This window comes from Lampetra fluviatilis, chromosome 48 (assembly GCF_964198595.1).
Source record: "Lampetra fluviatilis chromosome 48, kcLamFluv1.1, whole genome shotgun sequence".
Lineage (NCBI taxonomy): Eukaryota > Metazoa > Chordata > Hyperoartia > Petromyzontiformes > Petromyzontidae > Lampetra > Lampetra fluviatilis.
The window spans coordinates 5,946,276-6,018,364 of NC_136322.1; the positions used below are offsets into that span (position 1 = coordinate 5,946,276).

At 44.8% G+C, this 72,089-nt stretch overlaps 2 protein-coding genes across 2 annotated transcripts; both read left to right on the forward strand.

Moving 5' to 3' along the window:
* Positions 1-7,833: 7,833 nt before the first annotated feature.
* LOC144948139 (uncharacterized) lies at positions 7,834-28,044 on the forward strand. Its single transcript, XM_078877568.1, has 6 exons — positions 7,834-7,945; positions 14,900-14,923; positions 17,207-17,473; positions 20,653-20,967; positions 26,767-27,027; positions 28,028-28,044. The coding sequence occupies exons 1-6, from the start codon at positions 7,834-7,836 to the stop codon at positions 28,042-28,044; spliced, it is 996 nt and encodes a 331-aa protein (XP_078733694.1).
* A 3,418-nt stretch (positions 28,045-31,462) lies between these two features.
* On the forward strand, positions 31,463-54,683 carry LOC144948140 (receptor-type tyrosine-protein phosphatase beta-like). Its single transcript, XM_078877569.1, has 10 exons — positions 31,463-31,541; positions 36,791-37,048; positions 38,111-38,452; positions 39,297-39,446; positions 40,155-40,362; positions 40,777-40,898; positions 42,858-42,954; positions 44,180-44,218; positions 53,102-53,230; positions 54,563-54,683. Exons 1-10 carry the CDS (start codon positions 31,463-31,465, stop codon positions 54,681-54,683), a joined length of 1,545 nt encoding a protein of 514 aa, XP_078733695.1.
* Positions 54,684-72,089: the final 17,406 nt, after the last annotated feature.

Below are 72,089 nucleotides of genomic sequence, written 5' to 3' on the forward strand. Positions count from 1 at the left end.
CCGGGTCGGGACAGCCAACATGCTTCCAGACCCACAACTCGAAGAGGGTGAAGATCACAACGACGATGGCACGACTAGTTCCACTCCAGATCACAGCAACCCTGATTGAGTCGGAGCTCGCCTTATAACCTGAACAGTGTGCCCAGGCTCCGCCCTCGGCCCTGCAACCCTCTGGATCCCCAGAGGGCTCCGTGCCTTGCCAACAGGTGCAACTGGTAGAACGGGCTGTTACCCCTAATTCTATTGTCTATCAATCTCCCAGCGGCACACGCTACAGTGACTCATTCCACGTCACTACATCACCCCCTCCGCCCCACGAAAAAACCAGCTGTCCCCGTTGACCTCCAAACGTCCCATAGCAGGACGACGAACACCGCAATATCCACGCAACGTTCGAATTCTCTCCCGTACATAAAAAACGTGGAGAATCCGGTAGAGGCAAGAGGGGACATTCTATAGGCCACAAGAACTCCTGGAACGTGTAGGTCCCAATTGGACTGCCTCGTTGACACAATATGGACGTTCAGTAAGTGTCCTATGTAAACACTCTACCATCCTGTCTATCTGGGATGTTAGGGCGAGGTTCGAATTTTCTTCATACCCAACAAATTACATACCACTTGCAATAATTTTGAAGAAAAATTTCGGCCCTGGTCCATGAGTCGTCGTTCCGGGGCACCCTTATCCAATACATAATCATGCAAGAACGCATCCATAATGGACGCCGCTGAATGATCTGGTAGAGGCCATGCAACCGGCCACCATGACAGATACTCTAAACCGACCAGCAACAATTTATTTCCGCTTGGAGTGATGGGAAATGGCCCGAGGATGTTGAGGCCAACGAGCTCGTTTACATGGGACACCCCAATGGACTGCAGCGGTGGTCGGGTCAGTCTCAGCAGAGGCTTTCGGCAGGCACATTCTACACATAACTTGATCATGTTGTGAATGGCCACTGTTATCCTGGGCCAAAAGAAGTCCCGCTTCAACGTAGACAACGTTTTCTGCACCCCAAGGTGCATCAATCGCACATGGTCAGCTCTCATTACTCTACCCTGCAGAGCAGTTGGCACCACGATACCGTACCTCTGTATCCCAGCGCAATAAGTAGCCCATCTCGAAGAACCATGGGAGACATACCCCCTGGACCCTTCCAATCACTTGGTGCATAAACACGGCACTGTAACTTTAGTAAGAAGGAATCCTCCGCTTGGAAGCACCATTGACCATCGTGTGAAAGGATTCTTTGCTTTGCTACTCTCCCATTGACATATTTCGTTGCTTCCTCTTAGTATCTTTTACACGACGGTCAATGGTACAGTGTATAATAACAAATAGTATAACATTTATATGCTTAATACAATGTACAAAGTAATATATAGTATCGTAATTGTATAGTGAATATATAGCAGTGTGATATACATTAGGGTGGGTAGAATAATACATAGTGTAATATTACAATGTATAAGGTATAGGGTGGTTTTTAGCAATACAGTATATAATTTAATGTTGGGTTTGTCTATGTCAGTATATAGTACGGTGTCGACTCGTGTGATGTAAGAGAATAAAGTTTAGATGTAAGCATATTATATAATTTTACGACGTAGAATTGTAATGTATTACTTACTGTTAGTAACTCAGCTTATTGTAGAGTATAGTTAGTATACTGATGATACTATGTAGTTTATACTTTAGTTGTTGACGTGTTGGTTTTAGTTACTGCAGCTACATACTATTAACACTCCTTCCCTTTATTAATGCTACCCCTCCCTTTGATGCTGCTAATCCTGCATAATGCACGGGCATAATTAGTACTATTCACATTCCTGCATTTCCCATATCCCCTCCCTTTGATGCTGCTAGTCCTGCATAATGCACGGGCATATGTAGTCCTAATCACATTCCTGCATTTACCATAAATATGCTAAATTCCTCTTGATATGCAAATTCCTTTGTGAAGGCGCCACTTCCCCCCCCTTCCAACCCAGCTTATATATATGCTCCAAGCTCGTGTGCTGTTTCATTCAAACGCTGTCGCCTCGACAGACCTGGTTTTCACCTGAGGACGGCTGCTTGCGTTGTGGCCGAAACGTCGTGAGAATTATTTTATTATGTTTTATTTTTATTATTTTATTACTTCCCTTCTACGTGACTTTACCGAAAGAACCAAGAAGATGAATCCCTGCAGTCACGAAAGCTTTAAATCGATATTAAACAGAATCTGGTTCACGAACATGGCAGGAACCAATTGTTTAAGGTTTTCAATTGCAAAAAAAAATCAGCTTCACAGCCAGATGAAAGAGTAATGTGACGTATTGTTGTTTTTTTCGGTAATAAAAATAAAAGAAAAATATTTTAAATATATAAAAACATATTTAAAAAAACACGACGTGTCGATCACTTGTGTTGTGATCGAAACGTCGTGGTTTTAGTTAATTTTTATTTTAGTTTTTATATATTTTTATATTTTATTACCGAAAGAACCAAGAATAAGTCTACATTACAGACTGCCAATACGCTCACTCAGGTTAAGAACCAGGCTCAGTCTAAATTATAGACTGCCAGTACGCTCATTCAGTTTAATAATCATTGCTACAGTCTACATTATAGACTGCCAGTACACTTTACAAACTTAACAACCAGGCTACAGTCTACATTATAGACTGCCAGTACACTCACTCCGATTAAGAACCTGGCTACAGTCTACATTACTGTTTTTTTTATCTACGTAACTTTACCGAATGAACCAAAGAATATGAATTTCTGCAGTCACAAAACAAAAAAATGAACTTAGTGAATGCAATGAGAGAAACACAGACGAACATACGATGGAAATTACTGCCCGAGATCTCAAGATAAGACCGATGTGAAACACAGATGCTATCTCTGCTACATATGTACAATCCGAACCTGAAACTGAAAACAATATTGGGAACATTATTTTGCGTGGTCAGATGATGTTTAAACCTGAGTTTCTGTTAGCGACACAAGGTGGGCTTTAATTGTGTAAACGTCATGATGTTAAAAATTAAGATGTAATAAAACTCTGATTCATGGAAATGGGAGCCTTCATTTTAGCTGCAGTTTAGAAATTAACGTTATTTTTAAGATAACATAGTTTTACTGTAGATTTGAAGTTTAAGTGACTGCAGGGATCCATACTCTTTGGTTCTTCGGTAAAGTCACGTAGGTATAAAATATAGAATAAATGAAATCACGACGTTTCGATTGCAACACAAGCAATCATCATCAGGTGTGAAAACTACAGCAATACATTTTTTAGATGAAATTTTTTAGCTGAAAAATGTATTGCTCTAGTTTTCACACCTGATGATGATTGCTTGTGTTGCAATCAAAACGTCGTGATTTAATTTATTTTATATTTTATACCTACGTTACTTTACCGAAAGAACCAAACAGTATAGTTTTACTTATTAGATTAAAAAGGAACACAACAGATAAGTAGTCACCTGTTTTATTGCCACATATTTCATGTGGAAATAGCTCTTTGGTATTCTTTTCTGCGAGTTGTTCTTTGACACGATGGGTTGAACTGCTCTCTGAAAGCTCTGAATGGATACGGAGACTCGTGAGACGATGCCGGTAACACAATCGGGATTCAATTGCGAAAACTATGAAGTGATAATAATTGTGAATTCAACGAGGTACAATGTTGTTGTGATGTAAGATACATTTCATCGTGTGATTTTTTTTTTCCTAGGTCACAAGAGTTGCAAATGGTTGTTCGATATCAGGTATGCTCTAAATTAGTTGCACTAAAAATCATGATTCAAACGTTTCCTCTGCACTATTTTGGAGGGGGTTGGGTAGGGTACAGGTGTACTATGGCGGGTGAGGTATGGGATACATGGGCAGAGAGGCACACAGCAACAAGAAGAGAAAGGCACATATAGTTATAGACAAACACAAAGAGACATACATATATGTATGTAAAGTAAGGGCTCAAAGTACGTGGTGGGGGTTAGGTTCTGTGTATCCCCACGTAAGCCCGAATTTGCATAAGTTGTGGTACTCCTATACGAGTGTAGATATAAAATGTAAGGTATATACAATTAATATAATGCAAATACATGTGTAGTGGAATAGAGCTAGCTGCTGGAGAAAAATGGGACCTGCGGTGTACAGCAGTACTGACGTCAGCAGGCTACGATAGACATGAGAGGGGGACATCTAGGAAAAAGGTCACAGAGTGGGGCCCATCGGGAAATCCTCGGGAACCCGCTAGTAGATTCCAGAGAGGGGGCGTGGCCAGGGTGGAGCGAGGCCACGCTGAGAGTATAATAGGGGCCCCTGTGAGAGACCTCGGGGCTGTCGTTGGAGTGGAATCCCTGATGTGCTGTTCGAGATCGTCGCCTTTGTCGCTGTAGTTTCGTTGCCATCGTCGCTGTCGCCTTCACTCGATATTGTGCTGCTAGATAGTTGTTGGCTGTCTTGGTTCAGTGCAGTTAGTGTTAGACGGTTAGTGTTTTGTATAGGCTAGCAACCCACGTATCGTTGTGTATAGGTGGGTGACTGTAGAGTGTGAACCCATGTAGGTGTGTATAATCCGAAAGTTCTCGTTAAATAAAAGAGGTGCCTCCAAGTCTCATTGTCTCCGAGTTAGTCACTACATTTGGCGTTAAAAGTGCTAAGAAAAAGAAATTTCGTCATGTCAAAAGTGGGGAAAAGGAAGAACTCACCGGTAGTGTTCTCGGAAGACGAGGACCACGGGGACATCATCCCCTCGACAGCCCCGGGATCTGGGACCCCGGTCATCTGTCCCGAGGCTGCAGCACCTGCAGAGCTGTTGGTGGATGGCTCACCTTCCACCGCCGCACCAGCGCGGGAACTGGCGAGTTTCTCGCCCACGCAAGCGGCCGCCATTTCACCCACCACGGGCGCGGCGCAGCAAGTGGCTGCCATATTGTTGGCATAGCAGGAACTGGTTCCCGCCAAATTCAAGATGCCATCTGCGGCTTCCACGGGAGTGCCTGCCTACCCTCCGTGAGTTGGTGGGGGCAGGAGGCAATGTGATGGTGTTTCAGCGCCACTTCGGGGCGGCCTGTGCATTGATCGGGTGGTCTGATGAGGAGGCTCTGCGACTCTGCCTCAGGCATGCGCTCGGCCGCCATTTTCAATGCCCGCTGACGGTTTGTGCTGCGGAGGTGGGGGGAGGCCGAGACACCTCTTGCCTTCTAAAGCGCGCTGCTGGCCTTGGCGAGGGCGTCTTTTCATCAGAGGCAAGCCAGACTAGGCAAGTCGTCCTTCGAGTGGCCACTGCCATGAGCCAGGCTGTGGCTTTCAGCTGATCTGCGTTTCTTCCAGAAGCTGTGTTTCTGCACGGAGGGGGGGGGGGGTATGATGTAGTGGCATAGTGCTGGCTGCTGGCGAAAAAGGGGAACTACGGTGTACAGCAGTACTGACGTCAGCAGGCTATGATAGACATGAGAGGGGGACATCTAGGGGAAAGGTCATAAAGGGGGGCCCATCGAGAAGCCTCAGGAACCTGCTAGTAGATTCCAGAAAGGGGGCGTGGCCGGGCTGAGCGAGGCCATGCTCGGGGCTGTCGTTGGAGTGGGATCTCTGTCATGTTGTTCAAGATTGTCGCCATCATTGCTGTTGTCTCGTCGCCATCGTCGCTGTCGTCTTCACTCAATATTGCGCTGCTAGATAGTTGTTGGCTGTCTTGGTTCAGCGCCGTCAGTGTTAGACTGTTAGTATTTGTATAGGCTAGCAACCCACGCAGCGTTGTGTATAGGTGAGCGACTATAGAGTGTGTACCCATGTAGGGTCTGTATAATCCGATGGTGCTCATTAAAAAAAGAAGTACCTCCAAGTTAAATCGTCTCCAAGTTAGTCACTCCACATTTTTTTTTATAGAGTACAGAACTGTACAGTAAATGATTCACTAATAATCGGTAGCATCCAGATCAGATAGAACACAATTTTTTTGGACTAATTTTTTGAGCGAGCGATACAGATATATGCCCTCAAATACATGTTCGCGTGATGGCGGGGATGATTTGACTCGCTTCCTGCCCCATGCGTGTCACACTAGTACAAGTCACAAGTGTCAGAATGAATCGGGGTCGGTCACGTATGAGTGGATCTGCGTACTCTTAAGCCTGTGTATTCTGAGACCTGTATGTTGAACTTTATTCGCACCTACGTAGCCAACCATGCTTATCGACGTGCAGGGGAAGGAGAGAGTCGACATAGAGACAGAGACGGATATGATGGGACGGACTGGAGAGACAGACATGCAGGCACAGAGTCAAAGAAACAACCACAGAGAAACAGAGACAAGAAGATATACAGAGACACACGCGAATAGACAAAGCAAAACAAAGCACAGAGAGATACACATAGAGGTCACAAGAAGTGTTGAAGCTTCACTGGCAGGAGGTCGTGGGACAGACCCAGCAACTATGGGAGGTTTGCTTGAGGATGTATGTATGTTGAACTTCTTTGCGGATGCACCACCTGTGACCCCACCCCCCTCCAACTGCGAACTTGCTGTTATTTAGCCATCTGGTCCTTTACTCATTGTGAGTATTACTCCTCTGCCTTGCATTGTTTTTGGAGAGCGACTGTCTACAATTCCGTAGTAGTATTCTTCATGAGTTTCTTCCACAGAAGCCGATTTTGGCAACCCTCCACTCCCTGCACAACTACCCCTTCACTCATGGGGAAAGTTGTGGGGTAGAGTATAGTCTGTTCTTCTGTAACGTGTGCTGTTTTCATAACGCGAATTGGATATATTGCGATTAACGTGTAATGACAGTGCAGAGCGATAGCGGGACAGTGTGGCTCCCCGGGACCATGGGTACTAATGGACGAGCTATTAATGAGATGGGAGCCAATGGCGAGGAAGGACTAGTTAATGAGGATTCATGAGCCGGGATCCAATGGCGGGGAAGTGTGAGAAGGACGTGAGTGGCAGGGCCAGGTGCGGTGAGGAGGATTGAGGTTTAGGGTGTGACCGGAGTGGGCGAGCATAAATAGCAGCATGAGCGAGGCTTGGGGCTGCTTGTTGTGGGGAACTGCCATCGCCATCCCCTTTGATCGGGTCGTCTGCGAGTCTCCTTAACATTGGTAGCTATGTTATCTCAGAAGAAGAGTGTTGTATCAATACCCAAGTGTACATAGTCACTCGCAGTTATGTGTTGAGTTGTTGTTGGACTTTATTCATGATAAATATACATAAAACAAGACAGCGTCTCTCAGAGCTACATTACAGTGATGTCAGAAGTAACTATTTTTAAAATGCCGAAGATGGTAAATAGTAAGAACCCACGTGTAGCATCTTCAGAGAAGGAGAAGTGGGACGGCCATGGAGTTCGCCCAGCAGCCCCGGGAGCCGGGAGCCCGGTGACGAAGCCCGAGGGTGCAGAGGATGCGGCACCTGCGTCGGAGAAGTGCTGAGCCCTGATGGCAGAGGCAGATTTGCTCCGGTTGACTGTAGCTGACATGACGTTGAAGAAGAGAGTGGCGACTTCGGAAGCCGATGCGGCCGGGGACGAGCCGCAAAGTCGGGCATGGATGGTGGAGTGTCCGCCTGCGATCGGGGTTCCCGCAGTCGGGGGCTGCCAATTCGCGGGTGGAGACACAGCCAAAGGCCGCCATTTTGAAGTCTGTGCAGGAGGCAGTGATGACGGTGTCGTCTCAGACAGCGAAGTGAGGAGCCATCGAGCACCACGATGGTTGACATTAATTAAATAATTTACGGCGGCGGGGGAAGACTGGAGTGCCTTTACCCACTGGTTTGGAGCAGTGTACCAGTCTGTCGGCTGGATGGAAGAAGAGGCGCTATCTGCTTTGCCTACAGCTATGGACGATGAGGGCCTCACGGTGTTCTGGGCTATCCGGGAGGAGAGGAGATCCACGCTCCAGGATGCCTACAAGGAAATGTCAGCTGTTTACAATCTGCCGAGGGGTGCTGGTAAGCGGGGGAGGCCCTACAAGGATGGACTTGGGGGCTGCATGGAGCGGATTATCCCGACTCTGGGAAGGAGGGACTGGCCGATCATCCAAGATTGTTGTGGAGCCATTGGAGGAAGAAGAGGAGTCTTCAGGGGGGAATGACGGTGGCAGATTGCGGAGGGGCCGGGCGGCAATGGGGTACGCTGGGATGGCTCCGGAAGTGGCGATCCCGGTCCAATTTGGTGCCTTCGTCGCGGGTGCCCTGGCTCGCCTGCTCCGCTGCAGCCAGATTTGACCCTTTGTGATGGGGATGCCAAGTGTCATGGGGACATCATGGAGCCCCCTGCTTCCACCGCCTTGTCGACAGCTACGGCCCAGCCCAGGCGAGTCGCGATGCACCAGACACCCGACTGCTAAAAATCACCATGCATCAGGGTCATCGGGGATACGTAGAAGCCGAACTCGGTCACGCAGTGGCGACTTGGTGGGCCGAGTAGTGTAGGGTCTGTAGCTGGTTCATTGGGAATTGTATATGTTGTGTATGGGGTGAAATTATTAATTGTGTGTTGTGAGATGAGTGCCTTGAATTGTGGTTTCAGATTAAGGGATTGTGGAGTTTGGTTTTAGATTAAGGGATCGTGGAGTGTTCTGTGGTGATTGTGTGTATGGCTTATGAAGGAATGGGAGCATCGTAGCCTGTATCAGAATAGGGGAAGTGAGAATTGTGGTGCCAGTAATTGGATTTGGGATGCTGGCTGTGGCCTATTTCTGGGGCACAGATCCTGACCAGGATGCCCCTGCAATTGTTGCATGTCCAGGATGTGTTTCGATGCCGGGGGAGTGGGGGCACGAATGTTACGAGGATCCCCCCACCCCCCATAGGCCAGCAGTAGTGAGTTCAGGTAATTGTTGGGGATCAGCCTGACACGAGAGTTATGGTTTGACCTGATGGGCCGGAGGTCGAGACCCTCCGTGGCACATCTAGAGCTGTGGGCTGTGGGCTCACTACTGGGGAGTGATGATCCCATCATGTGGCGACAGATGGCTAAACCTGACGGACCAGAGGTCGAGACCCTCCGTGGTGCGTCTGAAGCAAGATACTTGATCGGGCGGCCCGGAGGTTGAGACCCTCCGGGGCGCGTCAGGAACAGTAGGCCCTATCTGACGGCCCTGAAGTCGAGGCCCTCCGTGGCGCATCTGGAATAGTGGGCCGGAGGATCGCAGAGCTCAGGGATAGTGGTCCCATTACGTTGTAGCAAATGGGGAGACCTGGCTGGCAGGAGATGGGGGGTTCTCCTTGGGCTGTCTGGAAGCGAAAAGAGCCGTGGACTCGTACTGCTCTGGGTGCTAACATTATCGAGTGGATGGGGAAACCATTCCTGCAGATCCTATTTGGGGATACAGACATTGTGGGGGTTCAGACGAAAGGAATATTTCTGAAGGAGGTTAGTGGAATGTGACGGGTTTGGGCCGAGCACTGAGACGGGAGTGAATAAGGATACATGCTGAAAAGCATGGAAGGGTGAGTTGTGGCATTAATCCTAAGTTGTTTGGGGTGCATGCGGTTCCTGTTGAAGGAATGTTGGCCGTGGAAATTCGCCCCTAAGGGGGGGGGGGGGGTGGTGGATGGGATCCGGCCTCGGGAAGAGAAAAACCTTCCTTGTCTGTAAATCGTCAGATACTGTGTGTCGGAGTGTGTAAGTCAGAGGAGGTGTAGTACGGGATAGAGCATGGCTGAGTCGGTTACGAAGTGCCATTGCTTTAGTCCCTGAAATTTGCACCGGCCAGGTAAAGGGCCGGTGGAGGTCGTGAAATTGGACGGCCGCGGTACGGGCAAGGGTGATTGAGATGTTGCTGCTGAGTAGCCATAAGTTGTGCTTGGAGCAGTATGTTGTCTTAGTCTTGCATCATTCATCCCCAGTGTTCTGCAGTCGGGTCTGGTGTGTCGGATAGGCCAGGCCGGTGGGCCGGAGTAATCGGACGCCGAAGGATGTGTGTTGTTCTACCCCCAGTTGTGGATTCCTGGTGTCAGAAGTGCCCGAAGACCTCAAAACCCCCTCCGGGCTTGAGTTTAAAACCTCTTGGCCATTGACGGCCACAAATCTGCCCGTGGAGAAGGACCGATTTCAAGTACTGGACATTTCGCTGACGGTTCACCGTGATGTTGTTGTTTGTTGTGGGCGTCCTAATATTCGAAATGTCCGTGGCTTGACGGGATGATTGCATAGGTTGCGTCCCCGTGTTGTTCAGGTTTTGGCGTTATTGTTGTGTTATGGGGTTGGTTGCGGTTGTCTGCATTGGGGTTCTAGAAATGTAAGTTGTTTTTTCAATTCTCAAACTATTGGTATGTGTTGTGTTAAATGTGTGATTCGACCTAGATAGATATTGTCTAAAATTGTGTTAGCCGAGGACGGCTATTTTTTTTTTAAAGGGGGGGCATGATGTAATGACTGTGCGGAGTGATAGCGGGACAGTGTGGCTCCCTGGGACCATGGTTACTAATGGACGAGCTACCGGGACCATGGTTTCTAATGGATGAGACGGGAGCTAAAGGCAGAGAAGGACGAGTTAATGAGGATTCATGCGCCGGGATCTAATGCGGAGAAGTGTTACTAATGGACAAGTTAATGAGGATTCATGAGACGGGATCCAATGGCGGGGAAGTGTGAGAAGGACGTGAGTGGCAGGGCCAGGTGCGGTGAGATCGATTTAGGCTTAGGGTGTGGCCGGAGCAGGCGAGCATAAATAGCAGCGTGAGTGGAGACTTGGGGCTGCTTGTTGTGGGGAACTGCCATCGCCGTCGCCTTGGATTGGGTCGTTTCCATCATCTGCGAGTCGTCTTGTGATTGGGAGCTATGTTATCTCAGAAGAAGTGTTGTATCAATACCCAAGTGTACATAGTCACTCGCAGTTTTGTGTTCAGTTGTTGAGAGAGCTACTTTACAAATTTATCATGGAAACATTTTTTTATAACGTGGATGTGAGTTGGATAACACGATCAAGTGGATGGAAATACATCGCACGACTGGGAATAAGCGGTTGTACGGTGTAGCATCACACAAGACATTGGGATGCTGCTGGATGCTTCTAGATGTTGGATGCTTCTTTGTGCTGCTTGCATACACATGTCACGTGTTATCGCGGACGGTACTTTGCCCTATGTTATTTTATTATAACGCGATTTTTATTCAATACGTAGTGTTTTTCAGGAGAGACTGTATTTGTTGACAAAAAATGCCCAAGCAAGTGCTTTTTTAGTGAGGCTGATGGTAAGGCACTATCCCTCATAATAGCAAAACGTACCAGTTTCTCCAATGTTACCATTAAAATGGTAGCCCCCATACCCCCCAACAGTATCCTCAGAGTAAATGACATGTGCATTATAAAATAAATATATAATGTATACCACACTATCGCTGACTCGCAAAGACCAGCGTGGCAAGGTATAGTAAAACCTTAATGTCCAGTTCAGCGTGGAGAGGCTTTCATGCACCAGAGGGTTGACAAAGGGATGCACGTTACAAGAACGTTGTACATTAAAGACACGTGTACATTGATAACATTTTACTTGAAGGATTGCAGGTCGGCAAGACGAGTGACACAAGCATCACAATCACATGGACGAACAATAGCTACGTCAACAGCTACACCTTCGAATTGTACGACAACGTTCAAAACGCATCCTCAAACTTCAGCACAGATGGGAGCGCCTACAACTTCACATTCACGGAGCTGGTTCCTGGCAGGTCGTACAGAATTCGAGTCACACTCGGCTGCGTCGGCTTCAGCAACTATTATGGCGAAGTGAACGCCCAAACAAGTGAGTGACTTACAGTTTGATGGAAACACGATTCAGAGTTTATAATTATTTTAGTTATTCCCCCCCCCCCAATTTTGAGTACGTTTCACTGGCAATTGCAACCAGCTTCTTTAGCTGATTATGCCAGAATTCAATTCGTATTCAAATTGTAAGTGTTGTGGGTTTACTCTCCAACGCACAACCATTATGCTGAACTAGGTAAGTAATTGGCATGTTTTGTTTACGTCACAAACCTTACTAATTGGCTGTCGGGTAGTGATGGGTTAACGACACATTAATATTTACGCGATCTAACCCAAAAACAAACATTTTACGAGTGCTTTATTCACTACATTCACTATGGACATTGTAAAAAAATAAAAGCATCAATTATTGAACAGAATTGTGACCATTTATAGCATTGCATGGTAGGCGAATTGTTAAATGTCGGTATCCAATAATAGGTTTTTTACCCTTTTTTCTGGCAACAAAACTAACACCTTTTGCAAGGAACCATGTTTGCATTAACCACAATACCTGCGGTCAGAATGCAAACAAAAAACAACTCTAATAATGTATGCATTCTCCTTGAAACTGATTGGTCCACACCAGAGACAGCTTTCTTTAGCTTCAAGGACAATGCTTATATTATCAGTGTTTTTTTTTGCATTCTGAACATTGTGGTTAATGCAGCCATGATTCCTTGTAAAAAGGTTTCAGTTTTGTTGCCAGAAAAAATGGGAAAATCCTATTCTAATCTTCATAAAATGTCGCCTATTCCATATGTCATTTCAGTGCCAAGTTACACCATTGTAACCATCACCAACAAGACTAGGACGTCCATTACAGTATCTTGGATGACTTCTCTCCCGAACGCATTCTTCTACTGGATCATCATGACAGAGACGACTATAAGTGGAAGACAGATTAACTATTTCTATTCCTATTCAAACACATACACATTGACTAACCTGGTTCCTGGAAGGAACTACTCCGTGTCTGTGACGGCTTACAGCGGGTCCTCCTCCCAAATATCGGATGTCGTCATGGACAGTACCTGTAAGTAAATATACGGTCTACTATCAATAATTGTTCTGCTTATTCCATTAGCCAAAATAGTAACAATGAACCCTATTTTATCCATTTAGACAACATAAATGGCAAAATTACATCTGAAGAGTGGTCACTACATTCACATTTAGAAATGTTTTCCATAAGTCTGTCTTTGAATAATTTGAACATTTTCTCGTAAAAAAAGTGAAATACTATCTTGATAAAATGTCATCCATGCCTGTTGCAGTGTCAAGTATCATCGTTTTAACCATCACGAACAAGACTACCACGACCATGACAGTCTCAGGGACGACTTCTCTACCGGAATCGTTCTCCTACTGGGCCTACTTGCGAGAGACTGCGAGTGGAAGCTTGGTTACAACATTCCCGATTTACTCAACCACGGCAACATTTACTGGCCTGGTTCCTGGAAGGAGCTACTCCGTGTCTGTAAATGCTTCCAATACAACCTTTTCATACGAGTCAGATGTGATCACGGACAGAACTTGTAAGTACCAATGTGGTTAACTGTTCGTACTATATTAAAATAAGCAGAAATGTGTGTATGCTACTATATATCACTATATATAAAAGCGCATTTGTATCTTACATATTGTATTACTTAATTTGGTATTGAAAACGTTTGACCACCATGTGATGCTGCCATTGTCCCTGCATGTGAAATAGACACATGCACGATTCACATGTTTATCATGGTTGGCTACATACTGTGCCAACGAATTTCTGCATACGTACCCACATACATGCCATAGTGATGGGATCGAGACTCCTCACCCGACCTCCGTTACTCGGATATAACGAACCTCCTTATCAATGTCTGCGGTATAAAGCCCAGACCCTCAATTGAAACAGTCCTGTGGGGCCTGAAACTAAACGGCGTTTTAAAATTTTAGTCCGCTTTACAGTAAACCCTTGACATTATGACTGGGTAGGCCACTGGCGAACTGCAGGGATCATGGGCCTTCTTCATGAAAACTCTGGCACAGTTATCTTTTAGCCCTCGTGTGATCAGAACACAAAACACGAGGATAAGGAGTGAGTTTGGAGTCGGGCGGTTCCCACCCCCGTGGAGCTTGTTGTGGGGTGTGCATGCAGTTGGTATTGTCCTCCTACCCCCGTCTGCGGATAGACGTGGATTCAGTCACCGCCCTGCGGGGCTTTGTTATGACAACTCCACTTGGCATGTGGAGGCTCCCCCAACTTTTGTCCCGGATCCGTTGCTCTCCCCTCACCATATACTAATAACCGATGCTACCTCTCGTAGTCCGCATGTGTGTGGGCAAGTGAGCCCAATCTCCTCCCCATCTATTGACCCAGGGGTATTTAGGGTCTCAATCCACGTAATTTTTGTACCCCCCCGCCCCCACCTTGTTACGGTCCGTGCCTTATACTGGGCTTTTGTTTTGTTGAAAATAAAACACGTACTTTTATCATCAAAACATAGTTGGACCAAAATAAGAGGGCATATACTAAATATATGGTGATTGTGGTAACGTATATGTTATATGCCACTTTAGTGGCATAAGTTAATGACGTAATTCGCCCTTTCACTTCGACTCTCAATCATTGTATTTGACATTGCAGTGCCTCCAAAAGTCAATGTCACCGTCATCGTCAACAGCCCTACAGCCATGACGGTCTCATGGGTGGCTCCTATTTCAGATGTTGACTACTACATAGTCTACTTAAATGAAACTAACAACGCATCAGTAGCACATCACTTCAATTTTTCCTCCAATGTTACAATGCAGCGCTTAATTGGTTTTGTTCCTGGTAGAAGTTACCAGATATCTGTAACAGCGAATAGTGGCATCAACTCACAATCATCAGCCATCATTACTAAAAGGAGCTGTGAGTATTTACATGTTTATATATTTATTGTTATTTGCGTTATAGAAATGTGTGCAGCCATATTGAGAGAATTATAATTTGGATTGTAGGTTTTATTTTCGTTAGAATTTTGTCCAAATATTTACTTATTTAATCACTTGTTCACGAACAACATAGGATATCTTTACTCAGTGATTATACATAAATGAATACCTCAATCATGGAATTATTCATGTGTGGAGGCTTCCAATACATCCTTCTAAACGTGGTCAGATATGGTTATGGACAGATCTTGTAAGTACCGATGCAGTCAACTTAATTTGATATTGCAAGCGTTTCGCCATGCAATGCTACCATTATTTCTGTATTTAAAACAGACAAATGCACGATTCACACGTTGGTTACGTTCACGTGAGCTCTTGTTTTGTTGCAAATAAAACACGTACTTTTATCATCAATATATATTTGGACGAAAAAGAGGGCTTATAGAAAATATATGGTGATCGTTGGATATAATGTGTTATATGCCAGTTTTGTGGCTTAAGTTGAGGACATAACAGTTTTTTGGGGCTAGATTGTGTAAATTCAAATGGGTAGTTAAACCCACCACCACCTGACACAGCCAATTAGTAAGGTTTGTCACGTAAACAGAACATGCCAATTCGTTGCTAGTGTAGTGACTGACTTGGAGACGTAACTCTTGGAGGCAACTCTTTAACACCGAGCACACCGTTAAACACTCTGCACTGTTACACAACGCTCTGTCTCTCGCTTAAACGCAACGCTATACTGGTTGCTATCCTACAACACAAAGCTAGCCATCTGACACTGACGGTGCTGAGCTAAGACAGCCAACTACTACTAGTAGCACAATTATCAAGTGGACGACGACAGGTGACGAAGGCATGAAACGCAAGCGGCCAAGGCGATAGCAGCGACGACGACGACGAGGGGATCTCACTCCAACGACGGCGGCCCCGAGCCTTCACTCAGGGTCCCCTTTAATCCTGTTAGCATGGCCTCATTCCGCCCCAGCCACGCACCCCTTCGTAAACTTACGAGCGGGCTCTCGACGCGTCCCTTTGTAACCTTTACCCTAGATTCTTCTCGGTTCTATCACGTGGTCTGCTATCAATCAGTGCTGCTTCACTCTGCAGATCCCCTTCCCTACCAGCAGCCAGCACTATGCTACGTAGTAAACCATTTCATATCACTACACTAGTGTAGTACATTCGGGTATTGGAAAGTAAATCCACAACATTTACAATTCAAGAACGACGTTTCACCAGTAATTATAAATAGCATCATCGACGACAGCCAGGGTTGTGGATAAATCCTCCTGTACGTTCTTAAATAGAGGAATACATATGATGTGATCACATGAGCCATGTGAATGGATATTCGAATTGGAACTATGTATTATTTTCACGTGAAATTTCTCAAATTGTACTTATTTAATTGCCTATTTACTAACAACAAAGGACAAATTCACTAAATATCCATACAGACATGAATACCTCAATCATGGAATGATGCCTCTGTCAATGTTAAGACCGGAAGCAGGTGGATGGCTTCACTATTCTGGCAAATCGCCTGATAATGCTGGGTGCAATTTCCAGCGAAACATCGCACTAAAATTGTAAATGTTGTGGATTCACTCTTCACACACACCGGTCGGATGAAATAGTAAACTCTTTGGCATTTTGTTTACATGATAAATCCCTTACTGATTTGCCGTATCGGGTGGTGGAGGGTTTCGACACATTTATAAATTATAATGCGATCTAACCAAAAAACGTTCATTATGAACCTTTAAACGGCATATGTACGTATCAAACATGTCATTGAAAACCATTTCATGAGCATTTAAAACCAGCCTTCTATACTTGCAAATTGTAACTTTATGAATAGAAAATGTATTTGTGAAATGTGTAATGACCGAAAAATTACCTCGACATATGCAGCCTAATTGCTATTTAAAAAATATTTATAATGAATATTATTGGTCGTGAAAGCCTACGTGTTACAAAGAAACAGCAACTTTTAACAAGGTCGAATATAAGAACTAAATATGTTCAAATACCAGGATATATTATGGTTGGAGCCCATGGTGAACTAAATTTGATATGTAATACTTACTATGCATTATGTAAGGATTACATTATGTATGTACTCACGTAAATTAAGGTCGATTGTTAACATTAGTCGTGAGTAAAGTTTGAACCAATCCTGCGTGACCCACCTCCCCCATTCACCGTCTTTCATTGACCATGATAATTAGGTTTTAGCAAATGTTCCTGCAAATACTGACTTTTAAACTACACTACAGGCTAAGCCAGCCTTTAATTTCATAGTATTCTATGGAAAATGATGTTTGCCTCAATTGTCACTTTTAAATATCTGTTTTCAAATTACATACTTTTACAATCAACACATAGTTCGACAAACAAGAGGGCATATATACAAAATATATGGTGATCGTTGTATCTAGTGTGTTGTATGCTACTTTAGTGAATGAAGTTAATCATTTAATTATCCCTTGAAATTCGTCTGTTTCATGTTTATTTGACATTGCAGTTCCTCCACAAGTCACTGTCACCGTCATCGTCAACAGCCCTACAGCCATGACGGTCTCATGGGTGGCTCCTATTTCAGATGTGGACTACTACGTGGTATACTTAAGTGAAACGTACAATGCAACATCAGTGATGCGCTTCAATTTGTACTCCAACATTACAATACGAACATTTACTAATCTTGTCCCTGGTAGAAGTTATAACGCGTCTGTAACCGCGTACAGTGGCAACAACTCCCAACCGTCAAACATTGTCACGAGCATAACCAGTAAGTATATGCATTGTTTATATTCAGACAATTATTTCGGTGAGCACCACAGACGAAACACGTTTTCCCAAGCAATACCAATCACCATAAATAGAATCCAGGTGTTTTGGCAATTGCTAAACAATTTTAAATATCTTTCGGAGACATACAACTAAAACACATTAGAGAATTATACATAAGGAAGCTTTTGAAGGCAGATCGAGATTATGATAAAATTATGAACGCACGTAAGATTAAAAGTGCTCAAAGACTCGAAGAATTGCATGCTGGGATTACACCAAGAGACAGGACATGTCATTAGAAGGGATGACGGCCAGTGGTTGAGTGGCATCAATAGGAGGAAACGTGCCTGAGAGTGTATGCACCTGGGAGATGGAGTGATGAAATCAGTTCGTTGTAGGAGCTAGATGGGCTGTTACATTACAGAATCATCAGGGATGCTGATGTCTTGGGGAAGCCTTCATCCAGAAGTAGAATGATCATGGCTGATGTTGATGAAAAAGGCTACGTGTAAAACTGTAACACCTGAAGACGGACGCTTGTGTTGCGACCAAAACGTCGTGTTTATTTTCTTTTATTATTATTTTAACCTACGTGACTTTACCGAAAGAACCAGAGTATGGATTCCTGCAGTCACGAAAGCTTCAAATCAAGTTTAATGAAAAGCTTTATATGTAGTGTTCCATTGCATAGCACCATCGTTTCCAAGAATCAAAGTGGGAGCATACTTCATCGATCCTGCAAAATACTTCCAAGCTTCCCCAAAAGTCACCATAGGCCCATAATTGTCCACATTGGCATCGAAATCCCCGTGATTGTGTCCAAAACGATTACCAAGGTGGAACCAGTCAAAGTTGACTGGGGCCAATATTATAAGGCTGTAGAGAGAGTGGCGTGTCGAATGCCCACGACACCGGAATGCTATCACCATTTTATTAGCCTCCTTACAGCTTCCTGCTGGACAAAAGAGACCTAGGACCTGCTCCGACAGTACAACCAGTTGGGCAGCCAGAGGTTGGATAGACCCTGCTGGAGTCTTTAGACTAAGCCAGATGTAAGCGGTGGATTGAGTGTTGAAATCCTGGACTTCACTCACTCCAGCCACCATGCCTGGGCACTACTACGACACCTAGGTTCTGCTAATCCAACATAATACTGGACCGCAAGGGTCCTGCCCAACTCTATCGCCTCCAAACTATTGGAAAACAAAATGACTGCTTGACAAAAACATCAAGTGAGAGATCCATTGTCAATTACACCAGGCAATGGCCTCACTGTCTTCACAAGACCACACTGCCATCAACACAGAGGAAGTGAGGAAGGGTCTGGCTGAAATGAAGAAAAACAAGGCTGCCGACAGAGATGGTATCCCCCCCCCCCCCCCCACAAAATGCTTCATAACTTAGCTTCTAGGGGACCTGGCAAAACTGTACACCAAAACTAGGAAAATCGGTTGAATCCCAAAAGCATGGTGGGAGGCAATGGTCATTGCAGTACCCAAACTGGGCAAGCCAACTGATAATCTGGAAAGCTTTTGGCCATTATCACTCATGTGCACGACCTAGAAACTCTTGGAAAATATCATCCTCCAGAGAATCACCCCCTTGTCGAGTCTGATCCCTGCAGAATAAGCGGGATTTCAGCCTGGATGCAGCTGCTGTGACCCAATTTTGGCCCATGCGATACACATTGTGGCCATATTCCAGAAGAAATTCAAGACCAGCGCACACTCTGAAAGTGACCTTCTGTGGCAACAATGTGGGACATGACACCACTCTGACCTATCTGAATGAAGCTGGACCCTACGATAATATTCTATGACCACCTGAAATAGCCACCAAGATCAAGACAAGGGTCAACCTGGTCTATAAACTGCAAAACACAAGCTGGGGAGTATCAGCACCAGTGCTATGGACATCAATGGTGGTTCTTGTGTACTCTGTAGCCGAGTACTATGCATCAGTATGGACCAACTGAACACTACAATGCGGTGCATCACTTGAACCCTCAAGTTCACTCCAACATCGTGGCTGGCCCACCCATCCATCGCAAAGTTGCAACCACGCAGGAAGTCCTGCAAATAGAGGAAAAAAGGTCGCCTTGCCATTCATCATGATCTCATTAACATTCTTTTGTCATCCGTTGAAGTCACACAAGCCCTTTTGCATCAATATGCTTCACCTTAAATAATGTAATTTCATCCTGATGAATCCTGGAGAGTTGAATGGAGTTTAAAATAACTCACAAACACATTGTGAAAGACCCATTTCAGAATATCCCTGGGTTTGATCTTCTACAAAGCTCATGGTCCACCCTAAGCTGCATCCGCACAAACCATGACATTACCTGATCCACAAATGGAAAATTTTAAACTGTCCAGTGTGTGACTGTGGTCATCCGGAACAGAGACCATAAAACATATAACGATGCAATGCCCAATTGGCAAATACGAAAAATACATCACGGCGATACACTCCGCTGCTCCTGGCAGAGTTATCTGGCTTGACCCCCTGAATGTAAAGTTGTAGTTGTTCCTCTGCATGTAAATTATCCATTCGAAATCATTCCACGCCTCCGCGTGTATGTATGTTGAACTTTCGCAACATATGTTGCCAACTTTGCTAATCGGACCTGCGAGAGAAGGACAACGAACAAACAAAACGCAGTTCCAAAGAAATTGGGTTTCAACCTAGATGTAAAAGTTCATAAGTACCAGTGGCTTCCTAATATTGGAAGAGAGTTCCAGACGTCTGCAGAAACGCATCTGAAAGCCCACAATCTACACTATCAATGAATTAAGCAACTATTCTCAGTCATATGGGTAAACATATGTCAATGCATATCTCATCATGACTGCCAATATACCATCGTTTAAAGCTATCTCTGATTGTTGCCTAGTGAGCAAAATGCAGTGCATTTACCTCGAGTATTCAGCCACTTATTCTGACATAATAGGCACATGATGATGCATCAATTATTGCATCGCATTGCATAGTGAGTTTGAGAAACGATTATTTGATATTTGTATACATATTGTGTAATCATTCCATGTGACTTCTGCAGTCAATATGAGTTTATTCAGTACATTCACCATACACAATGTAAAAAATACCGTGTCAATTATTGAACAGAATCATGACCCTTAATTGTGACTTTTTAATGTTGCATGGAAGGCGAAGATATGTCAATTCGGCTGGCTGGGAATGCCACCGCATGTCAGGGCCGTGTGGAGGTGTTCTACAATGGCGAGTGGGGCACGGTGTGTGACGACCTCTGGAGCCCACAGGATGCCAAGGTCGTGTGTCGTCAGCTGGGTTGTGGGCTCACTGCATTTGCCGTGTCATATGCTTACTTTGGATTGGGCAGTGGTCGTATCTGGCTCGACGAAGTTCAATGCTCTGGTTACGAGACGCGGCTTTCCAACTGTCGGCATCTTCCCTGGGGGAATAACTACTGCAGCCACTATGAAGATGCCTCAGTCATCTGCTTGCAAGGTTACTTAAATGAATGTGTGTTGGTCAATATGTCTGTGTGTTCTGTTGTCTTGTTATTGCATACCCAAGAAAATTACGTCCATTGCTATCAATACATTTATTCTTTATCCACTTAAGGTAAATTTCATGTGTTTCATGCATTATTTCGAAAGTTTATCCTAAAACAGATTTTTGAAGGTTTACATTGGATTCAACAACAAATTTCCACGTGATAAGCGACTTCATTGAGCTACAGTACATAGCTCAGTGGGTCTTACCTGGTAAAATTCTAGGGAAGGTAAAATGTATTGAGTATTATTTGAATAGATAAAACTAACTTCAATAGGTAGAAAATGTGTGCAGGCGAGGAGAAAATTATAACTTACACGCAAAAAGGTGTCTAACAGCAACACATAACTGGAATCTCAGCATCTTATGCGTGTCCAGATGACATTCCAATTTAATTTTTGTGAAATGTTCATAGTTAAGAAAATACGATCTAAACATAAAAAAACATCTTCTTGGTTCTTTCGGTAAAGTCACGTAGAAGGGAAGTAATAAAATAATAAAAATAAAACATAATAAAACAATTCTCACGACGTTTCGGCCACAACGCAAGCAGCCATCCTCAGGCGAAGAATGAAACACCCCAAGCTTGGAGCGTATATTTAAGCTGGGTTAGAGGGGGGGGAGGTGGGAAGAAGAGCGCCTAAACAAAATAATTTGCATATCAAGAGGAATTCAGCATATGGAAAATGCGTAGGAGGTGGGCGGGGGGGGTTCCAAATCAATACTATGCCCGTGCATTATGCAGGATTAGCAGCATCAAAGGGGGGGGGGAAGGAGGGGAGCATTAACAAAGGAAAGGAATGTTAATAGTATGTAGCTGTAGTTACTAAACAACCACGTAAAAAACTACAGTATAAACTGCATGACAAACTAAAGTATAAACTACATAGCATCATCAGTAAACTTACTATACTCTACAATAAGCTGAGTTACTAACAGTAAGTAATACATGAAAAATTCTACGTTGTAAAAAATTATATAATATGCTTCCATCTAAACTTTATTCTGTTACATCACACGCGTCTATACCGTACTATATACTTCCATAGGCAAAACCAACATTAAATTACATACTGTATTGCTATAAACCACCCTATACCTTATACATTTTTAATATAACACTATGTATTATTCTACCCACCCTAATGTGTATCAAAATGGTTTATTACGTCCTTCCAGTGATTGCTAAGCCAGAATCCATCTTCTCGGTTAAAATTGTCTCTGTGTTTGTAAATGTGGATCGCCTCATGTACGAATCTCTCATGATAGCCAGATGGCTTGCAGAGAACCTCTGTCTTGGAGAAGTCAATGTCATGTGAGCCCACTGAGTTGTAACAGTGATCTGCCACGGCTGAGGTGTTTGTCCTACAGTGTTTCAGGTCAGCTTTATGTTCACGGATGCGGTCCGAGACATGTCGTTTGGTTTCCCCAATGTAACTGCTACCACAGAGGCAACTTAGTTTGTAGACACCAGGGTACTGTATGTCTGGAACCACATCTTTTACAGACGGTACCAGATCACGGATTTTATGTACTGTGTTGAATCGGACCTGGATCTTGTGTTTAATCAGGATTTTGGAGATCTTTTTTGTGACCCCAGCAATGTAGGGTAAGGTGATGGTCTTGAAAGGCTCCTCAACAGGATCTTTCTTGGTGGTTGGAGTGATGGCTTTGCGGATTGTGTAGTCGGAGTAACCATTAGCCTTAAGAGCTTGGCGTACGTGTTTGAGTTCACTGGAAATGTGTTCATGGTCGGAGATGCATTGGGCTCTATGATATAGAGTCTTGATGAGAGAATTCTTCTGGGATGGATGGTGGTGGGAATCCGGTTTTAGATAAGCATCCGTGTGGGTGGCTTTCCTGTAGACAGAGTGGCTCATTGAACCATCAGGTCTCCTTTTGATTAGGACATCCAAAAAGGGTAGCTTGCCATCATTTTCGACTTCCATGGTGAATCTGATGGCTGGGTGTATGGAATTGATATGGTCGAGAAATTGGTCTAGAGCAGGCCGGCCATGTGGCCAGATGACAAAAGTGTCGTCTACGTACCTCTTCCATAAGGTCGGGCGTAGAGTCGCAGTCTGGATGGCGTCCGTCTCAAATTTCTCCATGAAGATGTTGGCTACAACCGGAGATAAGGGGGAGCCCATTGGGGTGCCCTCAATTTGCTTGTAGAAGGTTCCATTCCAGGTGAAGTATGTATTGGTTAAGCAGTGTCTCACCAGGGGGGGTACCCCAGCATTCAGTCCTTGATGAACCAAGTCTTCAATGATTGCGATGGTGTCAGGCACAGGCACCTTGGTGAACAAGGAAACCACATCAAAACTGACAAGCAGGTCGTCTGGGGACAGGGCAATCCCCTTGATTGTTGATACCAGGTCAGTAGAGTTTAGTACTGCAGAGGTGGTTTTTCCAGTGAAAGGCCGTAGGATTTCGGACAAAAAACGAGCCAGTTTGTAAGTCGGGGAGTTGATAGTAGAGACAATGGGACGAAGAGGTGTATCTTCTTTATGTATCTTTGGCAAGCCGTACAATCTTGGTGGCCTGGCTGCAGAAGGTTTCAACGAGAACTGTTTGGTCTGATCAATTAATGCGGTTGAAGCAGAAATGATGTTGTTGGTTTTGGAGACGAGGCTGTTGGTGGGGTCTCTTTTTATTTTTGTATAGCTGCCATCGGTGAGTAGTTCTTGAATTTTGTTGTTGTATTCTATTTTGTCCATGATGACAGTGGCATTGCCTTTGTCGGCTGAGAGGATGACAATGTCATCCCTCTTTTTTAATTGAGCTAATTCAAAACACTCATCTTTGCTGATGTTGCTAGCTGGCATCTTAGCGTTTTTGAGGGTTACAGAGATTTCCGATCTTGCTACGTCTGCAGCGATGTGACTCAAGCCCTTGAGAGCTACATCTACTCGAGCAATTATATCATTAACTGGTATGTGCTCGAGTAGATGTAGCTCTCAAGGGCTTGAGTCACATCGCTGCAGACGTAGCAAGATCGGAAATCTCTGTAACCCTCAAAAACGCTAAGATGCCAGCTAGCAACATCAGCAAAGATGAGCGTTTTGAATTAGCTCAATTAAAAAAGAGGGATGACATTGTCATCCTCTCAGCCGACAAAGGCAATGCCACTGTCATCATGGACAAAATAGAATACAACAACAAAATTCAAGAACTACTCACCGATGGCAGCTATACAAAAATAAAAAGAGACCCCACCAACAGCCTCGTCTCCAAAACCAACAACATCATTTCTGCTTCAACCGCATTAATTGATCAGACCAAACAGTTCTCGTTGAAACCTTCTGCAGCCAGGCCACCAAGATTGTACGGCTTGCCAAAGATACATAAAGAAGATACACCTCTTCGTCCCATTGTCTCTACTATCAACTCCCCGACTTACAAACTGGCTCGTTTTTTGTCCGAAATCCTACGGCCTTTCACTGGAAAAACCACCTCTGCAGTACTAAACTCTACTGACCTGGTATCAACAATCAAGGGGATTGCCCTGTCCCCAGACGACCTGCTTGTCAGTTTTGATGTGGTTTCCTTGTTCACCAAGGTGCCTGTGCCTGACACCATCGCAATCATTGAAGACTTGGTTCATCAAGGACTGAATGCTGGGGTACCCCCCCTGGTGAGACACTGCTTAACCAATACATACTTCACCTGGAATGGAACCTTCTACAAGCAAATTGAGGGCACCCCAATGGGCTCCCCCTTATCTCCGGTTGTAGCCAACATCTTCATGGAGAAATTTGAGACGGACGCCATCCAGACTGCGACTCTACGCCCGACCTTATGGAAGAGGTACGTAGACGACACTTTTGTCATCTGGCCACATGGCCGGCCTGCTCTAGACCAATTTCTCGACCATATCAATTCCATACACCCAGCCATCAGATTCACCATGGAAGTCGAAAATGATGGCAAGCTACCCTTTTTGGATGTCCTAATCAAAAGGAGACCTGATGGTTCAATGAGCCACTCTGTCTACAGGAAAGCCACCCACACGGATGCTTATCTAAAACCGGATTCCCACCACCATCCATCCCAGAAGAATTCTCTCATCAAGACTCTATATCATAGAGCCCAATGCATCTCCGACCATGAACACATTTCCAGTGAACTCAAACACGTACGCCAAGCTCTTAAGGCTAATGGTTACTCCGACTACACAATCCGCAAAGCCATCACTCCAACCACCAAGAAAGATCCTGTTGAGGAGCCTTTCAAGACCATCACCTTACCCTACATTGCTGGGGTCACAAAAAAGATCTCCAAAATCCTGATTAAACACAAGATCCAGGTCCGATTCAACACAGTACATAAAATCCGTGATCTGGTACCGTCTGTAAAAGATGTGGTTCCAGACATACAGTACCCTGGTGTCTACAAACTAAGTTGCCTCTGTGGTAGCAGTTACATTGGGGAAACCAAACGACATGTCTCGGACCGCATCCGTGAACATAAAGCTGACCTGAAACACTGTAGGACAAACACCTCAGCCGTGGCAGATCACTGTTACAACTCAGTGGGCTCACATGACATTGACTTCTCCAAGACAGAGGTTCTCTGCAAGCCATCTGGCTATCATGAGAGATTCGTACATGAGGCGATCCACATTTACAAACACAGAGACAATTTTAACCGAGAAGATGGATTCTGGCTTAGCAATCACTGGAAGGACGTAATAAACCATTTTGATACACATTAGGGTGGGTAGAATAATACATAGTGTTATATTAAAAATGTATAAGGTATAGGGTGGTTTATAGCAATACAGTATGTAATTTAATGTTGGTTTTGCCTATGGAAGTATATAGTACGGTATAGACGCGTGTGATGTAACAGAATAAAGTTTAGATGGAAGCATATTATATAATTTTTTACAACGTAGAATTTTTCATGTATTACTTACTGTTAGTAACTCAGCTTATTGTAGAGTATAGTAAGTTTACTGATGATGCTATGTAGTTTATACTTTAGTTTGTCATGCAGTTTATACTGTAGTTTTTTACGTGGTTGTTTAGTAACTACAGCTACATACTATTAACATTCCTTTCCTTTGTTAATGCTCCCCTCCTTCCCCCCCCCCCTTTGATGCTGCTAATCCTGCATAATGCACGGGCATAGTATTGATTTGGAACCCCCCCCGCCCACCTCCTACGCATTTTCCATATGCTGAATTCCTCTTGATATGCAAATTATTTTGTTTAGGCGCTCTTCTTCCCACCTCCCCCCCCTCTAACCCAGCTTAAATATACGCTCCAAGCTTGGGGTGTTTCATTCTTCGCCTGAGGATGGCTGCTTGCGTTGTGGCCGAAACGTCGTGAGAATTGTTTTATTATGTTTTATTTTTATTATTTTATTACTTCCCTTCTACGTGACTTTACCGAAAGAACCAAGAAGATGAATCCCTGCAGTCACGAAAGCTTTAAATCGAAACATAAAAAAACAGTCAATGCAATATTCTCACGTTTTTAAGTTGATAGGTCAAGCGTAAATCCATTAAACAATTAATATTTAACTCCAAGTACTCGTATGAAATGTTAATTTTAATATTACAAAAGAAACAATTGAAAGAACCATTCATTTCAATATGATTAGATTATGAATGTATGTTAAAGCGTTGTCACTACACCCACATATTTAGTAATGTGTTTAATACGTCTGTCTATTCATAATTTTTAATTGTTCTCGTAAAATGTTAAATACTATTTTGACAAAATATCACCCATGCTGTTGCAGTGCCAAGTTACATCGTTTTAACCATCACGAACAAGACTACCACGACCATGACAGTCTCAGGGACGACTTCTCTCCCGGAATCGTTCTCCTACTGGGCCTACTTGCGAGAGACTGCAAGTGGAAACTTGGTTATAACATTCCAGATTAACTCAACCATAGCAACAGTTGCTGGCCTGGTTCCTGGAAGGAACTACTCTGTGTCTGTGAAGGCTTCCAATGGGTCCTTCTCAACTTGGTCAGATATGGTCATGGACAGAACTCGTAAGTACCGATGCGGTCAACTGTTCAGATTATTAATATTGATATTAATCTGTGTTACTATATATTGTGTATCTTACACATTGTATTACTTAATTTGGTATTGAAAGCGTTTCACTATACAATGCTGCCATTGTTTCTGTATTAAAAATAGACAAGTGCACGATTCACACGTTGGTCAAGTTCCCTTGATCAATATAGCCAACCGATTAGCATGGTTGGCTACGTACGGTGCGAAAGAAGTGCAACACAAATACATGCCACGGTGATGAGCTCGAGTCTCCTCACCCGACCTCCGTTAAGAGCGACAAAAGCCCTGGAGGCTCTGTTCGGATAAAATGGACCTCCTTAACAATGTCTGCAGTATAAAGCCCAGCACCTCATTTGAAACAGCGCTGTGTAAAACTAAACGGTGTTTCAATCCAACATTTACTGACCTGGTTAATGTAATGAACTACTCTTCGTGTCTGTGGAGGCTTCCAATGGGTCCTTGTCATATTGGTAAAATATGGTCATTGACAGCACTTGTAAGTAACGATGCGGTCAACTGTTCACACTAATCTAATATAGACAGTAATCTGTATGCAACGATATCACAAGTACATTGTGTATCTTACACATTGTATTACGGTACTGAATTTGGTATTTAAAGTGTTTCACCATGTGGTACTGCCTTTGTTCCTGCATTTAAAATGTACATGCACGATTCACACCAACCTATTAGGACAGTTGGCTGTGTACGGTACGAAAGAAGTTCTACATACATGCCACAGTGATTGGCTTGAGACTCCTCACCCGACCTCTTTTAATTTATCGGATACAACGTGTAAGCCACTCTGGCAAACTGGGAGGGATCATGGGCCTTCTTCATGCTAACTCTGGCATAGTAATATCTTAGCCCTCGCGTGATCAAAACATTTAGCCACAAGCTCCAGGGTAAGGAGTGAGAGTTCAGTCGGGTGGTCCCCACCCCCGTGGAGCTTGTTGTGGGGGGTGCATGCAGGGAAGTCGGGCGGATGAGATGGGCGCTTGGGGTATGGCCCTCCTTCCTCCCTCTGGTGTTAGACAGGATTCAGTAACCACCCTGTGGGACTTCTGAGAAAGACAACTCCACTTGGCATGTGGAGGCTCCTCCTACCTTTGTCCCAGATCCCTTATTCTCCCCTCATTATCTAATAACCGATGCCCCCTCTCGTAGTTCGCACGTATGGAGGTAAATGAGCCCAATCTCCTCTCCATCTATGGGCCGGGGAGTACTGAGGGCCTCAATTCACATAATCGTTGTATCCCCCCGCCTTGTTGCGGTCTGTGCCTTATACTGAGCTCTTATTTTGTTGCAACAAAAAACATACTTTTGTCATGAATACATATTTGGACCAAAAAAAAGACGGAATGGTCTCATGGGTGGCTTCGTCTTCAGAAGTTGACTACTACATGGTGTACTTAATTGACACTAACAACGGAACAACGGTGAAGCGCTATAATGTGTCTTCCACTGTTACAACAAAAGCATTTACTGATCTGGCCCCGGGTAGAAGTTATGACGCTTCTGTAACAGCGTACAGTGACATGGACAAGGAATTACTCATAATTAAACCGAGGAAATTTGTCAAATCAGCCAATCTCATGTAAATATTTTATCCACTCCGATTGCCGTTTCACAAGTCCACTGAAAGTCAACTTTACTGACAAGACACGGACATTCATAACAGTCTCATGGGTGGCCCTTGGTTCTGATGTAGACTTCTACACAGCCTCCTTGTTAAAAGCAGCAACTTGGAACCTGGTCATAGATATTAACTGTATACTTTCGAATACCATAATATTTAGCAGTCTGAGCCCATGGTAAACAATATTCTACATTACATAATAGTTACATCGAGCCTAGTTCAAGCTGTGGGTTTTGGATATAAACATTATGCACTATAAGTGCAACTTAAAAAGCACCAGATTCATGAAGAATGTTTACTGTTTTTGTGGAATTTCGCTGATATCTGTAAATTTCCGATAAGCGACTGCGCTCAATCCATGTGTCAATTTGCATTCCATTTTGCTGGGTGAAATTTGTCAAGTCCCATTGCACGAAACACATCGCAGAAAATCATGATCTGGGGGATCGCCGAGGAGGAATCAGGGCCAATGTTGGCAAACAATCTCGCACATGCGCACATGCTTATAACTAGACCAGTGCAGTGGCTCAATTTTTCTTGCCCTGTGTTATAAATACATTTGGTTTAATTAATGGCCATTGCTAACATCAGTAGTGAGTTACATCTGAACATATCCTGCGAACTCCACCAACCTCCTCCCCACCGCCTCCCTCCCTCAATCACACTTTAAACGTTGAGAAAGTCTCGGCAAATGCTCTCGACTATTAAACTATAGTTTATGCCAGACTTTAATTTCATTGTATGACAATTTTGTTTTCCCAAATTGTCACTTTCAAATATCCATTTTAAAATAACAAACTTGTCTAGTCAATACATAGTTGGACAAAAAAGGACATATAAAATATATGGTGATCGTTGGATCTAATGTGTTGTATGCTACTTTGGTGACTTAAGTTAATCACATAAGTATCCCCTGAAATTTGTCTGTCATGTTTATTTGACATTTCAGTTCCTCCACAAGTCAATGTCACCGTCACCATCAACAACTCTACGGACATGACAGTCTCATGGGTGGCTCCTATTTCAGATGTTGACTACTACATAGTCTACTTAAATGAAACAAACTACGCATCAGTAGCATATCCCTACAATGTTTCCTCCAATGTCACAACGCGGCGCTTTATTGGTTTAGTTCCTGGTAGAAGTTACCAGATATCTGTAACAGCGTACAGTGGCATCAACTCCCGACCGTCAGCCATCATTACTAAAAGGAGCTGTGAGTATTTGCCTGTTTGTACATCCATTGTTTTGCCAACTGATAATCACTGTTGGCTACGTAGGGAGCGAAAGAAGTTCAACATAAATGTGCATTGTAGAACACATGCATAGCAATGTTAATGTATATTGGAATTTCAACTGTGTAAGTTATGTTCATGACCACATGAATAGTCCCAAAAAATATTATTTAATTACTTATTTACGCACTACTTATTATATACTAGCGGTGAGTACCCGGCGTTGCCTGGGCGAAAAAGGCAGACACACACATGTAGTTACACAAACAAATCGACTGACACACACACGTAGAGTTACACACACATATCGACTCACATACATACATAGACTGAACAACAACAACCGCCATTCGCCAGTAAGTGGTACTACATATTTGTACATATATGAATATCTCATTCATGGAATGATGCCTCTGTCAATGTTGAATCAAAACAGTTATAAAACGAGTTAAAGAATCACAACCCTATTCTTGGTTCTTTCGGTAAAGTCACGTGGAAGGGAAACAATAAAATAAAAAATATATATAAAACAATCAAATTCTCACCACGTTTCGACTGCAACACAAGCAATCATCATCAGGTGTGAAAAACACAGCAAGAACATTTTTTTTTAAGTGGCGGTTTTTTCTTAAGGTTAGCACCACGGACAGCGATTTTGGCAGTTGTTCAGATGGACGAGTCCATCTATGTTCGGAAAAGAGGAGGGGGGAGAGGAAAAGAATTGAATGCGGTCTGAAAGTCACCGTAAGCGTGAACACAATCAATTAAGACCCAAAATGGTTTATCAAATCCTTCCAAATTTTCTTGCTGTGTTTTTCACACCTGATGATGGTTGCTTGTGTTGCAGTTGAAAAGTCGTGATAATTGTATTGTTTTATATTTGTATTATTTTATTGTTTCCTTTCTACGTGACTTTACCGAAAGAACCAAGAATATTAATCCCTGCAGTCATGAAAGCTTTAAATCAAAATCACAACCCTACTAGCCTCTTATTTAATATTAATTAACCGTTCCTGAAGGTCATCTGTAACAGATACATTTTAAGATTATTTTTTAAAAGAATGTAATTTCACAGGAATAATTCATAATTAAACCGAGGAAATTTGTCAAATCAGCCAATCTCATTTCACAATTCCACTGAAAGTTAACTTTACTGACAAGACACGGACATCCATGACAGTCTCATGGGTGGCCCTTGGTTCTGATGTCGACTTCTACACCGCTTGTTAGAAATAACAACTTGGAACCTGGTCATATATATTAACTGCATACTTTCGAATACAATAATATTTAGCAGTCTGAGCCCATGGTAAACAATATTCTACATTACATAATAGTTACATCGAACATAGTTCAAGCTGTGGGTTTTTGGGTATAAACAGTATGCACTCTAACTGCAAATTAAAAAGCACCAGATTCATGAAGAGTGTTTACTGTTTTTGTGGAATTCCGCTAATATCTGTAAATTTCCGATAAGAGACTACGCTCAAACCATGTATAGTGGCACAACGCACGCGTGCTTATAATGGCTGCATGTCCGCGCTCGACTGCCAGGGGAAAGTAGTTGACGAGCATCGCCACGGGAACGGCAGCACGACGCTGCTGGTGGAACGTTGAAAGTGGACAGGTGCAGGAAAACCGTTGATGTGGCTAAAGTAGGACATGGACCGGAACTGAAGGGATTGGTACCTGTCAATCACATCGAAGAAACTTCCAGACAGGATGTTCTGGAAGGGTCATTAGGCCTATGTAAGACGAGCGAACGAGCTCGGAGGTAGAGGGGCTTTAGACAGAAGACATAACAAGTTGAAGCCGGACCAGCTTAGGCCAGCTAGAATATCCCTGTGTGGGAGTAGCCCTTTGTGTACTCGTATAGGTTAAGGGCGTGAGCTCGGTCCATACGTCGGCACGCTTAAACGCCGCGTCTGCCATGATAACGACCCGCTGAGACAGCGAGACACGGCAGCGGAAGGGACGAAGCAAGGATTGCAGAGAGTGAGACCAGGAGGCGGTGAGTGAGAGAGCGAACGATCGGCACATGGCAGAATCTCGCATGCTGCACCAAGTGCTGTAGCGTTGACATTGTGAATAAAGTGGCCCGGAAAGAAAAGACAAGTCGTCTGCCTCAAAATCTACAACACTACGCATGTTGCAATTTGCTTCCAATTTTGCTGGGTGAAATTTGTGAAGTCCCATTGCATGAAAAAAACGGGGCAATCAGGGCCAATGTTGCAAACAATCTCACACATGCCCACATGATTATAACTTGGCCCATGCAGTGGTAAAATATTTCGTGCCCTTTGTTATAAATACATTTGCTTTAATTAATGGCCATTGCTAACATGTCGTAAGTTACATCTGAACATATCCTACAAACTCTACTAGCCTCCCCCCCCTCCCTAAATCACACTTTCAACGTTGAGGAAGTTTTGGCAAATGCTCTCGACTTTTCAACTATAAACTTGATTTGAAGCTTTCGTGACTGCAGGAATTACTCTTTGGTTCTTTTGGTAAAGTCACGTAGAAAGAAAATAAAAGAAATAATAGAAAACGACGTTTCGATTGCAAGACAAGCAACCGTCATCAGGTAGAACTAAATTTGAGAGAGAGACAAAACACAGACACGGAGTCACACAGACACACAAGCAGAGAGAAAAACAACACCAACACACAGAGACACGCAACATAGACACACAGAGACCCAATGCCTCTGTGTCGAGGCCTTAAATAGAGAGGGGGGGGGCAGAGAGAGAGGTGGGTCTGCTGGGGCAGCTGCTGGAGCAGAGAAATTAGCATGTCAATGAATCCACCCGACGCGACCGAGGTAAAGAAGATCGAATGGTCCTATGAGAGCTTGGTCAATTTTAGAGAGAGAAATAGTTTGAGAAAACAAACTTAGACATTTTTTGGAAATGTAATGCAATGCAACACAGAGAGTTGGCTAATACAGTTAACGCATAGCCTGGTTGATTACGATCTCCAAATATTGCTAAATTTGAAGGTAAGTGTGAAGTCATGTAGAAAGAAGATAAATAAAAAAATAGAATACGACGTTTCGATTGCAACACAAGCAACCGTCTGTGTGTCGGTGTTGTCTGTCTCTGCTTGTGTGTCTGTGTGACTCCGTGTCTGTGTTTTGTCTCTCTCTCACATTGAGTTTTACCTGATGACGGTTGCTTGTCTTGCATTCGAAACGTCGTATTCTATTTTCAACTATAGTCTATGCCAGACTTTAATATCATTGTATGACAATTTTGTTTGCCCAAATTGTCACTTTCAAATAGCCTTATTCAAATTATAAACTTGCCTAATCAATACATAGTTGGACAAAGAAAAGGACATATATAAAATACATGGTTATCGTTGTATCTAACGTATTGTATGCTACTTTCGTGACTTAAGTTAATCACGTAAGTATCCCTTGAAATTCGTCTGTCATGTTTATTTGACATTGCAGTTCCTCCACAAGTCAATGTCACCGTCGTCGTCAACAGCCCTACAGCCATGACAGTCTCATGGGTGGCTCCTATTTCAGATGTTGACTACTACATAGTCTACTTAAATGAAACTTACAACGCACAAGCAGCATATTCCTACAATTTTTCCTCCAATGTTACAACGCAGCTCTTTATTGGAGTTGTTCCTGGTAGAAGTTACCAGATATCTGTAACAGCGTACAGTGGCGTCAACTCCCAACCGTCAGCCATCGTTACTCAAAGGAGCTGTGAGTATTTTTCGATTTAAAGCTTTCGTGACTGCAGGGATTCATCTTCTTGGTTCTTTTGGTAAAGTCACGTAGAAAACAAATAATAAAATAATAAAAATAAAACGTCGTGAGAATTATTTTATTATGTTTTATTTGTATTATTTCATTATTTCCCTTCTACGTGACTTTACCGAAAGAACCAAGAAGAGCTGTGAGTATTTGCCTGATTGTACATGCATTGTCGTCAACTGATATCACTGTTGGCTACGTATGGAGCGAATTAATTTCAACATAAATTTGTATTGTAGAACACATGCATAGCCATGCTAAAGGATATTGGAATTTAAACTATGTAAGTTTTGTTAATGACCACGAATAGTCCCAATTTTTTTAAATTTAATTACTTAGGATATATTTACTAAATATTTGTACGTAAATGAATACCTGAATCATGGAATGATGTCTCTGTCAATTTTGAATCTAAACGGTTATAAACGAGTTGAAAAATCACAAGTCTATTAGCCTCTTATTTAATATATTTTAACCGTTCCTGAAGGTCATCTGTAACATCAATTGTAAAAAACATTTTTGAAAACAATGGAATTTCACAGAAATTGTTCAGAATTAAATCGAGGAAATTTGTCAAATCAGCCAATCTCATGTAAATATTTTATCCACTCCGATTGCCGTTTCACAATTCCACTGAAAGTCAACTTTACTGACAAGACACGGACATCCATGACAGTCTCATTGGTGGCCCTTTATTCTGACGTAGACTTCTACACATCCTCCGTGTTAGAAGCAGGAACTTGGAACCTGATCATAGATATTAACTGTATACATTTGAATACCATTATATTTAGCAATCTGCGCCCATGGTAAACAATATTCTACATTACGTTATATTTACATCGATCATAGTTCAAGCTGTGAGTTTTTGGGTATAAACAGTATGCACTATAACTGCAAATTAAAAAGCACCAGATTCATGAAGAGTGTTTACTGTTTTTGTGGAATTCCGCTATCTGTAAATTTCCGATAAGCAACTGCGCTCAATCCATGTGCCAATTTGCATCCTATTTCGCTGGGTAAAATTGGTGATGTCCCATTGCACCAAAAAACATCGCAGCGAATCATGATCTGGGGGATCACCGAGGGGGAATCGGGGACAAAGTTGGCCAATAATCTCGCACATGTGCGCACATGATAATAAATTGGCCCGTGCAGTGGCTCAAATTTCCGTGCTCTGTTATAATAACATTGGTTTGATTAATGGCCATAGCTAACATCAGTAGTGAGTTACGTCTTAATCAATCCTGCGACCCCCACCAACCATCCCCTCCCCCCTCCATAAATCACACTTGCCACGTCGATGAAGTCTTGGCAAATGCTCCCACCATTGACTGACTTTTAAACTAGAATCCATGCCAGCCTTTCATTTAATAGTATAGGAGTCCCTCTGACACACGACATGCGTTCATGAAAACCTGCGTGTAAGTGAAATCGCACTGTATGAAGCTTATTTTCGCATCGAATTGCATGTTATAGGGGGGTATACATTACTGGCCAAAAATGCAATGTACAGTAATTAAATTCCACTATTTCAGCCCTGGATTGACAAAATACATATGAATCTAATAATGTGATTAACATGACAAAAATATGAAATGATTTTTATAACAAATATGGTAATACTTAAGATAAAAAATACTACTAATTACAAAACAGGTTACTTAATGACGAGTAATTTCAGGGCTTCTTGAACGCTTTCGAGGTCTGTTGCTGCTTCTAAGCCTGGAGGGTTGTGGGCTGATCGGTGCAGGACGCAGCGTTGCCCACGTGCGTGTTGAAGATGTTTTTACAAGTTATTTTTTATTCAGCGCGTAACTGAAACGCAATAGCGTAAGTGTGAAGTATGTCTCTAACAAGTTAATTACGTAGCTCCAAATTCGCGCTTTGGGGGGTGGGAGTAGGGAATGTGCAATGCGAGGGATGCCTGCATGGAAATTGTTTGCCTACATTTCTGCTTTAACATTTCCATTTTTAAGTTACATACTTTTCAAATCAATAATTTGACGAGAAAATGTGCATATTAAAATAAATATTTATCGTGTTATATGCCACTTTAGTGGCTTAAGTCAATGCCGCAAGTATCCATTGCAATTCGTCTGTGTCAATCGTTTATTTTACATTGCAGTTCCTCCACAAGTCAATGTCACCGTCACCGTCACCAGCCCTACAGCCATGATGGTCTCATGGGTGGCTCCAACTTCAGACGTTGACTACTACGTGGTCTATTTAAATGAAACTTACAACTCAACAGCAGTGAAGCTCTTCAATGTGTCCACAGTTAAAACAAAAGAATTTACTAATCTGGTTCCTGGTAGAAGTTATGATGCTTCTGTAACGGCTTATAGTGGCATCTACTACCAACCATCTGCTATCATTACCAGAAGGACCTGTGAGTTATTGCCTGATTATATTTTCTTAAAATTTAGACTTTCAACTTTTGTGACTGCAGGAATTCATATTCTTGGTTATTTCGGTAAAGTCACGTAGATAGAAAACTAAAATCTAAATTAAATTATATCTACATGACTTTACCGAAAGAACCAAGAATATATATCCATTGTTAATTACTATATAGACCCGTCATGTTCGGGGACATTATAATTTATATCATGCATGAAGTTTCATTTGGGCATGAATTGTGTCTAACAATGCACTCTTTTTAACTTACCTATTTAATAACAATGTAGGACATATATATGTATGGAAAAGAATGTCTCAGTCATTGAATATTGGCGACGTAAATGTTACGTTAAAAGGTGATAAAAACGAACTTGAAGAAACAAACAAATTAGACCCTGATTGAAAATATATTAATTGTTCATGAAAGTTGTGATTTCTAATAAAATGTTTACATTTAAACTGAGAAATGTCGCCATTGGTAAAATGTGACCTGGAAAGATAACAGCAAATTTTATGTATTAATGCATGTGTTAACAAAATTATTATGTTATCAAAATAGGTTAGTGTCGCTTACAAAATGTTGTGTTATGTTTGCAATTGGTCTTTCTCATTTTTCACATTAATCATTGTACAATAACTAAAACATACCATTAAAATGTCTTGCTTGCATTTGGCCATTTCAGTGTCAAGTGACATCGTTTTAACCATCACCAGCAAGACTACCACGACCATGACAGTCTCGGGAACGACTTATCTCCCAGACTCGTTCTCCTACTGGGCCTACTTGAGAGAGACTGAGAGTGGAAACTTGGTTACAACATTCCAGATTTACTCAAACTCGTCAACATTCATTGGCCTGGTTCCTGGAATGAACTACTCCGTGTCTGTGCAGGCTTCCGATGGGTCTGTCTCATATTGGGCATATATAATGGACAGAACTTGTAAGTGCCTATACAGTCTGTTGATCGGACTATGTTAATTTAGACAATAGTTTGTATGCTACTATATATCACAAGTACATTGCGTATAATATACTGTATTACATTATTTGGTATTGAAAACGTTTCACCACCATGTAATGCTGCCATTGCCCCTGTTTTTAAAATAGACATACACGATTCACACTGGTAATTTTGACAGGCAAGTATTCTCTTTTGGTATAAGTAAGTCAAAAACACGTCAGGGTGTGATTTGGGCTGATTTAAAGTAGGCAGACGTAATCCTTGATGCTGGTAATAATTATTTAATAATATAAATTTACACTGCTAACGCACCTTGCTCCTAGAGGTCAGAAGGCGATGTACAAATAACACACACGTGCAGGCTCAACCCAATAAAATCTAACCTCAAACTAAAAGATTCAAGGAATAGAAAATTTCGTTTAAAATACGTGCGTATTAAGGCACGATTTAAATAAAGCTAGGTAGTCAGCATAGTGAACGTCCAGGGGATGTGAACTCTACAGCCAGGGGGCCACACGAGAAAAGGCCCGGTTATCTATCATCATACAGGGATGTAACCTCGGCACGCACAACGATAAACTAGTTTAATTGTACCAGGTAAGGCCCACTGAGCTGTGTAGCTCTTTTTTCAGAAGCGACCTGGCGATCATAATGGATAGATAAACGAAGTGGCTTATCATCATGTGGAAATTTATAGCAGCAAAATACTCTAAACGCATGATGATAAATGGAGGGGGAAACCAGAAGACCTGGAGAAGAGGTGGACTGGTAAACACGAGCACTGAGGGGAATCAGGACCATTGTTGGCACGGCCGCATTGCCAATGTAGTCGACAAATTTAGGCGCCAACTGTTTCACATGCACACACATGCTCATAACTGAGCCCCTGCAATGTCTCAATTGTTTTTGCGACTGTGTTATGAATCAAATGGGTTTGATTAATGTTCATTGGTAATATCAGCAGTAAGTTTCATCTTCAGCAATCTTTCATCTCCTACCCCCCCCCCCAAACTACCCCATTCGCCAACCTTTTCCCCCCAGATCCAGCATCTGTCAGAGACTTTTCTTGCTTTCCGTATTCCACGGAGAATATTTCCTGCAGTTGGTCTCTCCCCGACGGTGTATGGAGCGTGCTGTACCTGGAAGTGATCAACGGCAATGATCTATTGCAGTCCGTAGGCATCTTCAACAACAGCCTCGAAGTCTATACCATGTATTCTTTGAATGAAATAATTACGGAGCCTCGGGGAAATGGAAGAACAAATTTAACATTTGCCATGCTTGGACGTCTGGAGCGGAACACTGAATACTTGGTCAATATCACCACCTATTCAGGAAAATTGTTCAGTAAAACTCTACAAGGAAAAGCAAAGACCGTAAGCGGTGAGTTCATACATTTTTATTGGAGCATGAGTGGTTGTGATTGTTGTGTTTTGTACCAAATGTGTGAGCAAATCCATCTGTCTCCCCATCATAAATGTGTGCAATGCATTTTGAACACAATCGGGTGGAATGGTCTGGTAGCAGTGGGTCCAGGTCCAGAAACCCATCCACCCAAACTAACCTGTATCAGTCATTTTAATTTCTTAACCGTTTCCCAACTTTCTGACCTGCCAGTAACAACCATTTTGTACGCGGTACTTTTCTAAACAGTTCAAAGTTGTCATCGTACACCCAACAACTTAAGTTCAGTTCTGGGCCTTGCTTTACTCGCCTGTACCTTAAATGACCACCTGCTGAAATGTTTAAACATCAGTATCTGTCTTTCTCCAGCACCTCCGATACAGCATGATTGGCTACGTACGGTGCACTTACATACGTATAGCACTGGGGAGGGAAAAAAAGTGGCTGGTTCCGGGAGTGGCCTTACCAACTCCATTGTGAGCGGTGCGACCCTTTAAATGGCTGCTCATTGAGAGCACTTGCTCTGACGACTGGCTGTTCAAAAACGGTAACAAGGGATTTTTGTTTAAGCCTCACTTGTTAGGTTGGAGAAGGGGGCACCGTATTTAGGGTGTTGTGCTACGAATAGTGCGACCCTCCCAACATGCATTTTCTGGCTATGGTAAATATTAGTAACTGAACTGTTGCTAGCTCCTCCAGCATGGAAAAGTATGGTCAAGCAATGTCCATGCGTTCATCCAGTAGATGATTAACTAATGGCTCTAAATTACGACAGTCTGTGTACTTGTACTCATTTCCAAACCTGCCGTGCTCATATGGATAGCTCCTCCACCCGTTCCGGAGACGGTGTACATCACGACGGTGCAGAACCAGGTGACCCCGAGCAGCCTAACCATCTCCTTCAGCTGCAGCTGGTTCCAGAACACAAACGGCGACCTCAAGTACTACACGGTCATCGTCAAGCAGTCCGAGGGTAACGCAATGGACATGCCATGAATACGGCTCAGTCACGTCATTCATGCACGACTCAAATGATAGTTAACGTTTTACCAGGGGGCATCAAATAATACATTCGAGTGCTTGCTAAGTATACGAGAATTAGCGGCAGCAATACCTGTATCTTCCACGATTTTTTTTATCAAGGCCTTGGTAGCTATGCATGCCTGTAATCCACAACAGTGGAGGCAAGGGTTGGTGAATCACTCCTTGTGGTGAAACGCTCTACCCATTAACCTCGTGGTACCATACCCTCGCTGGCCAGGAGAAGGCATCTGTATGGAATGTTCTTGTCCTACGTAGGTTTTCTCTGGCTACTCTGGTTTCCTCCTGGATGTAAACACTCATTTATTGACAGATTAAACCTTAATAATCAGAGGACTGTAGAGCTAACATGGGGTGGTAGAGGGGGGTGTCTGGGTCTGAAATTGATACCAGATGACTTCCTGGCTGCTACTGCATTTCCATATTGTCTGTGGTTCCTCCTTGCACCTCTATGAGTCATTCTCCATCTTCGAGTTGAAAATGTTACTTATGAAAACGTAATATATACATTTTTAATCTAAAGTGCAACATTTCACGTGCAATTAAGTATACCATTGAGGATTCATTTTGGAAACTTTGCGTAAAACTTTTTAAGAATGTAAAAAAGGAATCCACTGATTCCCTCTGTCCCATTACACAGGTTCTAGCAGCGAGAGTCCAGAGAAGAGGTGGCCTCTGAGCACGTACTCAGAATATGCGAGTGGAAGCACGAACGTGTACCAGGTGGACGATCGTGTTTACCCCTCCGAGTGCTCCAACCCCAACTCCGTCGTCAGTGTCCAAATTGGTACCGGCAGAACGAGCGGCAGCTTCTCCGATGGCCCCTTAAAGCAAAACACTGCCTACAGGTATGTCCCTCGCCTGCGTGAGTTTTTCTGTGAGCTTATTTCAACGAATTAAAACCCCGCTGAAATGTTTATGCGATGTTCCCATAAGGATGGTAACATCACGTGGTCGCAAGAGCAGGAGCCTTGACCAGACCTATATAGAACACATATGTAAATTGGAGTGGTTAAACCTGTGCAGTTTTCCTCAATCTGACACCTGCCGATGAGATTATCTGCCACGCTGTTCTGCTGCTAAAAATGCACCTAGCCTGGCACAAGTGCCATGTTATGCAATTGCAATGACAAGCCTTATAAAAGGCATATGGGGGAGGTATGACCTCTCAAGCACCTCTTGTATACACCACCCATAAGTTGTCTAAACTCCTGCCCCCATTCTTGTGTTGTTCTTCCACCTTTCCCATTGTCACCATTCAGGATCAGTTTCCGTGTCTACACGTACCTCCCAAACGTACGCTCTGTCCGCGCTGGAGGGGTAGCCATCTTCACGGACACACGCTTCTCTCTACCACTCATGACATTATTGAGTGTCATCGGAAGTAAGTATTCCCAATTATTGCCATTCAGCATAAGAGCATATCCAATCAGCTCAGTATTATGTTGAACTTATTTTCCACCCTACATAGCAAACTGTGGTAATTGGAGGTGCGGAGAAAGGACAACAAACTAAACAGAAACATTTGTTCCAAAGAAATTAGTTTTCAAATTAGACGATTTTCAAGTGCATAGGTCCAGTGACTTTCTAATACCATAAGTAGAAGCGCTCAGGACGGCCGCAAGGGCATCTGAAAATGCCGCAATGATACGTTGGTCATCATTGTTCGATGACTACCCAAAGGCAGCTGCTGCTGTGAGAATGACCTGAGTTTGCGTGATGGTTTATGCTTCATGATGAAATCTGTAAGATATCACTGGTAATTTGTGGTAAGTGTATGAAATCTAGACGTGAAGTCAATGATGCAATGAAAACTCGGACTTAGTTTAGACCATCTTGCATCTTCACTACAAACCAGTCACAATTGTACAGTCTCCAGCAAACCAAATGCCATTGGATCAAACTTAATATGCTCATGGCTGAAGGCCTGCAAACGCTGTCTTGACCATGTTTCACCACACGTGGGAGTTGCTTGGCCACGTTTCACCACACTGGTCAATGCGCGTTGGTGAACGGGGGTAGAGGACAGGACCGGTTCAGACATCAGTGACCCCTGACATGAACTGTAATCGGGAATTCAACTCGGGCAACCAGGTTCATTGAGCACTGCACTCATCAGTACGCACAAAAAAAGTGCGTGTAAAATATTGACCATTTACAATGTGCATTGTTATATGAAATGATTTCATCGAAACTCTGTTATTTATTTATTGGGCCGACACGGTCCCGGTTCCAGAAAGGCTGTTGCCAGTGTTCCGAAGCATTTTAAAAATATTGAGAAAACTGAGCAGTGGGCAGGGATGCTGGACAATGAGGGGTAAGCAGCAGGGCCAGTGTCTGAGAGAGCAGAGCGTCACTTACTGCGTGGGCCACGAAAATGGTTACGTGAGGCCATATACAAGTGGGTGAAGACAAAGGTAGAGAATTAAGCGGAAGTGAATGAGCAAAGATGACTGCTTAATGTTGAGGGGTAAATTCGTCCCAGTGAAGGGGCTGGTGGGGGAGAGAAGAGGGTAGGTGGGTGAGTCAGGACCAGGTAGAGTAGTTGGGTGAGTCAGGACCAGGTAGGTAGGTAGGTGAGTCAAGGCCAGGTAAGTAGGTGGGTGAGTCAGGAAAAGGTAAGTAGGTGAGTGAGTCAGGACCATGTAAGTAGGTAGGTGAGTCAGGACCTGGTAGAGTAGGTGGGTGAGTCAGGTCCAGGTAGAGTAGGTGGGTGAGTCAGGACCAGATAAGTAGGTGGGTGAGTCAGGACCAGGTAAGTAGGTTGGTGAATCAGGACCAGGTAGAGTAGGTGGACGAGTGAGGACCAGGTAAAGGAGGTCGGTGAGTCAGGACCAGGTAAGTAGGTGGGTGAGTCAGGACCAGGTAGAGTAGGTGGGTGAGTCAGGAGCAGGGTTCGGGTTTATGCCAATGAGTGGGTTACCCGAGGTGGTGGCACTGCATGCTGGGGGGTCAGGAATAATAGTAGTACTTTCGCGACCAATATTGTTCATAAGGGTGTTTTTCTAGTTAGATTGCGTAAATATTAATGTCGTTAAATCCGCCACCACCCGACACAGCCAATTAGTAAGGTTCGACGAATCTGGCCGTCGTGATACCTTGTACTCGAATTGTAAATGTTGTGGGTTTATTCTCCATACACAACTGCTTACTGCTGAACTAGTAATTGATTGGCACGTTTTGTTGACGTGACAAAGCTTACTAATTGGCTGTTTCGGGTTAAACGACATTCATATTTACGCAATCCAACCCCAAAAAACATATTTTATTTTTAATATCTCGAGTCTTTTCGGTCTCGACACATCACTGATGCCGCTCGTCTCCCCTTTCTCTACCCTATCAGGCTCGGGAAGCATCGTTGGCCCTGTGGTGGGAGGTCTGCTGGGAGCGTTGGTGATCATTGTTGGAGGGGTCTTACTCTACGTACGCCGGGAGCGGCTGTACGTTCTGAGCGCACACACACACAGCACAGCTGCCAACCTCACTTTTACTGCGATATCAACATTGGTCACAGGTGTACATGAACAACCATTGGTCAATTCACTGCTGGATGAAGACCTGTCCACACCGCACGGGTTGTGGGGTTATTTGCCAATCCTTCGAGACCCTGAGCAGTGTATATTAACTCACGCAGCTTCATTGTAAATATCCAACTCTGCTTTCCTAAATGAAGTGATTCAGTACGTTTTGGTGATGATGTGTCTTTCCCCGCAGTGTTATTTCAATAGTGCTATCGATGTTTCGTCATGAGACAAACTATCTGCTCGGATGTCTCGTAGAGTGGTGCATCACCCCGTGTTAGACAACGGTCTGCGGGAAATATATATCACACAACTACGTCCAATATTTCTTAAAGTTATATCCGAGTCAGTCACACTCCGGTTATCCTTGCAGCAGCAGCGGCTTTTGGCTGGTCAATGAAAAAACACGGTCACTGCATCGCGCGCTTTTGGATGCACTTCTGCGCCCGTCTAGAACCCTCTTCCATCCGATATTAGGAAGCCACTGGAGCTTTGCACTTTAAAATGATCGCGGTTGACAAACTATTTTCTTAAACTTATGTTTGCGTTTAGTTTATTGTCCTTCCCCTGCACCTCCGATTAGCGCGGCTGCCCCCTACTCTATACATACAGTCACACAGTAGGGGGCAGCAGATTCCTACTCACTCAGCTGCGGAATAAGCAATATTCACCACATGACATTCAAAATTATTATTTTAATAGTTTGTTTGTGATACTGCATTGGCAGTAGCTCACAAGATACCAAAAACTAAATGCATTTGTTATTGCCACTGCTCTAAAAGGAAATACAATAGATGACGTTTTGGATAATGGTCCTTCACCTAAGTGTTTTAAAGAAACGCCATTGCCTGAAATATAATCGAGTATATATTATTTTTAGGACAGTTTATGACTGAGTTTGTAATTGTCAGAGCTGGAATTAATAAAAAGTACAGAAGTAAATTCATGTTGTCAGGTTTTTGTGCAGTCATTGCCAACTGGGTTGAGCCCAGTTTTAAATACAGGCATCTGCTCAGATGAAACGCTTCAAACTCAGTTTGTTCGTAGACCTATCACTGCTTCTGTCTATCCATTCATCTGTGTGTCTGTCCACCTAGTAGTCTCCCTATTGGTTAAATGTTCCAACATGTCCCTCTTTCTACAGGAACTGTTTCAAGAGACCTGATTCCACACAGCAGACTAGGTAAGTATTCATTCCTCTTATCCGCTTGTTCCATCCACTCATCTCGCTCCCCTTCACCAGTCCCCCTTAGGTCTCAGAGATCTGGAGATGCAAATATTATCTGCATTCCAAGGACGAGGATTTGGTTGACTAGTGACCACGCGTTTTCCCCTGTAGCCCTCAGACTATGGATCTCTCTTCCACAAGATATCGGGACCTGTGGACATTTTTTAAACATATTCATATTTATTTACGTAAACATGGTCATAAAACATATTCATGTTTTTACGGCACCACGGTGGCGAGATGTTAACTACCTTGCCTGGTATGCAACAGGTCGTGGTTTCGATCCAGGCCCTGACGCCTGTATATTTGGAGTTGATATGTTCTGCCCATGGTGGCATGGATTTTTCTCCAGGCCCTCTGGTTTTTCCCTCCAAATTTGGAAACATGCGTTTACACTGGAACATTTGGCTGCTTTCCATTCCCCCCTGATACGTTACTTTGTTGAGTTATCATTCGTGGCCAGGTCACTTCTGAAAAATAGCTACATTGCTCACTGGGCCCTACCTTGTAAAATAAAAGTGTATACGCTTCCATTTATTAAATTATATTTTATGAGTTAATTTATAAAATACTAGCAGAAGTACCCGGCGTTGCCCGGGTGAAAAATATATTTCTTAATAACCTTACATATATACACAGATACTAAGGTATTGTCAAAGCCCGGTGGGCTTTGACAATACCTTTCACCACTCACAACTCACCCTCACCACTCATCCTCACCACTCACCACTCCCACTCACTACTCACCCTCACCATTCACCCTCACAACTCACCACTCACCCTCACCACTCACCGTCACCACTCACCAATCACCAAACACCCTCACCACTAACCCTCACCACTCACTCTCACCATTGACCCTGACCATTCAGCCTCACCACTCACCACTCACTCTCACCATTCACCCTGACCATTCAGCCTCACCACTCACCCTCACCACTCACCCTCTGCCTAACCACTCACGCTTACCACTCACCCTCACCACCACCACTCACCCTCACCACTCGCGCTCACCACTCACTCTCTCCCTCTCCACTCACCCTCACTACACACTAATCACCCTCACCACTCACCCTCACTACTCACTAATCACCCTCACCACTCACCATTCATCCTCACTACTTACTACTCACCTTCACCACTCACCTTCACCACTGCCCCTCACCACTCAGACTCACCCCTAACCACTCACCCTCACTACTCACCATCACCACTTACCCTCACCACTCATCATTCACCACTCACCCTCACCACTCACCCTAACCACTCACCCTCACCACTCACCCTCACCACAAACCCTCACCCTCACGACTCACCCTTACTACTCACCACTCAACGTCACCACTCTTCGTCACCACTCACCCATCACCATCACCACTCACCCTCACTACTCACCCTCACTACTCACCATCACCACTCACCCTCACCACTCACCCTCACCACCACCAATCACCCCTCACCACTAACCCTCACCACTCACCCTCACCACTCACCCTCACCACTGACCACTCACCCTCCCCACTCACCCTTCCTACTCACCACTCAACCTCACCACTCACCACTCACCCTTACCCTCACCACTCACTCTCACCACTCACCCTTACTATTCACCACACACCCTCACCACTCACCCTCAACATCAACACTTGCCCTCACCACTCACCATCATCACAAATCCTAACCACTAACCCTCACCACTCACTCTCACCACACCCTCAGCACTCACCCTCCCCACTCACCCTCACAACTTAACCTCACCACTCAACCTCACCCCTCTCCCTCACCACTCACCGTCACCACTCACCCTCACAACTCACCACTCACCCCTCACCACTCACCCTCACCACTAACCCTGATCCCTCACCACTGACCACTCACCACTCACCCTCACCACTAACCCTCACCATCACCACTCACCCTTACTACTCACCACTCACCCTCACCACTCACCCTCACCCCTCACCATCACCACTCACCCTCACCACTCACTCTCACCATTCACCCTCACCATTCTGCCTCACCACTCACACTCACCACTCACCCTCACCACTCACCACTCACCGTCATAACCACCACTCACCCTCACCACTCAACCTCACCCTCACTACTCACCATTCATCCTGACCAATCACCACTGACCAATCACCACTCTCCACTAACCCTCACCACTCAACCTCACCACTCACCCCCACCACCCACCACTCACCCTCACCACTCACCCTTCCTACTCACCACTCAACTTCACCACTGACCACTCACCACTCTCCCTCACCACTCACCGTCACCACTCACCCTCACCACTCACCCCTCACCATCACCACTCACCCTCACCACTAACCCTGATCCCTCACCACTGACCACTCACCACTCACCTTCACCACTAACCCTCACCATCACCACTCACCCTTACTACTCACCACTCTCCGTCACCACTCACCCTCACCACTCACCACTCGCCCCTCACCACTCACCCTCACCACTAACCCTGATCCCTCACCACTGACCACTCACCACTCACCCTCACCACTAACCCTCACCATCACCACTCACCCTTACTACTCACCACTCATCCTCACCCCTCACCCTCACCACTCACCCTCACCCCTCACCATCACCACTCACCCTCACCACTCACTCTCACCATTCACCCTCACCATGCTGCCTTACCACTCACCCTCACCACTCACCCTCACCACTCACCACTCACCGTCATAACCACCACTCACCCTCACCACTCAACCTCACCCTCACTACTCACCATTCATCCTGACCAATCACCACTGACCAATCACCACTCTCCACTAACCCTCACCACTCAACCTCACCACTCACCCCCACCACCCACCACTCACCCTCACCACTCACCCTTCCTACTCACCACTCAACCTCACCACTGACCACTCACCACTCTCCCTCACCACTCACCGTCACCACTCACCACTCACCCTCACCACTCACCCCTCACCATCACCACTCACCCTCACCACTAACCCTGATCCCTCACCACTGACCACTCACCACTCACCTTCACCACTAACCCTCACCATCACCACTCACACTTACTACTCACCACTCAACCTCACCACTCTTCGTCATCACTCACGCTCACCACTCACCCCTCACCCTCACCATCACCACTCACACTCACCACTCACCACTCACTCTCACCATTCACCCTCACCACTCACCCTCACCACTCAACCTCACCCTCACTACTCACCATTCATCCTGACCAATCACCACTGACCAATCACCACTCACCACTCTCCACTAACCCTCACCACTCAACCTCACCACTCACCCTCACCCTCACCATTCACCCTTCCTACTCACCACTCAACCTCACCACTGACCACTCACCACTCACCCTTACCCTCACCACTCACTCTCACCACTCAACCTTACTATTCACCACACACCCTCACCACTCACCCTCAACACTCGCCCTCACCATCATCACAAATCCTAACCACTCACCCTCACCACTCACCCTCACCACTCACTCTCACCACACCCTCAGCACTCACCCTCACCACTCACTCTCACCACACCCTCAGCACTCACCCTCCCCACTCACCCTCACCACTTAACCTCACCACTCAACCTCACCACTCACCCTCACCACTCACCCTCCCATTCACCCTCAAAATGCACCCTCACCCCTCTCCCTCACCACTCTCCCTCACCACTCACCGTCACCACTCACCACTCACCCTCACCACTCACCCCTCACCATCACCACTCACCCTCACCACTAACCCTGACTCCTCACCACTCACCCTCACCACTAACCCTCACCATCACCACTCACCCTTACTACTCACCACTCAACCTCACCACTCTTCGTCACCACTCACCCCTCACCACTCACCCCTCACCACTCACCCCTCACCACTCACCCTCACCACTCACCACTCACCCTCACCACTCTCCCTCAGCACTCTACCTCACCACTCACTCTCACCATTCACCCTCACCATTCTGCCTCACCACTCACCCTCACCACTCAACCTCACCACTCACCACTCACCGTCACAACCACCACTCACCCTCACCACTCAACCTCACCCTCACTACTCACCATTCATCCTGACCAATCACCACTGACCAATAACCACTCACCACTCTCCACTAACCCTCACCACTCAACCTCACCACTCACCCTCACCACCCACCACTCACTCTCACCACTCACCCTTACTATTGACCACACACCCTCACCACTCACCCTCAACATCAACACTCACCCTCACCACTCACCATCATCACAAATCCTAACCACTCACCCTCACCACTCACTCTCACCACACCCTCAGCACTCACCCTCCCCACTCACCCTCACCACTTAACCTGACCACTCACCCTCACCACTCACCCTCACCACTCACCCTCACCATTCACCCTCAACACTCACCCTCACCCCTCTCCCTCACCAATCTCCCTCACCACTCTCCCTCACCACTCACCGTCACCACTCACCCTCACCACTCACCCCTCACCATCACCACTCACCCTCACCACTAACCCTGACCGCTCACCACTGACCACTCACCACTTACCCTCGCCACTAACCCTCACCATCACCACTCACCCTTACTACTCACCACTCAACCTCACCACTCTTCGTCATCACTCACCCTCACCACTCACCCCTCACCACTCACCCCTTACCACTCGCCCTCACCACTCACCCTCACCACTCACCCTCACCATTCACCCTCACCACTCATGCTCACCACTAACCCTCACCACTCACTAATCACCTCTCACAACCGTCACTCACCCTCACCACTCACTCTTACCACTCACCCTCATCACTCACCCTCACCACTCACCCTCACAACAACCACTCACCCTCACTACTCATCCTCACCAATCGCACCCTCACCAATCACCACTCACCCTCACTGCTCACCCTCACCGCTCACCACTCAACCTCACCCTCACCACTCACGCTCACCCTCACCACTCACCTCTCACTAATCACCACTCACAACTGCCACTCACCCTCCCCACTCACCCTAACCACTCACCCTCACCAATCACCACTCACCCTCACCACTCACCCTCACCATTCACCCTCACCACTCACCCTCACCATTCACCCTCACCACTTTCCCTCACCACTCTCCCTCACCACTCACCAGTCATGCTCACCACTCACCCTCACTGCTCACCCTCACCGCTCACCACTCAACCTCACCCTCACCGCTCACCCTCACCACTCACCTCTCACTAATCACCACTCACAACTGCCACTCACCCTCCCCACTCACCCTAACCACTCACCCTCACCAATCACCACTCACCCTCACCACTCACCCTCACCATTCACCCTCACCACTCACCCTCACCATTCACCCTCACCACTTTCCCTCACCACTCTCCCTCACCACTCACCCTCACCACTCACCAGTCACGCTCACCACTCACCCTCACTACTCACCACTCACCCTCAACACTCACCCTCACCGCTCACCACTCCCCCTCAACACTCACCCTCACCGCTCACCACTCACCCTGACCACTCACCACTCATCCTCACCAATCACATCCTCACCAATCACCACTCACCCTCACTGCTCACCCTCACCGCTCACCCTCACCACTCACTAATCACCACTCACAACCGCCACTCACCCTCAGCACTAACCCTCACCACTCACCCTCACCACTCACTAATCACCTCTCACAACCGTCACTCACCCTCACCACTCACTCTTACCACTCACCCTCACCACGCACCCTCACAACAACCACTCACCCTCACAACAACCACTCACCTTCACTACTCACCCTCACCACTCATCCTCACCAATCACACCCTCACCAATCACCACTCACCCTCACTGCTCACCACTCAACCTCACCACTCACGCTCACCCTCACCACTCACCCCTCACTAATCACCACTAACAACCGCCACTCACCCTCCCCACTCACCCTCACCACTCACTACTCACCCTCACCACTCTCCCTCACCACTCTCCCTCACCACTCTCCCTCACCACTCTCCCTCACCACTCTCCCTCACCACTCTCCCTCACCACTCTCCCTCACCACTCTCCCTCACCACTCACGTACCCACTCACCCTCACTACTCACCCTAACCACTCACCACTCACCCTCACCACTCACCCTGACCACTCACCACTCATCCTCACCAATCACACCCTCACCAATCACCACTCACCCTCACTGCTCACCCTCACTGCACACCCTCACCACTCACCCTAACCACTCACGCTCACCCTCACCCCTCACTAATCACCACTCACAACCGCCACTCACCCTCACCACTCACCCTCACCACTCACCCTCACTACTCACCACTCATCCTCACCAATCACACCCTCAACAATCACCACTCACCCTCACCACTCACGCTCGACACTCACCCTCACCACTCATGCTCACCACTAACCCTCACCACTCACCCCTCACTAATCACCACTAACAACCGCCACTCACCCTCCCCACTCACCCTCACCAATCACCACTCACCACCCTCACCACTCACTCACCACTCTCCCCCTCACTCACCACTCTCCCCCTCACTCACCACTCTCGCCCTCACTCACCACTCTCCCCCTCACTCACCACTCTCCCCCTCACTCACCACTCTCCCCCTAACTCACCACTCTCCCCCTAACTCACCACTCTCCCCCTCACTCACCACTCTCCCCCTCACTCACCACTCTCCCCCTCACTCACCACTCTCCCCCTCACTCACCACTCTCCCCCTCACTCACCACTCTCCCCCTCACTCACCACTCTCCCCCTCACTCACCACTCTCCCCCTCACTCACCACTCTCCCCCTCACTCACCACTCTCCCCCTCACTCACCACTCTCCCCCTCACTCACCACTCTCCCCCTCACTCACCACTCTCCCCCTCACTCACCACTCTCCCCCTCACCACATGTTAATGGCGATCCTAAAGGAATCTACAACCTTCGATGATTCCTTTGCGCGATTCAAAGAATCGATTCCTGGCGCATAGGTTTCTATTTTTAATTACAGAGTTTTATTTGCATTCGTATGTTATGTTTTAAAGTTTTCAGGAGTTTTTAATTATATTTTAGCCCCGGTCAACGCCGGATATTTCCCATTCGTAGCAGTTTATATCAACTCTATAACCAACTTATATTAAACGGGAATAAGGCGATTCTAAGTGAATCTACAACCTTCGATTCCTTTTCGCGATTCAGAGAATCGATTCTTGGCGCGGTCGGGTTTATAGTTTTAATTACACAGTTGTATTTTCATTGGAATGTTATGTTTTAAAGTTTTCAGAAGATTTAAATGTATTTTTCCCCCGGGCAACGCTGGGTATATCGAGTTTATACCACAAATTCGTCGCCTGACAGAGTTGCGTGTCGAGGCCTAGTACCGTGCAGAGCCTCCGGCCTCGCCTAGATTGCCCACTCGGCTGAGGCTGGGTGCTGGGGTCGTTACCCCCCCCCCCCCCGCGCTACAATAATACTGTCTAATCGCTATATTTTTATTATCTACCGACCCTATAATAGTAATTGCACACATTGGGGTGGGGGGGAGTGAAGAGGACGTGAAACTTTGATGAATTTACCTCAGAATCGCGTGTTAATGCATGCGCATATTTTTAATGGTAATTCAAAATGGCGTCCACCCCGCAGCGAATGCGTCTCTACCCGTTGCCAGGGGCAACTGCCGTGGTCCGCGCCGGCCGGCGAGAGTAAATAAATAAATAAAGCGGTAAATATATAAATAAAGATAAATCGCACTAAATCGATAATCGGTCCGATTTAAAGTTTAGAGACGAAAAATCGGAAATGCCTAAGTTTACCGCGGGGCCGGGGGCGTGCCCACCTGCAAAATTTAATCTCGCCGAACCCCACGGTCCGAGAGCTAAATCCCCCGGTAGGGAGCGTACGCGGACGGACGGACGGACGGACAAAAAATGAATTATATAGGTTAGATATTGAAGCATTTTTTTCAACAGTTTACTTTTGTGTCTTGTATATCATTTGTGCTTATCGGCACGTATTATAAAAACAGTGTCTTACAGGACAAAACTAATTCTGTTTGAGTCGTGGGCATATACAGTACACTGAATATATCAATAATGCTCAGCATGGTTTAATGTCACTTAGGCAGTTCGCAGTGACCTGCAGTAATGAAATAGTGGCGGTGAAGTTTGATTTTGTTTGCTTTTTTAACTATTTCTAGCATTAGCAGTGGCATTATTCACGTGTTGGTGTCTTAGTACCTGCATGCACTGGTTGTCTCTTCGACGAATCGTATGTGCTCCACACTGATGATTTCCCGCTTTTGTATGTATGTATGTACACATGTTGAACCTCTTTCATACCGTACGTATTCAACGGTGCTCATCAGAGGTGCGAGGGAGGGCACAAACTAAACACAAAACGCAGTTATAAGGAAATTAGTTTACAATCTAGTTTTTAAAAAGTGCATGGCTCCAGTGGCTTCCTCATGAAATGGCATTTTTAAAATAGCAATTTTGGAAACACTGGGCTAAAACAAGTAAATTCCGTAAATCACAGTTGGAGGCCAGGAGCTTACATTGATGTAAACTGTCTATTTGTAGACACGATTAAAGTATTTATTTCTGAAGTTAATAATTAAGTAATTATATTCCTAAGGGGAAAAAGTACAAACATTAAAACTCAACAGGCATGGAGTGACAAGCGAAGTGGTTCGTGCGGTTGCGTTATGAGGCGGGCAACATGAGTTTTAGCTACCTTTCCGATAAAAATTACTTTTTGCACATTGCCTGCATGTTGGAATAAAAAGAAATGCTCAGCAATATATTGTAATGCCATTTTATTTTTATAGCACAAGAAAATGGGATGAACTCCCGGCTATACCAGGTGGCATGAAAAAGGATGTTGGTGATGCAAGTCATAAAGCCGACAATGAATACGTGAATTCTGACGACTCAGTTTATGAAGATCTGGATAATGGGTACGTGGAAAAGTCACAATTACATAAAATTGACACATAATTTGCTATTAGTATATGTAATCCAATTTTACACGAGTGAAAATCATGCTTACCATGGGTGTAAGTGTCTAGTTCATGCAATGAACAATTATATGGGTAACACTTTATTTTTGTTAGAGACATTTACACTGTACAATTAAAATTTAAAATAAATAATTATTTAAGATCCAATCAAAATGTGACTTGATGTTACTCGTATCACATTCTTATTCAGGCATAGTCGATTTTAAAATAAAAATAGAATTCAAATCAATTTATTAGCAGGACTTTTATATTTGACTCTTCCAGAATGCAAAAAAACACAAATGAAAATAACGATTTTACGTTTGAAGTTAACACACCTTCAAAACGTCCATACATTGTAGAACTCTTTTAATAAGTGGAGCTTTTTATATTCCCTGATTTAAGAGCCAAAAAGAGCATGAGTTTGAGGACAATGTATGAGATTCTAAGTTTTTAAAAAGTAATTGTAATATTTTTTTAGTAGTATATATGGCGTTGGTTCGACTATATTTGTATCGGAATTCATCATCTCTGAAGCCCTTCTAAATACAACATAAATTTTCGACTTAAAACTTTCGTTACTGCAGGAATTCATATTCTTGGTTCTTTTGGGAAAGTCACGTAGATAGCAAATAAAATTTAATTAAACAAAAAAATAAATTAAAATTTTAAATAAAAGCAAAAAACCACGACGTTTCGATCGCAACACAAGCGGTCTTCATCAGGCGGAGAGAAAAGAGAGAGACCCTCCAAAAACAACTGCTTCTAAGGGCGTTCAGAGTGAACAAAGCTGTGCGGCGTGAACAGCATGGGCGGGGCAGCCAGCACCAATGTAGGAGCAAAGCACTAGAAGTACAAGTAAAGCGAGTGCGTTAGACAATGGGGGGAGGGGGAGAGACAGGGGGAGAGACAGGGGGAGGGGAAGTGGGGGGTAGAGGCGGAGCTGAAGGCGCAGTCCAAGTTTGTTAGACAATGGGGGGAGGGAGGGGGTAGAGATAGGGGTGGAGCTGAAGGCGAGGGCGCAGTCCAAGTGTGTTAGACAGGTGACTGCCTTGATCAAAATTACGGGCGCTTGTTAAAATAATTCGCATAAAAATAAAATGTCCCGATTGTTTAGATTTTTTTAATGCATGTTATTATTAATATATTGTTATTATCAGCTTACTATTTCGCTTAGATTGATTGTATCTATACTTGTGAGTGGCGCTTTATAAAAATACAGATACATAGTTTTTGTTACATGTGTGTTAACTCATCGTGCTCAAACGTTTTCTTTTAATCTTATTCAAGTAAACGCCAAGAGAACCACCACTCGGGTGCACCATCGAAGACAGAAGATGATGCCAAGACTGTGGGCAGTTCCGATCCCACCTATCTCGCCCCCGACAATGCATACGTCAATGTGAAATAGCCATTCAAGTCACTCTCCACCTCCTCCTGTTCGATATAAAAAAACGGCTCCTCTACTAAGTTTCAAAACATGAACCAGACCTTCCCTGTGCTGGGTTCATATTAAGGTCAATTTTACCTCGTACTCAAGGTTAATTAATTCGTGCCAGGTACAAATTAATCAGGTGTGATATTGTTATAATGCCACTAGCGGGCCGACATTGCACTTATTCGAGAACAAATATTTATCTTGCAAAAACTGCTCTGCATTTTTGCAGCTGAGCTTATAGATATGTTCTTGTATCGGGTATCTGTACTAGTCTAAAGGTACCGATGCAAGTGTAATGGTCTCTGGAAATCTATAGGCGTCTGCTTCGAATGGTTGATGTAGGTATAGAGTAACAACTATAATTTTACGTTGAGGTGGTTGAGCCAGATGATTGTGTCAGATGTCGTGGATTGTACTGCTCTGATGCCTCCCCCCTTCGTATTTGTGAATTGGGCATTGAAGAGTCATTCCTTCTGTGGTCTACTCTGGGTGACCACAGGCACACACTACCGGAGAGTTTTTATTTTCAATTGTGCTTAAAGTAACCGTATCTGCCATTGTTTGTGTGGATTCATTTTGGGGTTGTGCCCATAATTTTCGTGGAAAATTAAAGCCATGCATCGTCTGCGTCGGGTCTTGATTCTGGGTTAATGTGTTATAAATATAACACATTAACCTAGAATCAACACATTGGGCGATATAAATATATATGTATTACTTACCAACATAGCCTATACGGGAGTTCATCTATAGAGTGTTAATCTGTTGCTATTCTTTGTTAAGATTATCGGTTTCATGTCAGACTCATTTGTGGCTACATGGTGATGACTGAGTCATAGACACACAGGATGTGAGGATCAGTAATAATTATCAAAATTATAAGTAATCGATCATTTTTCACAATCACTTGAAATGATAAAACCCAAATCCTCTGCAAATTTCGCGTTAAAATTAATACATTTTACCCATTGGATGTGTCATGGTACTCTTTTAACATCAATGGTGTGCCAATGTGGGGAGATGTTAACTACCTTGCCTGGTATACAGGAGGTCGTGGGTTCGATCCCGACCCTGAAACCTGTTGTATATTTGGAGCTTGCGTGTTCTCTCCGTGGTCATGTAGATTTTTCTCAAAGTCCTCCGATTTTGCCTTCCACATTTAGAATCGACATCATGCATTTAGAGTATTTGGCTGATATAAATGTCCAAATGATAATCAATTACGTTGAGCTATCAATTGTGATAACCAGATCGCTTATAAAAAATGTTATATAGCTCAGTGGGCCTTGTTTGGTAAAATAAAAATAAAATAGTTTAGTTTAAGGATCAGCATGTACTTCATTTGTATTTACCATGTAATTAATATGTATCCACTATATAATACAGCTGGTTTAAAGTTAACCTGTAGGTTTAGTTCTATAAAATGCTAAGGTAAAGGGAAGTAAATTAAACACCTTAATTATATACACGTGAATTTTTCCCATTAAAATTGTGATTTCATGTCAAAATTGTATAATTCTTTATGACAGGTATTTGGCTATAATCAGGAGTATCTGCTTTAATGTCCTCATAAACTTTATTGACACCCGTATCAATTTCCTTTTTTTCACAAAAAACACTTCCCCATGAGAGACATGCAAGGACGAATGCTAGAGCTCATTTTCTGTGAGTTTTAGCTGCTATCAAATTGTTGTTAATCAGAAAATTCACTCTAGGAGGCCGCTATAAACAGTACATGATACGCAGTTTGATGCCATCTTAGAAATACAGGAAACCCTTTCCTCTACACGTGTTTTTTTCATTAAAAAAAATTATTGTGCAAAGTATATTTAAACGCTCGACAATGTTAATAACATTTACATTCGCAATAACCTGTTTAATGCTAGGGTTGATTTAGGGTAACATAACAGAAAAGGAGGGAGTGTCGTATTACATAATCGGAAAAATCTATACTACAGGAGGAAACCGATAAGGTATAAGGCTCTATTTCACAGATGTCCAATAAAACGTTACAACAAACAATACAAAACACGATAAGAGTGCAAAGTATTAGGAAAGGTAAAACAACTGTAAACCAAATTACAGTTTTCCCATATGCCTTTGAGTTTGCAGATCGCGGAATTTTTCAAAGCAGTCATCTGTTAATATTTTACGACTAATTCCATGGAATAAACAGTGAACGTTATCCTTGAACCAATTTCAAATAAAGTGTATAACCTACCGCAAAACTATTGTAATTTTTTTTTAATATAGTAAATTTAGTGTTAAAGCACTTGCTCATACAAAACACACCGAAACATCGAACACGTGCACATATACACACGGTACAATATAAACATGGTGGGTTGAGGTCTATGATGTAGAACATAATAGGCTTTACCCTTTCTGGCATTTTAACGGGTGTTAAAATGTTCAACCACCAAATAGACACCTGTTGCAAGTCATCAAGTCGTGCTTAAACCACACATACTTGTGGCAAAACATACAAACAAACAAACATGCTCTGATAATAACATATGCTTTATATTTGAAACGGTGAGGGAAGCCAGGAGGGGGAGAGAGGACAAAGCTTATCCGAAGTGGGGACGAGTTGATCCCGGGCCATAATGGGGAGAGCAGTGACTGAGAGTCCCAGAGTGGCCAGGAGCACCTTGGTGATGTTGCACACGAAATGAAGGACGTTGAGCAGGTGCTCCAAATCGAGGGCACATTCATTGTGGTGAATCTGTAGAATGCAACAGCACGTGTGTCACACGCAGTAATCTTCACCGAGTCGCCATTAACCACGTGACTGGTGTCCATGTCCGGTTAATCATTAACCCTGCCAGCCCCCCCACAGGCCCAACTCAGTCATCACATGCGGATGTACACACGTGCAATGATGTACTGCAGAGCACACAAGGACTTATTAAAAGAGTGGTCCATTCCTAATGTGCCACAGAGACCTACCTGGAAAAACTATTGAACTTGGCAGCTGTGAGTGAACATTTGTAGAGAGCTACTGCTCACTTTTGACTGATAAAAAGACTACAAGGCCTTAGTCATACTCGATTGCTGCACTTATTTTCAGCCACTTGAGCAGTGGCAGGCCGTGTATTTTATGCCTAGGCCTTCAGTGCTATCCTCCCGCAATTAAACCACCTTCGCATAACCTCACCATGCCACTAGGGTTATAGGCTATTATCATTCGACATAACCAGCCCATATTCGCAGTGACAGTAACCTTTATCGAATAAAATAAAGTGATTTAACAGGGGGCTCAACACCTATGAGAGTTACAACACACTAATTGCAGAAACATGAATACATGGTGACTGAAACCATCAAGGTTATACCACTATTACGCAGTATGACAGGATGCTGCATCACAAATTGTAATTACCAAAGAAACAAGAACAAACTCACAACAACCAGTCACATTTACTCATACGACCACCAAGCAAGAAAAAATGCTGTAAAACACAAATAACACAATCAGGATTCAACAGGCTTCCCCACAAAAACAATCTATAGCACTACATATAAAAATCTAAACGTTTAAATAGACGTTTAGATTTTTTTTATAATAAATCTTAGATTATGCTACCTTACGTGCTAGCTAATTTTACTTCAGTTAGCTAACTGGCCCTCTGATCACGCCACACGAAAAATGCTACCGTAGGCGGCGAGGCCACCTAAATACGCCCAACAATGCAAACTCGAAATCTGATTGGTTCAAAAATATGACAATCAACAACATCGTCCCCATTTGCTTCAACAGCATAGGGGATTCACTCGACATTCTGAAGGCCCTCAGGGTAGATTTTTCATCCGGAAGAGGCGGAGACAGCACAGGTGGAACATCTGATTGGATACAAGTTCTAATTTATGAGCTGCACTGGAAGCAGCACAACTGAGAGATAGAGTAAGAATAAAATTACATTAATAGACTGATGAGAAAGAACTTTGTAAAATACATATAGTATTAATGATAATTTATGTTAAATTATAAAAATATAATTTTCTAATTCTGACAATCTCTAGGCCAGCAGAGAAGGCCTTGCTGGCCCTGAAGGCCCGCCTCTGCACTTGAGTATCAACTTGAACGAGGGGGTTGTGATAGTAGCCTATCATAATAACAAAGGACGATAAAAATACCTTTCTAAACTCATTGATCGTAAACAATGTTGGTTTCCAAGGATAAGCACAACGCGAACAAATTACGTCACGTTTGCAGAGCTTCCATTGCATCGTTTTATTCGCTTGCGGTTACTAGCAAGCTAGGTTACCTCACAAAACGTATGATTGGTTAAATATTGACGTTCATTATTCAAACATTTATTTCTCAAAACCACGTAGGGTCAGGCAAGGGGGTACTCGGTTGAAACAAAGGGGGGTACAGTTGTCGCCAACAAAGTTTCAGAGCCACTGTTCCACACTTCCTGCACTGTTGTGGAGCCATATGCCGAACGCTGCACATTACTTGTAGATGTGGGTGAGGCAGAATCCCCAGGGGGTACAGCGGTAGCATATTAACAAAAGCGGATACCCATAGTTGCTATCGCAGCCACACAAATGTAAATGTGTACACGATACCACAGGGGACTAAGGTACTTGTGTTGGCAACGTAGGGACAAGTGGAATGTGAGAGACGTTGTTTGTGGGTCTCTCTCTCACTCTGTTAATGCTAGGAACGCCATCTCCCGCACCACGGACAAAGGTTTTTAGGAAAAGTCACCCCAAGTTGGAGGCCTGACTGTGTTTTTTTAATGTTCGAGGTTGAATGTTGATCGAATAAGTGGCGTTCCGAAGCAGAAGAAAGCAAATGGCTGCACCCAATTCCATGGGAACGACCGCTTCTCACCTGGTAGTACTTCAAAAGTTGATTGAAAGTTAGCAGGCGGTTGAGGGAGGCGGGGAAAGAGTGGAAGGGGAGAGTCGGGGTTACGTGATTGTCGCTGGCGAATCTCGTACGCTCCCTTCCCTATCGGTAGCGATTCAGGATGCTAGGGCCAAGGGTGTGCGTAAACTATGAAGGGGGAGGCACAAGGCATGAGCGGGACAGTCTGGAGGAGGGCACGCTGGATAGTGGCTATGCGTGGACGAAAAAGAAGGCGAAGAGTTCCTCGGGAATGTTCACATTCTGGGTTCAAGTGCCACCACGCTGTGCACACCAGGGCGAGTCACCCCAGAAAGTTCGTCTATGCGCAGCCAAAGCCGAGGTAAGAGATTAACATTTTATGCAGTCCGTGTCGTCTTGGTCTTCATATTGTTGGTGGTGCATTGTGGGTGTGCAGGTGACTGTTGTTGTTAGGGAGGTAGATAACTCTATGAGAGGGCTCGGCCCGAATGAGTGCCTCTGTTTAGAAAACCATCCCTGCCGCCAGTGAGGCGTGCACAGGATCTTCACCTCGAGGCGCCGTCTCCCTGAGCCGTGGGAAGGCCGCATAACCTCGGGTGGAAGGGGGTATTGGGGGGTATGTACGTGGGGCAAGGAGCCAACTTTCGGCATTGTGCATGTTGTGCGCAGAGGGGCCACCGCCAAGTAACTTGTCTTGTGCAGAAAGCGATCTCCCTCTATCAGGCCAGACGAGACACGGCCCGATATATCTACACCCTGTGCCGCCAGAGTTCATAAAAAGGTGGGAAAAGTATAGATTCGCCATGGGCGCGAAGGGCCAACCTTGGTTGTTTTCACACCACCCCTGTGGAGAGATACACATATTACCATCCCCACCCGTGGGTAAGGTTTCATATCGATAAATACACGCATAGAGACACCGACATAAAGTGATGGTCACATGGGAGCTTTCTATTCCACGAAGCAGGGTGAACTATTAACTCTAGTGTGAGGATGCGAGGTGCAGAGTAGTTTCCTAGCTGGACGTGTGGAATCATGAGTCTTTGGCATACACTAGTGAATTCGGAGTACTCCTCAGGTGGGCTATGCTCTTGGCGAATTACGGCTCAGGGCTACTTCTCCACCCCCAGCCCCCTCCCCACTCCCACGCTTAGCTCCGAGACTTTGACCTGAAGTCAGCCTAACAATCTGGTACCGAGAGCCAGGTCTAGGAATGCCGGACGGGTGTGGGGCTACCCCCCAAGCATGGGGGCGAGCTACTGCCAGTCGGCCCCCGGCCACGAAGCTAGCAGCCCCTGTCCGCTCAGGGGAAGGGCTGTACTCCCAGGTTGGAAGGGACACCGAGGGAGAGAGCGAGACTCACCGGGTGCGTTCGCCTTGGGCCCGCGGCCCGGCCAGGCGGCATGGCAGAAATTTTCGCGATGATGGTAGAGAGTCTAGTGATGATGGTGCACGAGGGGGGCTACTCCCGGTCAGCTCTCGCCAAGCCGGCAAGGCGTTGGGTAGTGCCCCCCCCCGCCCCCAACTTCCCCACCCTGCTCGTGTAGACAAGTGACACTGTCATACCGCCACACTTGAGCAGTAGATCAGGCCCTCCCGATGCCCTTAGGTGTGGTTGACCCACACTCCAGCAGTGGATTGGGCCCTCCTGGTGCACTCTGGTGTGGTTTGTCCACACTCCAGCAGTGGATCAGGTCTTCCTGGTGTGCTCGAATGTGGTCACTTCACACTCCAGCAGTGGATCAGGCCTTCCTGCTGGTGCCACCTATCTTTTATTCTTGTTCTTAGTGCTCTTTAGTTGCCTTTTATACCACCCTAATTTGCGTAATATGGAGGGGATCTGACTTGATATGTGGTTATACAGCAATATCTTGACTTTCGTCCACTTGACTTTAGTCGTTTCGCTCTTTGGGCCATTTAAAATTATAACCGCATGTCAAATTTCGTCCACGTGCTTACCTCTTTCGTTTGATTTCATCCAACCTTCCACGACGTTCGCGCCACACGCCATTTTTTTCGTTCAGTCATTGAATAGTCCTTCAGTGAGCATTTTTATATTTGTGTTTATTCATATATTATTAATGCGGTACTTATTTCTGTGATTATACTGTAAACAATTCATAGTTATTTTTGAGATAACAGTATAATAGTACGGTGTTCATAGTTATTTTCGTGATTATAAAACATGTGTACAGTACTCATACTGTGCTTATTTTTGTGATTAATGTAAAATAGTAAATAAAGGCTCTGCTTTGACATTCGTCCATTTTTGACATTAATCCATGCTTTGGTCCCTAACCAGACGAAAGAGCAAGGTATTCCGGTAATTGAAAACGGCCCGAAAGAGCGAAATGACGAAAGTCAAGTGGACTAAAGTCAAGGTATCGCTGTATTACAAAAAAAGTGAGTGAGGGGCTTGAGCAGGACAAGTCACGTGGTCAAACATCAATGACGAAGTGACGGCCGGACTGAGGAATACTATTCCATATTAAATGGGGGATGATAGGGACCGTAAGAGAGTGAATATTGCCAATGCAATGCAAAGCGGGGAAATTTCTCCCATAAGAAACAATGGAACAAGGTGGGGGATAAGGACCGTAACTTTATGGAATGTTGTCTTCCATACTTAGCAACCAAAATAGTACTTTAGATGTACAGAAAACCAGGTACTATAATGAATGGGTACAGTACCTGTACTATACTTTGCAACACAATGTACACATGAAAACTAATTCTGAGTTCAAAACCTTTAAACAACATTTACACTTATCAAACAATTTAATTAAAACCATTTTTATGAGCATTTAAAGCAGACCTGTGCACTTTAAAGCGTTTTCCTCTCATAGAAAATTACATGACATTTTAAAGCAATGACTCAAACAAAACAAACATTGTGTAAAAAAGCACAGCATCTTAAACAGCATTACAAAAAAAGATTTTACTTTAACCTGCATTTTTTATGATCTTACCTTGAGCAGTGGATGAGTTGTGTTGAAGGCTTGCGACTATATTTTGCGAGAAAGACCGCACCGATTACAACGAGCACTCATAGCTACGCACGCGAGAGAAACGTTGGGACTGCGAAGATGTTGTACAGTACCTCCACACACCACCACCACCCCTTCACAAGAGCCGAGTTCAATTGAGCCTAGTCGAAGACACTGATCGAAAACGATCGCCACAGTTGTTGGCCGTGAGCAGGAATCGAAGTTGGGTTGACGGGCTCAGAGCGTAGCACCAACTGCCATGCACGTGTAGGGGTGGATACGGGAAGGGAAGCGAACAAACACACAGGGGTGTCTACACCCACACGCAGGGGTGTCAACATCCACGTCCGCAACGGTTAACCCTGGGGGCTATGGGTGGCGCTGTGATCCCCCATAGCCCCACCCCTCGGAGGCGATTCGTATAAAAGGCGGGGAGCCGGAGGGCTCGAGGTCCAGTGTGTGAAGCTTAAACCAGTGAAGACTGAAGACCGGCAGATAGGCCCTGGAACTCCCCTGGCTCGCTGTCCTTCTCAAGACCGGGCAGGGCAAGCCAGTGGCGCGGCCCTAAGAGCTTCAGGACCGATGCTCTTGTAAGAGCCGGTCTGGTTGGCTGGGTGCCGGGATCCGTGCTTGACCAGGGCCGGATCAGATAGCCTCCCCTAGCACTCTTAGCGGAGGACTGGGAGTAGATCAGTCAGGGGATAGTGCTAGGGGTGTTTCCCATTGAGTACGGGTGAAGGGGCCGTTACCCTTTCAAGTATTGTGTTACCGCCCTTTGGTTAAATAAACAAGTGTGTCTCAACTACGTCGTCTCTGTCTCGCTAAGAACCCACTACACACGCACGCACGCAGGTGTAATGTTTTTGACTCGGCTCAGTTGAACCGAGTCAAAAACGACGTTTTACGTTATGTTCCTCAAAAAATGTCGGCGACGGGAGTGTGCTAAACAATGTATATCGAGACGTGCTTGCATATTGAGGACGCCCGACACCATACGGGCTATTAAAGGGCTGTGAAAAACTTTAGAGCTGACTACCCAAGTAGGAGCCAGTATGGAACGGCTTCCCTTCAAGGCTCGTGTTGAAACAGACAAACAGAACATTGACTCTTCTTCTGGCGTGAGATAAAACGTGACGAGGTGAAAGAGAATCTCATCCCCCGACATTGAGTTTATGGGCTCTCTGTGTCCGGTATTTGGCTATTACTGGTTTTGCGTGTTACGTGAGCGCGAGAGTTGGAGCGTGCTTTTTGCATGTGTAGTGTAGAGAAATACGCAGTGCGCACAGTTAACCAAGGGCAACTGAGGGCAAACAGGTGAGATTTGCACAGGCAAACCACCAATTGTAAGGGGCGAATCAGGTGTAAACGGGGTCCACCGTTTGCGCACGCTGACACCGGAGGTGTTGCCATGGAGACGGGAGATGAGGGTTGATTGAATGGCAAACAGTCACCAGCCTGGCGTGAGCTTAAAAAGACGCACGAGAGGTCTCGGATAATTAGCAGAGGAATATAAAGTGCGTGTGCTTGAGCGGACCTGGGAGTTGTTGCCGGGGACCAAGTGTGAAGACATCTCGCCGCTGCCGCTCCAGCCATCAACGCAACCTCAACCCTCACGTCGTCGCCGGGCGGGTGATGACTGCTCACCCCGCCCGAGACAGATGGGTGAGCGGGTCTGAGGGAGCATATGAAAGACAGCTGTGGAGGTGTAGAAGCTGATGTGTGCAAAGCTGCTGTGTGTGAAGACGCTGTGTGCGGAGTCGCTGAGAGCAGAGCTACTGAGTGCAGGATAAGGGAGGTGAAAGGTAGATAAGAGTGGGGAGAGGTTAAACATAAGTGACTATATAGATAGCTATAGGAGTGCCTACAACTGGTGCAAGGATAGGTACATAAAGTGTAAGAAGGTGACTTGTTACAACGTGTCGGTGTGAGTAATTTTTGAAGACACTGCACACGTGAAGAAATGTGAGAGCTCATTCAACACAGCACCCAAGTCAGATCCCATCCAGATTATGCAAATGATGGTGGTATAAAAGGCAAATAAAAAACACTAAGGAGGAGAATAAAAGACAGGTGGCACCAGCAAGAATGCCTGATCCACTGCTGGAGTGTGGAGCAACCACACTCCAGTGCACCTGGAGGGCCTGATCGACTGCTGGAGTGTGGGACAACCACACCGAGTGCACCTGGAGGGCCTGATCCACTGCTGGAGTGTGGAGGTGTGACAGTGTAGCAAGTGTGCAGCAGTGATTCTCAACTTTGTTTGGCTACTACTATTACTGCCTTGTAAAATTTTGTTTCAACCGTGTAACCCCCCCCCCACCCCCCTTGCCTGACTCGCGGTTCAGTGAGATAAATGTCACAAATAACGAACGTCGATATTTTAACCAATCGACCGTTTTGTGAGGTTATAGCCTAACTAGCTAATAGTAACCGCAAGCTAATACAAAACAATTAAACGGAAGCTCTACACGCGCGCAACATAATTAGTTTGCGCATGCTGGTTACTCTTGGAAAGCAACATTGGTTTACGATCAGTGAGTTTAGAAAGGTATTTGATATCATTCTAGGTTACCATGATAGGTTACTTTCACAACCTCCTAATTCAGGGCGACACTCAAGTGGCTGAAAAGAGGTGGAGCACTCGACTGTAACCAAGGCAAATATCGGTTCGAGGCCTCACCAGACAGTTCCAGGCAAGTGGGAGGCTGACCACGACACACAAGGCCTTGTATTTTTTAATCCTTTATATTAAGTTCGCTTGCTTGCTTGCTTGCGTGCTTGCTTGCTTACGAGCGTGCACATTTTTCGGTCGTTTTTTAACACACTTCCCGTGATCCAATCGAGCTGACATTTTCCACACAGACTCGTTGTGCGTGACAATTAATTTTCGTGAAAAATTTTTTCCAAAATTTTACACTTTTTAGGGAATTTTTATTAAATATTTAATTACCAATTGCTTAATGCTGGCAGACAATCATCTGACCCATAGGTGGCAGCCATCTCAAGCCAGAGGACGAGAGGACTCTAGCCGCCACGCATATAAAGGATTTATAGTGAAAAACTTTGTTTTTACGGGTACATTTTTTAAATCCTTTATATTAAGTTCACTTGCTTGCTTGCTTGCGCGCTTACGACCGTGGAAATCTTTCGGTCGTTTTTTAACCCACTTCCCATGATCCAATCGAGCTGACATTTTGCACACAGACTAGTTGTGTGTGACAATTTATTTTCGTGAAATTTTTTTTCCAAAATTTTCAACATTTTAGGGAATTTTTTTTTATATTTAATTACCAATTGCTTAATGGTGGCAGGCAATCATCTGACCCATAGGTGGCAGTCATCTCAAGCCAGAGGACGAGAGGACTCTAGCCGCCACGCATATAAAGGATTTATAGTGAAAAACTTTTTTTTATCAGCCACAATTTAGCAGCAGTGCTCTCCAACGGTTTACTCGCAGCTGCCAAGTTTGTCAAAAAGTCTTTCCAGTAGGTTATCCTGGCCACTCTGGGACTCTTAGACACTGTTCTCCCCAGTAAGGTCGGGAACAAGTCGTCCCAACTACTTTGGTTTAGCTCTGTGTCCTCTCTTCCACCTCCTGTCTCCCCCCCCTATCTGCTATTTCCACCTCCTTGAGGGTTTAAATGCTGGGGCATTAAGAGTCCAGTGACCAAGCAGGTAGGCTGCTAAAATCACATGTCATCACAGCAACATTGTCACCAAAGCAACATCATTGCAAAAAAAAGGCATTTTACCAACCCTACTGTATTGTTTTACTACTACTATTGACACCGTTTCTCATGAACAGCAGCACCGGCACTAATAGCAGTAGCAGCACCCCTAGCAGCAACACTACCAATAGCATCAACATTAACAGTAGCACCAGCAGTATCGTTAACAAGGGTACATTTTACAAACAGTCATAGCATCAGCTATTAACATTGGTGGTGAAACAAGGCAATAAAGAAGGCTGTCTCTGGTGTAGACAAATCGGTTTCAAATGCATACATAATTATAAGAGCACCTTTATTCGCATGTTTTGCCACGTGTAATGACCGAAATTAACAACAACTCACCCCAAGGCAATGTGCAGTATCGAGACTGTTAAAATACAAACACGGTCTCCGATTGGTAGAAAGAGGCCTCCACGGTGATTGGTCGGGAAGCAGATTTTTAAAGGGATTTGAGGATTAATATGTGAACGGGATTAAGCAAAAAACAGAAAGGATCCGCTAGAATGGTAAGGAGAGGGATTGGATAATTGAAAAACAGTGACAGAAGGTTCCAGAAAGGGGGCTCGAGGAATATTAAAGGAGAGAGCACGAGGAGTGGGGACGTTCAAGGGGGCCGTCCATAAATGACGTCACTCACCTAGGGGGGGGGGGAGGGGGTCAGACATATGTGACGATGTGTGACGGGGGGGGGGGCGGGGGGTGTTTGAGAAATGTGACGTCACATCAAAATCGCAACTTTAAATTAATATTAATTAAATAGAATTGTTATCACAACACTAATTTAGATTATTTTTCATTATTAACTATTTGTTTTTTTAAAATTTACTAAGGTCACCTTTGATTTATTCCATGAAAGAGCATTTTGCTTCTGCATGGGAGAATGATTGTTATTAAACATTTTGATTCTAATGATTCTACCAGGGCTTTTCATTCTATGAAATCATATTTCACGAATTACTTTTAATATGTTATAATTATAAGATAATTTCAATATAATATTCTGAACATCTGCAGTTTTAGTTAGACGTTCAATATTTCCAAGTGAATTTTATGCTAAATTTCAGCTTTCCAACGCCTCCTTTTTAATACATGTTTCTCCTACAACATCAGAGTGCAGCGCCACATTAAATATGCACTACAATGACAATAGTTTAAAGTGATTTGAAGTATGTTTTTTTTTCAAACTGGAAATGTTTTTTTTGGGGGGGCAGAGCTTTGTGACGTCATATTTGAGGGGGATTTGAGTTTTTGTGACGCCCTGTTACAAGGGGGGGAGAGGGGATAAAAAATCGGCCAAAATCGCGTGACGTCATTTATGGACCGCCCCAAAAGAGATTACAAGCTGAACACAAGAACGAAGCCTAGGGTCCCGTATTGTGGCTGTGTCCCAATAAGGTGGCTCTTATTATACAGTCGTCAGTCGTTGCACATGTGTAGTGGGCTCAATTTGGCACTCACACTTCTTGGGAGGCAACACTGTTTATTTACTCAACACTGGTTGGTACATAGGGTGGTACCTACCGTCCTATTCTAACTCACACACGTCGTCTCTCTCTACATATACACGCCGTCTCTCTCTCTCTGACTCTCGGATATTCTAGCGTGACCCTGCCAGGTGGACTACTGGGTGGTCCGCTGACAGGAGGCTTGACTCTTCTTGGTGTCTTCGTGACGCCTCTTCATTCTTGACACGGGCAGCCCCGCACATAGAGATGGGGCCGCTTATATGGGCCTCGGCGTGTCCGGGCTCCACCCTGGTCACGCCTTCCTTCGAGAACCCTCTCTGAAACCCCCACAGGTGCCCCCCCCCCGGGCCCCCGGCCCCCACCCGCCTCCAGCCGGGATGACGTCATGTGTGTTATGTCCGTGTGTGTGTGAGGACCCGCGGGGTAGTGACGCTCCCCCGCATATTGACGTCACACCTGTGCGTGTGTGTGTGTGCACACAGTAGTGACACTACCAGTCACTACACATGTATGTGTGGTTAATCCAGACTTGATGGCTTGCAATAGGTATCTTGCGTGTTGTTTTGAACATCTTAACACACCTGTTTTATTTTCATAAAGGATAAAGCCTATTGTTCACCATAGGTCTCAACCCACCATGTTTATATTGTACCGTTTGTACATGTGTAGGGTACTGCACATGGCAGGGGTTATAGTGGGGCAAGTGGAGATGGGTGGAAATAGAAGCAGGGTTCGAGAAGGGAAGTAGAAGACGGTAGAGTCTGATGAAAGAATTTCCCGGCAGAAGTGCTGGAAGTTACCAGGGCATGGCAGAGCAGGTATTTAAGGGGGAGTGAGGCCCACGTCGGGGTGGAGGTTCGGGGACTGAAGGAAGCGCGCAGGACGACATCAGGGCCGACTGTTGGAAATCGACATCGTGGAAATCATCAAGGACTGTTTGAGATTAATCTAGTGGGAACCACCGGGGCTGCAGATAGTCATAGCCTTGTCAACGTGTTAGTCATACTCTTGCCTTGTAAATACGTTACTGTAAAACAAATCGTCTAGACTCTAGACAATGGAAACTGTGAAGTAGCTTCTTTACACATGTGTAGTGACATCCTGGATGTCACTGTGTGGTGCCGGCCCTAGAGGGGCACGGCGTGAGATGTACTCCCATCGCGGACATCACGTAAGTAGCGACATCGTGAATGTTGCTGTGTAATGCCGGCTCTAGCGAGGCACGGCGTGCAATGCATTTTTATCGCGGACACCCCGTAGAGAGGGCTCGGTGAGCACTGGGATAGCCCAGTGGCACCACGCGTGGCATGCAGTGCTGACTCTTACAGGAGGGAGTGTGAGAGTGTCAGCCACGGGATGAGGTTACCCTAGGCCAGGGGTCGGCAACCTGCGGCTCCGGAGCCGCATGCGGCTCTTTTGAACCTTGACCGCGGCTCCGGGGCGGATGCTAGCGAGGGGAGGAGGCGCACTGTGACACCTGCTCTGGCGTTGCCGCTGCTGACAGGTCGCCGCTCAGCTCCACACTGCCCGCCCGGTGACAGGCAATAACGTTGCCGTTGCTTTGTCACATGTTTGGAAGAAGTAAAAACCTTCCTGGGCAGCAAAGAGCTCACCTTTGCTGAGCTGGAACAGCCAGAGTGGCTGGAAAAATTACATTTTATGGTAGACATGACAGCACATCTAAACACGCTAAATACAACCCTTCAGGGGAAAGGAGGCACAGCCCTGCACATGCTGGAGGAGGTTTTGGCATTCGAGCGCAAGTTGACAGTGTTTGTCAAAGATTTACAGAGAGGTACACTGTCTCACTTTCCCTCTTTGAGAGAGTTCAAACAAAGTCATGATACGATAAATTTGGAATATTTCAAGTCTGCAATCACCACAATGCAAAGTTCGTTTGGGAAACGATTCTGTGAGTTCAGAGAGGAAAAAACGACATTATCCTTCCCTGTCACTCCCCTGGCGATCGATCCATCCCTATTGAATATGACTGCATTTGCAGGTGTAAGTCAACCTGATCTTGAGATGGAACTGGCTGATATAGCCGACAAAGATATATGGGTGTCCAAGTTCAAATGCTTGACCGCTACTCTTGAGGATGTTGCCCGTCAGAAGGCCATTCTGGCTCAGAATCATAAATGGAGTGATATTGAAAACCTTCCCAAACAGGACAAACTTGTATTCGAAACATGGAATGCCATCCCCAACACTTATATAAACATGAAAAAGTATGCATTTGGAGTCCTGTCGATCTTCGGCTCCACATATGTATGTGAGCAGGTCTTCTCCAACATGAACTATATTAAAAACAAACATCGATCACGCCTCACAGATGACAGCTTGCAAGCCTGTGTGAAAATGAAGGTGACGTCTTACAGCCCTGATGTGCAGACACTGTGCACTGAGGTTCAGGAGCAAAAATCCCATTAACCAGGTAATTTAGCTATTAATTTGCAAAAATATATTTTACATTGTTAAGTGAAAAAGTCCTTTTTTTATTCAGATTGACAGCTGACTGCACGATCCTGTATATAGCAATAAGGTAAGAAACAATATATGCAGTGTTATATTTGTTTTAATAGTTGCAATGGTTTTGCGGCTCCCAGTTTATTTTTTCCTTCGGAAATGGGTCCAAGTGGCTCTTTATGTCTTAAAGGTTGCAGACCCCTGCCCTAGGCCATGGCACTCTGATTGACCCTGCAAGGCACGTGACCAGTAAGATCTACACAAGGGCCCCAGGTTGGGGCTTGGGGGTGGTCACGTGTCAGGGTGAGATCCAACGGGAAGTGTCGAGAAACGACAAGAGGTTTCTCGAAGGTGGTCGTGGCCAAGGTCGGGGCCGGCCACGACCCAGCAGCATATAAACCGGGTCCGCACAGGGACCGGGGTTGAGCGTTCTTGTTGTCATCTGAAGATCTACGATCTACATTCTACGTCCAAGAAGAAGTAATCAGCACGTGGACGAGGACCCAAGCTAGGGTCCTGTCCATTGTAGCTACTCCCAGTAACTAGCGTAGTTAGCCTGGTGGTCCAGCACCATAGGTTATCTGGTAAAGGGGAAGTAACCCCTTTGTGTTACGTGTTGGTGTTAATAAATATGTGTTGCCTCCAAGAAGTACGTCTGCGACTCAGTTCAATCCACTACACATGCACATGTGTTTTGATGTATCAGTGTGTACGTAGCCAACTGCTAATCGGAGATGTGGGGGGGGGGGCAACAAACTAAACGCAACGAAATTGAATAAATAAAAAAACACAACTTTCTTACCATAGTTTGTGGTAGGTTATACACTTTATTTAAAGGTGTTTATTCCATGGAGGTAATCTTAAAGAAAATGACAACGGATTGCTGCTAAGATTGCGATAGATGAGTTGTACCATGTGGAAACTCGTGCGTCGAATTACACCGCCTGATGAGAAAATCCGTCCGAGTACAGAAAATCCTTTGCCCATCGTGGCAGAAGGGGGCGGGGGTTACTTTCTTGAAAAGAACGGCAATCGGAAAATCCACGATCTTTTAACTCCAAAGGCTTATGGGAAAACGAGGGTTTGGTTCGCAGTTCTGTTTATTGTGTTTGTTGTTGTAACGTTCTGAACCCTTGCCCCCTACTGGGACATCTGTGAAAAGGAGCCTTATAGGTCATCAGATTCCTCTGGAGTGTAAATATTCTGATTTTGTAATACGACACCCACCGTTAATCTTATGTTACCCTACATTCATCGAAGCATTACACAGGAAGTATTTTTAACGTAAAATATTAATATTGTCGAGTGTTTAAATATACCTTGCACGGTTACTGTATAGAATGAAAAAAAATGGTGCTTTACAATACTCTACACGTATCAACGCGCAGTACTGAGCACGTATCGGCGTACGGTACTGCACACTACAGGGCAAAATATTGCGGGTGGCTGAATCCTTGCTTTCTCCTCACTGGAAACTGGCTGGGAACACCGCCACGTGGCCTGGGAGATGAGACGGAGACGAGATGGCCGCTGTGCTACAGCAGAAACATCATTACGAGCAGTGTAGTGCCGAAGCTGTACAGCAGCAATCTCGCGGGGTAAACCGCAAATGGTCAAGCTGTCAGAGGAGGGCGTAATTGGCGAACTCTACACCTCGATACATTTGCCGAAAAACCGAGATGGCTAAAACCGCGAGAGGGAAGGATTTGCTGTATGGCATCAAACTGCGTGTCATGTTCTCTTGATAGCGACCTCTTGTAGTCAACTTTCTGATGAACACTTTTATAGCAGCTGAAACTTACAGAAAATTAGCTCGACAATTCGTCCTTTCATGTCTCATGTTGAAGTGTTTGTGAAAAATATGAGTAAATTGATGCGGGTGTCGGTAA

Bases quoted from the DNA above. Each gene is read 5' to 3' on its own strand.
- LOC144948139 (XM_078877568.1), top strand. From the start codon at position 7,834: ATGGACGATGAGGGCCTCACGGTGTTCTGGGCTATCCGGGAGGAGAGG. The intron at 14,924-17,206 runs GTAAGTACCGAT...TTGACATTGCAG, and splicing joins TATGGTTATGGACAGATCTT to TTCCTCCACAAGTCACTGTC. The intron at 17,474-20,652 runs GTAAGTATATGC...TGGAAGGCGAAG, and splicing joins CATTGTCACGAGCATAACCA to ATATGTCAATTCGGCTGGCT.
- LOC144948140 (XM_078877569.1), top strand. From the start codon at position 31,463: ATGTCCGCGCTCGACTGCCAGGGGAAAGTAGTTGACGAGCATCGCCAC. The intron at 37,049-38,110 runs GTAAGTGCCTAT...TTTTCCCCCCAG, and splicing joins ATATATAATGGACAGAACTT to ATCCAGCATCTGTCAGAGAC. The intron at 42,955-44,179 runs GTACGTTCTGAG...CTCTTTCTACAG, and splicing joins TACGTACGCCGGGAGCGGCT to GAACTGTTTCAAGAGACCTG.